We start from the raw sequence: 72,089 nt of genomic DNA, 5'->3' as shown, positions 1-72,089 counted from the left end.
AGCCCACAGCAGTACAACACAAACACAACAACACACCCAAACACTAAAAGAACACACATACCCAGCCACAACAATACAACACAAACACAACAACACACCCAAACACTACAAGAACACACATACCCAGCCCACAACAGAAAAACACAAACACAACGACACACCCAAACACTACAAGAAAACACATACCCAGCCCACAACAGCACAACACAAACACAACAACACACCCAAACACCCAAGGAACACACATACTCAGCCCACAACATTACAACAAAAAAATACAACACAAACAAACACTACAAGAACACACATACCCAGCCCATAACAATACAACTCAACCACAACAACACACCCAAACACTACAAGAACACACATACCCAGCCCACAACAGTACAACACAAACAGAACAACACACCCAAACACTACAAGAACACACATACCCAGCCAAAACAGTACAACACAAACACAACAACACACCCAAACACTACAAAAACACACATAACCAGCCCACAGCAGTACAACACAAACACAACAACAAACCCAAACACTACAAGAACACACATACCCAGCCCACAGCAGTACAACACAAACACAACAACACACACAAACACTACAAGAACACACATACCTAGCCCAAAACAGTACAACACAAAATACACACACAAACACTACAAGAACACACATACCCAGCCCACAGCAGTACAACACAAACACAACAACACACACAAACACTACAAGAACACACATAACCAGCCCACAACAGTACAACACAAACACAACACACCCAAACACTACAAGAACACACATACCCAGCCCACAACAGTACAACACAAAATACACACACAAACACTACAAGAACACACATACCCAGCCCACAGCAGTACAACACAAACACAACAACACACACAAACACTACAAGAACACACATACCCAGCCAGAACAGTATAACACAAACACAACAACACACCCAAACACTACAAGAACACACATACCCAGCCCACAACAGTACGACACAAACACAACACACCCAAACACTACAAGAACACACATACCCAGCCCACAACAGTACAACACAAACACAACAACACACACAAACACTACAAGAACACACATACACAGCCCACAACAGCACAACACAAACACAACAACACACCCAAACACCCCAGGAACACACATACTCAGCCCACAACATTACAACAAAAACACTACAACACAAACAAACACTACAAGAACACACATACCCAGCCACAACAGTACAACAAAAACACAACAACACACCCAAACACTACAAAAACACACATACCCAACCACAACAGTACAACACAAACACAACAACACACCCAAACACTACAAGGACACACATACCCAGCCCACAACAGCACAACAACACACCCAAACACTACAAGAACACACATACCCAGCCCACAACAGAAAAACACAAACACAACAACACAGCCAAACACTACAAGAACACACATACCCAGCCACAACAGTACAACACAAACACAACAACACAGCCAAACACTACAAGAACACACATACCCAGCCACAACAGTACAACACAAACACAACAACACACCCAAACACTACAAGAACACACATACCCAGCCCACAACAGCACAACACGAACACAACAACACACCCAAACACTACAAGAACACACATACCTAGCCCAAAACAGTACAACACAAACACAACACACACAAACACTAAAAGAACACACATACCCAGCCCACAACAATATGACAGAAAAACAACAACACACACAAACACTGCATTAACACACATACCCAGCCCACAACAGCACAATACAAACACAAAAACACACACAAACACTAAAAGAACACACATACCCAGCCCACAACAGAAAAACACAAACACAACAACACAGCCAAACACTACAAGAACACACATACACAGCCCACAAAAGAAAAACACAAACACAAAAACACACCCAAACACTACAAGAACACACATACCCAGCCACAACAGTACAACACAAACACAACAACACACCCAAACACTACAAGAACACACATACCCAGCCCACAGCAGTACAACACAAACACAACAACACACACAAACACTACAAGAACACACATACCTAGCCCAAAACAGTACAACACAAAATACACACACAAACACTACAAGAACACACATACCCAGCCCACAGCAGTACAACACAAACACAACAACACACACAAACACTACAAGAACACACATAACCAGCCCACAACAGTACAACACAAACACAACACACCCAAACACTACAAGAACACACATACCCAGCCCACAACAGTACAACACAAAATACACACACAAACACTACAAGAACACACATACCCAGCCCACAGCAGTACAACACAAACACAACAACACACCCAAACACTAAAAGAACACACATACCCAGCCACAACAATACAACACAAACACAACAACACACCCAAACACTACAAGAACACACATACCCAGCCCACAACAGAAAAACACAAACACAACGACACACCCAAACACTACAAGAAAACACATACCCAGCCCACAACAGCACAACACAAACACAACAACACACCCAAACACCCAAGGAACACACATACTCAGCCCACAACATTACAACAAAAAAAATACAACACAAACAAACACTACAAGAACACACATACCCAGCCCATAACAATACAACTCAACCACAACAACACACCCAAACACTACAAGAACACACATACCCAGCCAAAACAGTACAACACAAACACAACAACACACCCAAACACTACAAAAACACACATAACCAGCCCACAGCAGTACAACACAAACACAACAACAAACCCAAACACTACAAGAACACACATACCCAGCCCACAGCAGTACAACACAAACACAACAACACACACAAACACTACAAGAACACACATACCTAGCCCAAAACAGTACAACACAAAATACACACACAAACACTACAAGAACACACATACCCAGCCCACAGCAGTACAACACAAACACAACAACACACACAAACACTACAAGAACACACATAACCAGCCCACAACAGTACAACACAAACACAACACACCCAAACACTACAAGAACACACATACCCAGCCCACAACAGTACAACACAAAATACACACACAAACACTACAAGAACACACATACCCAGCCCACAGCAGTACAACACAAACACAACAACACACCCAAACACTAAAAGAACACACATACCCAGCCACAACAATACAACACAAACACAACAACACACCCAAACACTACAAGAACACACATACCCAGCCCACAACAGAAAAACACAAACACAACGACACACCCAAACACTACAAGAAAACACATTCCCAGCCCACAACAGCACAACACAAACACAACAACACACCCAAACACCCAAGGAACACACATACTCAGCCGAAAACATTACAACAAAAAAAATACAACACAAACAAACACTACAAGAACACACATACCCAGCCCATAACAATACAACTCAACCACAACAACACACCCAAACACTACAAGAACACACATACCCAGCCCACAACAGTACAACACAAACAGAACAACACACCCAAACACTACAAGAACACACATACCCAGCCAAAACAGTACAACACAAACACAACAACACACCCAAACACTACAAAAACACACATAACCAGCCCACAGCAGTACAACACAAACACAACAACAAACCCAAACACTACAAGAACACACATACCCAGCCCACAGCAGTACAACACAAACACAACAACACACACAAACACTACAAGAACACACATACCTAGCCCAAAACAGTACAACACAAAATACACACACAAACACTACAAGAACACACATACCCAGCCCACAGCAGTACAACACAAACACAACAACACACACAAACACTACAAGAACACACATAACCAGCCCACAACAGTACAACACAAACACAACACACCCAAACACTACAAGAACACACATACCCAGCCCACAACAGTACAACACAAAATACACACACAAACACTACAAGAACACACATACCCAGCCCACAGCAGTACAACACAAACACAACAACACACACAAACACTACAAGAACACACATACCCAGCCAGAACAGTATAACACAAACACAACAACACACCCAAACACTACAAGAACACACATACCCAGCCCACAACAGTACGACACAAACACAACACACCCAAACACTACAAGAACACACATACCCAGCCCACAACAGTACAACACAAACACAACAACACACACAAACACTACAAGAACACACATACACAGCCCACAACAGCACAACACAAACACAACAACACACCCAAACACCCCAGGAACACACATACTCAGCCCACAACATTACAACAAAAACACTACAACACAAACAAACACTACAAGAACACACATACCCAGCCACAACAGTACAACAAAAACACAACAACACACCCAAACACTACAAAAACACACATACCCAACCACAACAGTACAACACAAACACAACAACACACCCAAACACTACAAGGACACACATACCCAGCCCACAACAGCACAACAACACACCCAAACACTACAAGAACACACATACCCAGCCCACAACAGAAAAACACAAACACAACAACACAGCCAAACACTACAAGAACACACATACCCAGCCACAACAGTACAACACAAACACAACAACACAGCCAAACACTACAAGAACACACATACCCAGCCACAACAGTACAACACAAACACAACAACACACCCAAACACTACAAGAACACACATACCCAGCCCACAACAGCACAACACGAACACAACAACACACCCAAACACTACAAGAACACACATACCTAGCCCAAAACAGTACAACACAAACACAACACACACAAACACTAAAAGAACACACATACCCAGCCCACAACAGAAAAACACAAACACAACAACACAGCCAAACACTACAAGAACACACATACACAGCCCACAAAAGAAAAACACAAACACAAAAACACACCCAAACACTACAAGAACACACATACCCAGCCACAACAGTACAACACAAACACAACAACACACCCAAACACTACAAGAACACACATACCCAGCCCACAACAGTACAACACAAACACAACAACAAACCCAAACACTACAAGAACACACATACCCAGCCACAACAGTACAACACAAACACAACAACACAGCCAAACACTACAAGAACACACATAACCAGCCCACAAAAGAAAAACACAAACACAAAAACACACCCAAACACTACAAGAACACACATACCCAGCCCACAACAGAAAAACACAAACACAAAGACACACCCAAACACTACAAGAACACACATACCCAGCCAGAACAGTATGACACAAACACAACAACACACCCAAACACTACAAGAACAAACATACCCAGCCCACAACAGTACAACACAAACACAAAAACACACCCAAACACTACAAGAACACACATACCCAGCCCACAGCAGTACAACACAAACACAACAACACACACAAACACTACAAGAACACACATACCCAGCCCACAACAGTACAACCCAAAAACACACACAAACACTACAAGAGCACACATACCCAGCCCACAGCAGTACAACACAAACACAACAACACACACAAACACTACAAGAACACACATACCCAGCCCACATCAGTACAACACAAACACAACAACACACACAAACACTACAAGAACACACATACCCAGCCCACAACAGTACAACACAAGCACAACACACACAAATACTACAAGAACACACATACCCAGCCCACAGCAGTACAACATAAACACAACAACACACCCAAAAAATACAACAACACACATACCCAGCCCACAGCAGTACAACACAAACACAAAAACATACCCAAACACTACAAGAACATACATACCCAGCCCACAACAGTACAACACAAACAAAACACACACAAACACAACAAGAAAACACATACCCATTCCACAACAGTACAACACAAACACAACAACACACCCAAACACTACAAGAACACACATACCCAGCCCACAACAGTACAACACAAACACAACAACACACCCAAACACTACAAGAACAAACATACCCAGCCCACAACAGTGCAACACAAACACAACAACACACCCAAACACTACAAGAACACACATACCCAGTCCACAACAGCACAACACAAACACAACAACACACCCAAACACTACAAGAACACACATACTCAGCCACAACAGTACAACACAAACACAACAACAAACCCAAACACCTCAAGAACACACATACCCAGCACACAACAGTACAACACAAACACAACAACACACCCAAACACTACAAAAACAAACATACCCAGCCCACAACAGTACAACACAAACACAACAACACACCCAAACATTACAAGAACACACATACCCAGCCCACAACAGAAAAACACAAACACAACAACACACCCACACACTACAAGTACACACATATCCAGCCCTCAACAGAAAAAACACAAACACAACAACACACCCAAACACTACAAGAACACACATACCTAGCCCAAAACAGTACAACACAAACACAACACACACAAACACTGCAATAACACACATAACCAGCCCACAACAGTACAACAAAAACACAACAACACACCCAAACACTACAAGAACACACATACCCAGCCCACAACAGTACAACACAAAATACACACACAAACACTACAAGAACACACATACCCAGCCCACAGCAGTACAACACAAACACAACAACACACACAAACACTACAAGAACACACATACCCAGCCAGAACAGTATAACACAAACACAACAACACACCCAAACACTACAACAACACACATACCCAGCCCACAACAGCACAACACAAACACAACAACACACCCAAACACTAAAAGAACACACATACCCAGCCCACAACAGAAAAACACAAACACAACAACACAGCCAAACACTACAAGAACACACATACCCAGCCCACAAAAAAAAAGACAAACACAAAAACACACCCAAACACTACAAGAACACACATACCCAGCCACAACAATACAACACAAACACAACAACACACCCAAACACTACAAGAACACACATACCCAGCCCACAACAGAAAAACACAAACACAACGACACACCCAAACACTACAAGAAAACACATACCCAGCCCACAACAGCACAACACAAACACAACAACACACCCAAACACCCCAGGAACACACATACTCAGCCCACAACATTACAACAAAAACAATACAACACAAACAAACACTACAAGAACACACATACCCAGCCCATAACAATACAACTCAACCACAACAACACACCCAAACACTACAAGAACACACATACCCAGCCCACAACAGTACAACACAAACAGAACAACACACCCAAACACTACAAGAACACACATACCCAGCCAAAACAGTACAACACAAACACAACAACACACCCAAACACTACAAAAACACACATAACTAGCCCACAACAGTACAACACAAACACAACAACAAACCCAAACACTACAAGAACACACATACCCAGCCCACAGCAGTACAACACAAACACAACAACACACACAAACACTACAAGAACACACATACCTAGCCCAAAACAGTACAACACAAAATACACACACAAACACTACAAGAACACACATACCCAGCCCACAGCAGTACAACACAAACACAACAACACACACAAACACTACAAGAACACACATAACCAGCCCACAACAGTACAACACAAACACAACACACCCAAACACTACAAGAACACACATACCCAGCCCACAACAGTACAACACAAACACAACAACACACCCAAACACTACAAGAACACACATACCCAGCCCACAGCAGTACAACACAAACACAACAACACACCCAAACACTACAAGAACACACATACCCAGCCACAACAATACAACACAAACACAACAACACACCCAAACACTACAAGAACACACATACCCAGCCCACAACAGAAAAACACAAACACAACGACACACCCAAACACTACAAGAAAACACATACCCAGCCCACAACAGCACAACACAAACACAACAACACACCCAAACACCCAAGGAACACACATACTCAGCCCACAACATTACAACAAAAACAATACAACACAAACAAACACTACAAGAACACACATACCCAGCCCATAACAATACAACTCAACCACAACAACACACCCAAACACTACAAGAACACACATACCCAGCCCACAACAGTACAACACAAACACAACAACACACCCAAACACTACAAGAACACACATACCCAGCCAAAACAGTACAACACAAACACAACAACACACCAAAACACTACAAGAACACACATAACCAGCCCACAACAGTACAACACAAACACAACAACAAACCCAAACACTACAAGAACACACATACCCAGCCCACAGCAGTACAACACAAACACAACAACACACACAAACACTACAAGAACACACATACCTAGCCCAAAACAGTACAACACAAAATACACACACAAACACTACAAGAACACACATACCCAGCCCACAGCAGTACAACACAAACACAACAACACACACAAACACTACAAGAACACACATAACCAGCCCACAACAGTACAACACAAACACAACACACCCAAACACTACAAGAACACACATACCCAGCCCACAACAGTACAACACAAAATACACACACAAACACTACAAGAACACACATACCCAGCCCACAGCAGTACAACACAAACACAACAACACACACAAACACTACAAGAACACACATACCCAGCCAGAACAGTATAACACAAACACAACAACACACCCAAACACTACAAGAACACACATACCCAGCCCACAACAGTACGACACAAACACAACACACCCAAACACTACAAGAACACACATACCCAGCCCACAACAGTACAACACAAACACAACAACACACACAAACACTACAAGAACACACATACACAGCCCACAACAGCACAACACAAACACAACAACACACCCAAACACCCCAGGAACACACATACTCAGCCCACAACATTACAACAAAAACACTACAACACAAACAAACACTACAAGAACACACATACCCAGCCACAACAGTACAACAAAAACACAACAACACACCCAAACACTACAAAAACACACATACCCAACCACAACAGTACAACACAAACACAACAACACACCCAAACACTACAAGGACACACATACCCAGCCCACAACAGCACAACAACACACCCAAACACTACAAGAACACACATACCCAGCCCACAACAGAAAAACACAAACACAACAACACAGCCAAACACTACAAGAACACACATACCCAGCCACAACAGTACAACACAAACACAACAACACAGCCAAACACTACAAGAACACACATACCCAGCCACAACAGTACAACACAAACACAACAACACACCCAAACACTACAAGAACACACATTCCTAGCCCAAAACAGTACAACACAAACACAACACACACAAACACTACAAGAACACACATACCCAGCCCACAAAAGAAAAACACAAACACAAAAACACAGCCAAACACTACAAGAACACACATACCCAGCCACAACAGTACAACACAAACACAACAACACAGCCAAACACTACAAGAACACACATACCCAGCCACAACAGTACAACACAAACACAACAACACACCCAAACACTACAAGAACACACATACCCAGCCCACAACAGCACAACACGAACACAACAACACACCCAAACACTACAAGAACACACATACCTAGCCCAAAACAGTACAACACAAACACAACACACACAAACACTAAAAGAACACACATACCCAGCCCACAACAATATGACAGAAAAACAACAACACACACAAACACTGCATTAACACACATACCCAGCCCACAACAGCACAATACAAACACAAAAACACACACAAACACTAAAAGAACACACATACCCAGCCCACAACAGAAAAACACAAACACAACAACACAGCCAAACACTACAAGAACACACATACACAGCCCACAAAAGAAAAACACAAACACAAAAACACACCCAAACACTACAAGAACACACATACCCAGCCACAACAGTACAACACAAACACAACAACACACCCAAACACTACAAGAACACACATACCCAGCCCACAGCAGTACAACACAAACACAACAACACACACAAACACTACAAGAACACACATACCTAGCCCAAAACAGTACAACACAAAATACACACACAAACACTACAAGAACACACATACCCAGCCCACAGCAGTACAACACAAACACAACAACACACACAAACACTACAAGAACACACATAACCAGCCCACAACAGTACAACACAAACACAACACACCCAAACACTACAAGAACACACATACCCAGCCCACAACAGTACAACACAAAATACACACACAAACACTACAAGAACACACATACCCAGCCCACAGCAGTACAACACAAACACAACAACACACCCAAACACTAAAAGAACACACATACCCAGCCACAACAATACAACACAAACACAACAACACACCCAAACACTACAAGAACACACATACCCAGCCCACAACAGAAAAACACAAACACAACGACACACCCAAACACTACAAGAAAACACATACCCAGCCCACAACAGCACAACACAAACACAACAACACACCCAAACACCCAAGGAACACACATACTCAGCCCACAACATTACAACAAAAAAAATACAACACAAACAAACACTACAAGAACACACATACCCAGCCCATAACAATACAACTCAACCACAACAACACACCCAAACACTACAAGAACACACATACCCAGCCAAAACAGTACAACACAAACACAACAACACACCCAAACACTACAAAAACACACATAACCAGCCCACAGCAGTACAACACAAACACAACAACAAACCCAAACACTACAAGAACACACATACCCAGCCCACAGCAGTACAACACAAACACAACAACACACACAAACACTACAAGAACACACATACCTAGCCCAAAACAGTACAACACAAAATACACACACAAACACTACAAGAACACACATACCCAGCCCACAGCAGTACAACACAAACACAACAACACACACAAACACTACAAGAACACACATAACCAGCCCACAACAGTACAACACAAACACAACACACCCAAACACTACAAGAACACACATACCCAGCCCACAACAGTACAACACAAAATACACACACAAACACTACAAGAACACACATACCCAGCCCACAGCAGTACAACACAAACACAACAACACACCCAAACACTAAAAGAACACACATACCCAGCCACAACAATACAACACAAACACAACAACACACCCAAACACTACAAGAACACACATACCCAGCCCACAACAGAAAAACACAAACACAACGACACACCCAAACACTACAAGAAAACACATTCCCAGCCCACAACAGCACAACACAAACACAACAACACACCCAAACACCCAAGGAACACACATACTCAGCCGAAAACATTACAACAAAAAAAATACAACACAAACAAACACTACAAGAACACACATACCCAGCCCATAACAATACAACTCAACCACAACAACACACCCAAACACTACAAGAACACACATACCCAGCCCACAACAGTACAACACAAACAGAACAACACACCCAAACACTACAAGAACACACATACCCAGCCAAAACAGTACAACACAAACACAACAACACACCCAAACACTACAAAAACACACATAACCAGCCCACAGCAGTACAACACAAACACAACAACAAACCCAAACACTACAAGAACACACATACCCAGCCCACAGCAGTACAACACAAACACAACAACACACACAAACACTACAAGAACACACATACCTAGCCCAAAACAGTACAACACAAAATACACACACAAACACTACAAGAACACACATACCCAGCCCACAGCAGTACAACACAAACACAACAACACACACAAACACTACAAGAACACACATAACCAGCCCACAACAGTACAACACAAACACAACACACCCAAACACTACAAGAACACACATACCCAGCCCACAACAGTACAACACAAAATACACACACAAACACTACAAGAACACACATACCCAGCCCACAGCAGTACAACACAAACACAACAACACACACAAACACTACAAGAACACACATACCCAGCCAGAACAGTATAACACAAACACAACAACACACCCAAACACTACAAGAACACACATACCCAGCCCACAACAGTACGACACAAACACAACACACCCAAACACTACAAGAACACACATACCCAGCCCACAACAGTACAACACAAACACAACAACACACACAAACACTACAAGAACACACATACACAGCCCACAACAGCACAACACAAACACAACAACACACCCAAACACCCCAGGAACACACATACTCAGCCCACAACATTACAACAAAAACACTACAACACAAACAAACACTACAAGAACACACATACCCAGCCACAACAGTACAACAAAAACACAACAACACACCCAAACACTACAAAAACACACATACCCAACCACAACAGTACAACACAAACACAACAACACACCCAAACACTACAAGGACACACATACCCAGCCCACAACAGCACAACAACACACCCAAACACTACAAGAACACACATACCCAGCCCACAACAGAAAAACACAAACACAACAACACAGCCAAACACTACAAGAACACACATACCCAGCCACAACAGTACAACACAAACACAACAACACAGCCAAACACTACAAGAACACACATACCCAGCCACAACAGTACAACACAAACACAACAACACACCCAAACACTACAAGAACACACATACCCAGCCCACAACAGCACAACACGAACACAACAACACACCCAAACACTACAAGAACACACATACCTAGCCCAAAACAGTACAACACAAACACAACACACACAAACACTAAAAGAACACACATACCCAGCCCACAACAGAAAAACACAAACACAACAACACAGCCAAACACTACAAGAACACACATACACAGCCCACAAAAGAAAAACACAAACACAAAAACACACCCAAACACTACAAGAACACACATACCCAGCCACAACAGTACAACACAAACACAACAACACACCCAAACACTACAAGAACACACATACCCAGCCCACAACAGTACAACACAAACACAACAACAAACCCAAACACTACAAGAACACACATACCCAGCCACAACAGTACAACACAAACACAACAACACAGCCAAACACTACAAGAACACACATAACCAGCCCACAAAAGAAAAACACAAACACAAAAACACACCCAAACACTACAAGAACACACATACCCAGCCCACAACAGAAAAACACAAACACAAAGACACACCCAAACACTACAAGAACACACATACCCAGCCAGAACAGTATGACACAAACACAACAACACACCCAAACACTACAAGAACAAACATACCCAGCCCACAACAGTACAACACAAACACAAAAACACACCCAAACACTACAAGAACACACATACCCAGCCCACAGCAGTACAACACAAACACAACAACACACACAAACACTACAAGAACACACATACCCAGCCCACAACAGTACAACCCAAAAACACACACAAACACTACAAGAGCACACATACCCAGCCCACAGCAGTACAACACAAACACAACAACACACACAAACACTACAAGAACACACATACCCAGCCCACATCAGTACAACACAAACACAACAACACACACAAACACTACAAGAACACACATACCCAGCCCACAACAGTACAACACAAGCACAACACACACAAATACTACAAGAACACACATACCCAGCCCACAGCAGTACAACATAAACACAACAACACACCCAAAAAATACAACAACACACATACCCAGCCCACAGCAGTACAACACAAACACAAAAACATACCCAAACACTACAAGAACATACATACCCAGCCCACAACAGTACAACACAAACAAAACACACACAAACACAACAAGAAAACACATACCCATTCCACAACAGTACAACACAAACACAACAACACACCCAAACACTACAAGAACACACATACCCAGCCCACAACAGTACAACACAAACACAACAACACACCCAAACACTACAAGAACAAACATACCCAGCCCACAACAGTGCAACACAAACACAACAACACACCCAAACACTACAAGAACACACATACCCAGTCCACAACAGCACAACACAAACACAACAACACACCCAAACACTACAAGAACACACATACTCAGCCACAACAGTACAACACAAACACAACAACAAACCCAAACACCTCAAGAACACACATACCCAGCACACAACAGTACAACACAAACACAACAACACACCCAAACACTACAAAAACAAACATACCCAGCCCACAACAGTACAACACAAACACAACAACACACCCAAACATTACAAGAACACACATACCCAGCCCACAACAGAAAAACACAAACACAACAACACACCCACACACTACAAGTACACACATATCCAGCCCTCAACAGAAAAAACACAAACACAACAACACACCCAAACACTACAAGAACACACATACCTAGCCCAAAACAGTACAACACAAACACAACACACACAAACACTGCAATAACACACATAACCAGCCCACAACAGTACAACAAAAACACAACAACACACCCAAACACTACAAGAACACACATACCCAGCCCACAACAGTACAACACAAAATACACACACAAACACTACAAGAACACACATACCCAGCCCACAGCAGTACAACACAAACACAACAACACACACAAACACTACAAGAACACACATACCCAGCCAGAACAGTATAACACAAACACAACAACACACCCAAACACTACAACAACACACATACCCAGCCCACAACAGCACAACACAAACACAACAACACACCCAAACACTAAAAGAACACACATACCCAGCCCACAACAGAAAAACACAAACACAACAACACAGCCAAACACTACAAGAACACACATACCCAGCCCACAAAAAAAAAGACAAACACAAAAACACACCCAAACACTACAAGAACACACATACCCAGCCACAACAATACAACACAAACACAACAACACACCCAAACACTACAAGAACACACATACCCAGCCCACAACAGAAAAACACAAACACAACGACACACCCAAACACTACAAGAAAACACATACCCAGCCCACAACAGCACAACACAAACACAACAACACACCCAAACACCCCAGGAACACACATACTCAGCCCACAACATTACAACAAAAACAATACAACACAAACAAACACTACAAGAACACACATACCCAGCCCATAACAATACAACTCAACCACAACAACACACCCAAACACTACAAGAACACACATACCCAGCCCACAACAGTACAACACAAACAGAACAACACACCCAAACACTACAAGAACACACATACCCAGCCAAAACAGTACAACACAAACACAACAACACACCCAAACACTACAAAAACACACATAACTAGCCCACAACAGTACAACACAAACACAACAACAAACCCAAACACTACAAGAACACACATACCCAGCCCACAGCAGTACAACACAAACACAACAACACACACAAACACTACAAGAACACACATACCTAGCCCAAAACAGTACAACACAAAATACACACACAAACACTACAAGAACACACATACCCAGCCCACAGCAGTACAACACAAACACAACAACACACACAAACACTACAAGAACACACATAACCAGCCCACAACAGTACAACACAAACACAACACACCCAAACACTACAAGAACACACATACCCAGCCCACAACAGTACAACACAAACACAACAACACACCCAAACACTACAAGAACACACATACCCAGCCCACAGCAGTACAACACAAACACAACAACACACCCAAACACTACAAGAACACACATACCCAGCCACAACAATACAACACAAACACAACAACACACCCAAACACTACAAGAACACACATACCCAGCCCACAACAGAAAAACACAAACACAACGACACACCCAAACACTACAAGAAAACACATACCCAGCCCACAACAGCACAACACAAACACAACAACACACCCAAACACCCAAGGAACACACATACTCAGCCCACAACATTACAACAAAAACAATACAACACAAACAAACACTACAAGAACACACATACCCAGCCCATAACAATACAACTCAACCACAACAACACACCCAAACACTACAAGAACACACATACCCAGCCCACAACAGTACAACACAAACACAACAACACACCCAAACACTACAAGAACACACATACCCAGCCAAAACAGTACAACACAAACACAACAACACACCAAAACACTACAAGAACACACATAACCAGCCCACAACAGTACAACACAAACACAACAACAAACCCAAACACTACAAGAACACACATACCCAGCCCACAGCAGTACAACACAAACACAACAACACACACAAACACTACAAGAACACACATACCTAGCCCAAAACAGTACAACACAAAATACACACACAAACACTACAAGAACACACATACCCAGCCCACAGCAGTACAACACAAACACAACAACACACACAAACACTACAAGAACACACATAACCAGCCCACAACAGTACAACACAAACACAACACACCCAAACACTACAAGAACACACATACCCAGCCCACAACAGTACAACACAAAATACACACACAAACACTACAAGAACACACATACCCAGCCCACAGCAGTACAACACAAACACAACAACACACACAAACACTACAAGAACACACATACCCAGCCAGAACAGTATAACACAAACACAACAACACACCCAAACACTACAAGAACACACATACCCAGCCCACAACAGTACGACACAAACACAACACACCCAAACACTACAAGAACACACATACCCAGCCCACAACAGTACAACACAAACACAACAACACACACAAACACTACAAGAACACACATACACAGCCCACAACAGCACAACACAAACACAACAACACACCCAAACACCCCAGGAACACACATACTCAGCCCACAACATTACAACAAAAACACTACAACACAAACAAACACTACAAGAACACACATACCCAGCCACAACAGTACAACAAAAACACAACAACACACCCAAACACTACAAAAACACACATACCCAACCACAACAGTACAACACAAACACAACAACACACCCAAACACTACAAGGACACACATACCCAGCCCACAACAGCACAACAACACACCCAAACACTACAAGAACACACATACCCAGCCCACAACAGAAAAACACAAACACAACAACACAGCCAAACACTACAAGAACACACATACCCAGCCACAACAGTACAACACAAACACAACAACACAGCCAAACACTACAAGAACACACATACCCAGCCACAACAGTACAACACAAACACAACAACACACCCAAACACTACAAGAACACACATTCCTAGCCCAAAACAGTACAACACAAACACAACACACACAAACACTACAAGAACACACATACCCAGCCCACAAAAGAAAAACACAAACACAAAAACACACCCAAACACTACAAGAACACACATACCCAGCCACAACAGTACAACACAAACACAACAACACACCCAAACACTACAAGAACACACATACCCAGCCCACAACAGTACAACACAAACACAACAACAAACCCAAACACTACAAGAACACACATACCCAGCCACAACAGTACAACACAAACACAACAACAAACCCAAACACTACAAGAACACACATACCCAGCCACAACAGTACAACACAAACACAACAACACAGCCAAACACTACAAGAACACACATAACCAGCCCACAAAAGAAAAACACAAACACAAAAACACACCCAAACACTACAAGAACACACATACCCAGCCCACAACAGAAAAACACAAACACAAAGACACACCCAAACACTACAAGAACACACATACCCAGCCACAACAGTATGACACAAACACAACAACACACCCAAACACTACAAGAACAAACATACCCAGCCCACAACAGTACAACACAAACACAAAAACACACCCAAACACTACAAGAACACACATACCCAGCCCACAACAGTACAACCCAAAAACACACACAAACACTACAAGAGCACACATACCCAGCCCACAGCAGTACAACACAAACACAACAACACACACAAACACTACAAGAACACACATACCCAGCCCACAACAGTACAACACAAGCACAACACACACAAATACTACAAGAACACACATACCCAGCCCACAGCAGTACAACATAAACACAACAACACACCCAAAAAATACAACAACACACATACCCAGCCCACAGCAGTACAACACAAACACAAAAACATACCCAAACACTACAAGAACATACATACCCAGCCCACAACAGTACAACACAAACAAAACACACACAAACACAACAAGAAAACACATACCCATTCCACAACAGTACAACACAAACACAACAACACACCCAAACACTACAAGAACACACATACCCAGCCCACAACAGTACAACACAAACACAACACAACCAAACACTACAAGAACACACATACCCAGCCCACAACAGTACAACACAAAATACACACACAAACACTACAAGAACACATATACCCAGCCCACAGCAGTACAACACAAACACAACAACACACACAAACACTACAAGAACACACATACCCAGCCAGAACAGTATAACACAAACACAACAACACACCCAAACACTACAAGAACACACATACCCAGCCCACAACAGTACGACACAAACACAACACACCCAAACACTACAAGAGCACACATACCCAGCCCACAACAGTACAACACAAACACAACAACACACACAAACACTACAAGAACACACATACACAGCCCACAACAGCACAACACAAACACAACAACACACCCAAACACCCCAGGAACACACATACTCAGCCCACAACATTACAACAAAAACACTACAACACAAACAAACACTACAAGAACACACATACCCAGCCACAACAGTACGACAAAAACACAACAACACACCCAAACACTACAAGAACACACATACCCAGCCCACAACAGCACAACACAAACACAACAACACACCCAAACACTACAAGAACACACGTACCCAGCCCACCACAGAAAAACACAAACACAACAACACAGCCAAACACTACAAGAACACACATACCTAGCCCAAAACAGTACAACACAAACACAACACACACAAACACTAAAAAAACACACATACCCAGCCCACAACAATATGACAGAAACACAACAACACACACAAACACTGCAATAACACACATACCCAGCCCACAACAGCACAACACAAACACAAAAACACACACAAACACTAAAAGAACACACATGCCCAGCCCACAGCAGTACAACACAAACACAACAACACACCCAAACACTACAAGTACACACATACCCAGCCCACAGCAGTACAACACAAAAATAACAACACACACAAACACTACAAGAACACACATACCCAGCCCACAACAGTACAACACAAACACAACAACACACCCAAACACTACAAGAACAAACATACCCAGCCCACAACAGTGCAACACAAACACAACAACACACCCAAACACTACAAGAACACACATACCCAGTCCACAACAGCACAACACAAACACAACAACACACCCAAACACTACAAGAACACACATACTCAGCCACAACAGTACAACACAAACACAACAACAAACCCAAACACCTCAAGAACACACATACCCAGCACACAACAGTACAACACAAACACAACAACACACCCAAACACTACAAAAACAAACATACCCAGCCCACAACAGTACAACACAAACACAACAACACACCCAAACACTACAAGAACACACATACCCAGCCCACAACAGAAAAACACAAACACAACAACACACCCAAACACTACAAGTACACACATATCCAGCCCTCAACAGAAAAACACAAACACAACAACACACCCAAACACTACAAGAACACACATACCTAGCCCAAAACAGTACAACACAAACACAACACACACAAACACTGCAATAACACACATAACCAGCCCACAACAGTACAACAAAAACACAACAACACACCCAAACACTACAAGAACACACATACCCAGCCCACAACAGTACAACACAAAATACACACACAAACACTACAAGAACACACATACCCAGCCCACAGCAGTACAACACAAACACAACAACACACACAAACACTACAAGAACACACATACCCAGCCAGAACAGTATAACACAAACACAACAACACACCCAAACACTACAAGAACACACATACCCAGCCCACAACAGCACAACACAAACACAACAACACACCCAAACACTAAAAGAACACACATACCCAGCCCACAACAGAAAAACACAAACACAACAACACAGCCAAACACTACAAGAACACACATACCCAGCCCACGAAAAAAAAGACAAACACAAAAACATACCCAAACACTACAAGAACACACATACCCAGCCACAACAATACAACACAAACACAACAACACATCCAAACACTACAAGAACACACATACCCAGCCCACAACAGAAAAACACAAACACAACGACACACCCAAACACTACAAGAAAACACATACCCAGCCCACAACAGCACAACACAAACACAACAACACACCCAAACACCCCAGGAACACACATACTCAGCCCACAACATTACAACAAAAACAATACAACACAAACAAACACTACAAGAACACACACACCCAGCCCATAACAATACAACACAAACAAAACAACACACCCAAACACTACAAGAACACACATACCCAGCCACAAGGGTACAACACAAACACAACAACACACCCAAACACTACAAAAACACACATAACCAGCCCACAACAGTACAACACAAACACAACAACAAACCCAAACACTACAAGAACACACATACCCAGCCCACAGCAGTACAACACAAACACAACAACACACACAAACACTACAAGAACACACATACCCAGCCAGAACAGTATAACACAAACACAACAACACACCCAAACACTACAAGAACACACATACCCAGCCCACAACAGCACAACACAAACACAACAACACACCCAAACACTACAAGAACACACATATCCAGCCCACAGCAGTACAACACAAACACAACAACACACCCAAACACTACAAGAACACACATACCCAGCCCACAACAGAAAAACACAAACACAACAACACACCCAAACACTACAAGAACACACATACCCAGTCCACAACAGTACAACACAAACACAACACACCCAAACACTACAAGAACACACATACGCAGCCACAACAGTACAACACAAACACAACAACAAACCCAAACACCTCAAGAACACACATACCCAGCACACAACAGTACAACACAAACACAACAACACACCCAAACACTACAAAAACAAACATAACCAGCCCACAACAGTACAACACAAACACAACAACACACCCAAACACTACAAGAACACACATAACCAGCCCACAACAGTACAACACAAACACAACACACCCAAACACTACAAGAACACACATACCCAGCCCACAACAGTACAACACAAAATACACACACAAACACTACAAGAACACACATACCCAGCCCACAGCAGTACAACACAAACACAACAACACACACAAACACTACAAGAACACACATACCCAGCCAGAACAGTATAACACAAACACAACAACACACCCAAACACTACAAGAACACACATACCCAGCCCACAACAGTACGACACAAACACAACACACCCAAACACTACAAGAACACACATACCCAGCCCACAACAGTACAACACAAACACAACAACACACACAAACACTACAAGAACACACATACACAGCCCACAACAGCACAACACAAACACAACAACACACCCAAACACCCCAGGAACACACATACTCAGCCCACAACATTACAACAAAAACACTACAACACAAACAAACACTACAAGAACACACATACCCAGCCACAACAGTACAACAAAAACACAACAACACACCCAAACACTACAAAAACACACATACCCAACCACAACAGTACAACACAAACACAACAACACACCCAAACACTACAAGGTCACACATACCCAGCCCACAACAGCACAACAACACACCCAAACACTATAAGAACACACATACCCAGCCCACAACAGAAAAACACAAACACAACAACACAGCCAAACACTACAAGAACACACATACCCAGCCACAACAGTACAACACAAACACAACAACACAGCCAAACACTACAAGAACACACATACCCAGCCACAACAGTACAACACAAACACAACAACACACCCAAACACTACAAGAACACACATACCTAGCCCAAAACAGTACAACACAAACACAACAAACACAAACACTACAAGAACACACATACCCAGCCCACAAAAGAAAAACACAAACACAAAAACACACCCAAACACTACAAGAACACACATACCCAGCCACAACAGTACAACAAAAACACAACAACACACCCAAACACTACAAGAACACACATACCCAGCCCACAACAGTACAACACAAACACAACAACAAACCCAAACACTACAAGAACACACATACCCAGCCACAACAGTACAACACAAACACAACAACAAACCCAAACACTACAAGAACACACATACCCAGCCACAACAGTACAACACAAACACAACAACACAGCCAAACACTACAAGAACACACATAACCAGCCCACAAAAGAAAAACACAAACACAAAAACACACCCAAACACTACAAGAACACACATACCCAGCCCACAACAGAAAAACACAAACACAAAGACACACCCAAACACTACAAGAACACACATACCCAGCCACAACAGTATGACACAAACACAGCAACACACCCAAACACTACAAGAACAAACATACCCAGCCCACAACAGTACAACACAAACACAAAAACACACCCAAACACTACAAGAACACACATACCCAGCCCACAGCAGTACAACACAAACACAACAACACACACAAACACTACAAGAACACACATACCCAGCCCACAACAGTACAACACAAACACAACAACACACACAAACACTACAAGAACACACATACCCAGCCAGAACAGTATAACACAAACACAACAACACACCCAAACACTACAAGAACACACATACCCAGCCCACAACAGTACGACACAAACACAACACACCCAAACACTACAAGAACACACATACCCAGCCCACAACAGTACAACACAAACACAACAACACACACAAACACTACAAGAACACACATACACAGCCCACAACAGCACAACACAAACACAACAACACACCCAAACACCCCAGGAACACACATACTCAGCCCACAACATTACAACAAAAACACTACAACACAAACAAACACTACAAGAACACACATACCCAGCCACAACAGTACAACAAAAACACAACAACACACCCAAACACTACAAAAACACACATACCCAACCACAACAGTACAACACAAACACAACAACACACCCAAACACTACAAGGACACACATACCCAGCCCACAACAGCACAACAACACACCCAAACACTACAAGAACACACATACCCAGCCCACAACAGAAAAACACAAACACAACAACACAGCCAAACACTACAAGAACACACATACCCAGCCACAACAGTACAACACAAACACAACAACACAGCCAAACACTACAAGAACACACATACCCAGCCACAACAGTACAACACAAACACAACAACACACCCAACACTACAAGAACACACATACCTAGCCCAAAACAGTACAACACAAACACAACACACACAAACACTACAAGAACACACATACCCAGCCCACAAAAGAAAAACACAAACACAAAAACACACCCAAACACTACAAGAACACACATACCCAGCCACAACAGTACAACAAAAACACAACAACACACCCAAACACTACAAGAACACACATACCCAGCCCACAACAGTACAACACAAACACAACAACAAACCCAAACACTACAAGAACACACATACCCAGCCACAACAGTACAACACAAACACAACAACAAACCCAAACACTACAAGAACACACATACCCAGCCACAACAGTACAACACAAACACAACAACACAGCCAAACACTACAAGAACACACATAACCAGCCCACAAAAGAAAAACACAAACACAAAAACACACCCAAACACTACAAGAACACACATACCCAGCCCACAACAGAAAAACACAAACACAAAGACACACCCAAACACTACAAGAACACACATACCCAGCCACAACAGTATGACACAAACACAGCAACACACCCAAACACTACAAGAACAAACATACCCAGCCCACAACAGTACAACACAAACACAAAAACACACCCAAACACTACAAGAACACACATACCCAGCCCACAGCAGTACAACACAAACACAACAACACACACAAACACTACAAGAACACACATACCCAGCCCACAACAGTACAACCCAAAAACACACACAAACACTACAAGAGCACACATACCCAGCCCACAGCAGTACAACACAAACACAACAACACACACAAACACTACAAGAACACACATACCCAGCCCACAACAGTACAACACAAGCACAACACACACAAATACTACAAGAACACACATACCCAGCCCACAGCAGTACAACATAAACACAACAACACACCCAAAAAATACAACAACACACATACCCAGCCCACAGCAGTACAACACAAACACAAAAACATACCCAAACACTACAAGAACATACATACCCAGCCCACAACAGTACAACACAAACAAAACACACACAAACACAACAAGAAAACACATACCCATTCCACAACAGTACAACACAAACACAACAACACACCCAAACACTACAAGAACACACATACCCAGCCCACAACAGTACAACACAAACACAACACAACCAAACACTACAAGAACACACATACCCAGCCCACAACAGTACAACACAAAATACACACACAAACACTACAAGAACACATATACCCAGCCCACAGCAGTACAACACAAACACAACAACACACACAAACACTACAAGAACACACATACCCAGCCAGAACAGTATAACACAAACACAACAACACACCCAAACACTACAAGAACACACATACCCAGCCCAAAACAGTACGACACAAACACAACACACCCAAACACTACAAGAGCACACATACCCAGCCCACAACAGTACAACACAAACACAACAACACACACAAACACTACAAGAACACACATACACAGCCCACAACAGCACAACACAAACACAACAACACACCCAAACACCCCAGGAACACACATACTCAGCCCACAACATTACAACAAAAACACTACAACACAAACAAACACTACAAGAACACACATACCCAGCCACAACAGTACGACAAAAACACAACAACACACCCAAACACTACAAGAACACACATACCCAGCCCACAACAGCACAACACAAACACAACAACACACCCAAACACTACAAGAACACACATACCCAGCCCACCACAGAAAAACACAAACACAACAACACACCCAAACACTACAAGAACACACATACCTAGCCCAAAACAGTACAACACAAACACAACACACACAAACACTAAAAAAACACACATACCCAGCCCACAACAATATGACAGAAACACAACAACACACACAAACACTGCAATAACACACATACCCAGCCCACAACAGCACAACACAAACACAAAAACACACACAAACACTAAAAGAACACACATGCCCAGCCCACAGCAGTACAACACAAACACAACAACACACCCAAACACTACAAGTACACACATACCCAGCCCACAGCAGTACAACACAAAAATAACAACACACAAACACTACAAGAACACACATACCCAGCCCACAACAGTACAACACAAACACAACAACACACCCAAACACTACAAGAACAAACATACCCAGCCCACAACAGTGCAACACAAACACAACAACACACCCAAACACTACAAGAACACACATACCCAGTCCACAACAGCACAACACAAACACAACAACACCCCCAAACACTACAAGAACACACATACTCAGCCACAACAGTACAACACAAACACAACAACAAACCCAAACACCTCAAGAACACACATACCCAGCACACAACAGTACAACACAAACACAACAACACACCCAAACACTACAAAAACAAACATACCCAGCCCACAACAGTACAACACAAACACAACAACACACCCAAACACTAAAAGAACACACATACCCAGCCCACAACAGAAAAACACAAACACAACAACACACCCAAACACTACAAGTACACACATATCCAGCCCTCAACAGAAAAACACAAACACAACAACACACCCAAACACTACAAGAACACACATACCTAGCCCAAAACAGTACAACACAAACACAACACACACAAACACTGCAATAACACACATAACCAGCCCACAACAGTACAACAAAAACACAACAACACACCCAAACACTACAAGAACACACATACCCAGCCCACAACAGTACAACACAAAATACACACACAAACACTACAAGAACACACATACCCAGCCCACAGCAGTACAACACAAACACAACAACACACACAAACACTACAAGAACACACATACCCAGCCAGAACAGTATAACACAAACACAACAACACACCCAAACACTACAAGAACACACATACCCAGCCCACAACAGCACAACACAAACACAACAACACACCCAAACACTAAAAGAACACACATACCCAGCCCACAACAGAAAAACACAAACACAACAACACAGCCAAACACTACAAGAACACACATACCCAGCCCACGAAAAAAAAGACAAACACAAAAACATACCCAAACACTACAAGAACACACATACCCAGCCACAACAATACAACACAAACACAACAACACATCCAAACACTACAAGAACACACATACCCAGCCCACAACAGAAAAACACATACACAACGACACACCCAAACACTACAAGAAAACACATACCCAGCCCACAACAGCACAACACAAACACAACAACACACCCAAACACCCCAGGAACACACATACTCAGCCCACAACATTACAACAAAAACAATACAACACAAACAAACACTACAAGAACACACATACCCAGCCCATAACAATACAACACAAACACAACAACACACCCAAACACTACAAGAACACACATACCCAGCCACAAGGGTACAACACAAACACAACAACACACCCAAACACTACAAAAACACACATAACCAGCCCACAACAGTACAACACAAACACAACAACAAACCCAAACACTACAAGAACACACATACCCAGCCCACAGCAGTACAACACAAACACAACAACACACACAAACACTACAAGAACACACATACCCAGCCAGAACAGTATAACACAAACACAACAACACACCCAAACACTACAAGAACACACATACCCAGCCCACAACAGCACAACACAAACACAACAACACACCCAAACACTACAAGAACACACATATCCAGCCCACAGCAGTACAACACAAACACAACAACACACCCAAACACTACAAGAACACACATACCCAGCCCACAACAGAAAAACACAAACACAACAACACACCCAAACACTACAAGAACACACATACCCAGTCCACAACAGTACAACACAAACACAACACACCCAAACACTACAAGAACACACATACGCAGCCACAACAGTACAACACAAACACAACAACAAACCCAAACACCTCAAGAACACACATACCCAGCACACAACAGTACAACACAAACACAACAACACACCCAAACACTACAAAAACAAACATAACCAGCCCACAACAGTACTACACAAACACAACAACACACCCAAACACTACAAGAACACATATACCCAGCCCACAACAGAAAAACACAAACACAACAACACACCCAAACACTACAGGTACACACATATCCAGCCCTCAACAGAAAAACACAAACACAACAACACACCCAAACACTACAAGAACACACATACCTAGCCCAAAACAGTACAACACAAACACAACACACACAAACACTGCAATAACACACATAACCAGCCCACAACAGTACAACACAAACACAACACACCCAAACACTACAAGAACACACATACCCAGCCCACAACAGTACAACACAAAATACACACACAAACACTACAAGAACACACATACCCAGCCCACAGCAGTACAACACAAACACAACAACACACACAAACACTACAAGAACACACATACCCAGCCAGAACAGTATAACACAAACACAACAACACACCCAAACACTACAAGAGCACACATACCCAGCCCACAACAGTACAACACAAACACAACAACACACCCAAACACTACAAGAACACACATACCCAGCCCACAACAGTACAACACAAAATACACACACAAACACTACAAGAACACACATACCCAGCCCACAGCAGTACAACACAAACACAACAACACACACAAACACTACAAGAACACACATACCCAACCAGAACAGTATAACACAAACACAACAACACACCTAAACACTACAAGAGCACACATACCCAGCCCACAACAGTACAACACAAACACAACAACACACCCAAACACTACAAGAACACACATACCCAGCCCACAACAGTACAACACAAACACAACAACACACCCAAACACTACAAGAACACACATACCCAGCCCACAACAGTAAAACACAAACACAACACACAAACACTACAAGAACACACATACCCAGCCCACAGCAGTACAACATAAACACAACAACACACCCAAAAAATACAAGAACACACATACCCAGCCCACAGCAGTGCAACACAAACACAAAAACATACCCAAACACTACAAGAACACACATACCCAGCCCACAGCAGTACAACTCAAACACATCAACACACCCAAACACTACAAGAACACACATACCCATCCACAACAGTACAACACAAACACAACAACAAACCCAAACACCTCAAGAACACACATACCCAGCACACAACAGTACAACACAAACACAACAACCCACCCAAACACTACAAAAACACACATAACCAGCCCACAACAGTACAACACAAACACAACAACACACCCAAACACTACAAGAACACACATACCCAGCCCACAACAGAAAAACACAAACACAACAACACACCCAAACACTACAAGAACACACATACCCAGTCCACAACAGTACAACACAAACACAACAACACACCCAAACACTACAAGAACACACATACTCAGCCACAACAGTACAACACAAACACAACAACAAACCCAAACACCTCAAGAACACACATACCCAGCACACAGCAGTACAACACAAACACAACAACACACCCAAACACTACAAGAACACACATGCCCAGCCCACAACAGTACAACACAAACACAACAACACACCCAAACACTACAAGAACACACATACCCAGCCCACAACAGTACAACACAAACACAACAACACACCAGAACACTACAAGAACACACATACCCAGCCCACAAGAGTACAACACAAAAATAACAACACACACAAACACTACAAGAACACACATAACCAGCCCACAACAGTACAACACAAACACAACAACACACACAAACACTACAGGAACACACATACCCAGCCCACAACAGTACAACACAAAACACACAAACAAACACTACAAGAACACACATACCCAGCCCACAGCAGTACAACACAAACACAACACACAAACACTACAAGAACACACATACCCAGCCCACAGCAGTACAACATAAACACAACAACACACCCAAAAAATACAAGAACACACATACCCAGCCCACATCAGTACAACACAAACACAAAAACATACCCAAACACTACAAGAACAAACATACCCAGCCCACAGCAGTACAACTCAAACACATCAACACACCCAAACACTACAAGAACATACATACCCAGCCCAAAACAGTACAACACAAACAAAACAACACACCCAAACACTACAAGAACACACATACCCAGCCCACAACAGTACAACACAAACACAACAACACACCCAAACACTACAAGAACACACATACCCATCCACAACAGTACAACACAAACACAACAACAAACCCAAACACCTCAAGAACACACATACCCAGCACACAACAGTACAACACAAACACAACAACCCACCCAAACACTACAAAAACACACATAACCAGCCCACAACAGTACAACACAAACACAACAACACACCCAAACACTACAAGAACACACATACCCAGCCCACAACAGAAAAACACAAACACAACAACACACCCAAACACTACAAGAACACACATACCCAGTCCACAACAGTACAACACAAACACAACAACACACCCAAACACTACAAGAACACACATACTCAGCCACAACAGTACAACACAAACACAACAACAAACCCAAACACCTCAAGAACACACATACCCAGCACACAGCAGTACAACACAAACACAACAACACACCCAAACACTACAAGAACACACATACCCAGCCCACAACAGAAAAACACAAACACAACAACACACCCAAACACTACAAGAACACACATACCCAGCCCTCAACAGAAAAACACAAACACAACAACACACCCAAACACTACAAGAACACACATACCCAGCCCACAACAGTACGACACAAACACAATAACACACCCAAACACTACAACAAAACACATACCCAGCCCACAACAGTACAACACAAACACAACAACACACCCAAACACTACAAGAACACACATGCCCAGCCCACAACAGTACAACACAAACACAACAACACACCCAAACACTACAAGAACACACATACCCAGCCCACAACAGTACAACACAAACACAACAACACACCAGAACACTACAAGAACACACATACCCAGCCCACAAGAGTACAGCACAAACACAACAACACACACAAACACTACAAGAACACACATACCCAGCCCAAAACAGTACAACACAAACACAACAACACACACAAACACTACAAGAACACACAAACCCAGCCCACAACAGTACGACACAAACACAACAACACACCCAAACACTACAAGAACACACATACCCAGCCCACAACAGTACAACACAAACACAACAACACACCCAAACACTACAAGAACACACATACCCAGCCCACAACAGTACAACACAAACACAACAACACACACAAACACTACAAGAACACACATACCCAGCCCACAACAGAAAAACACAAACACAAAAACACACACAAACACTAAAAGAACACACATGCCCAGCCCACAGCAGTACAACACAAACACAACAACACACCCAAACACTACAAGAACACACATACCCAGCCCACAGCAGTACAACACAAAAATAACAACACACACAAACACTACAAGAACACACATAACCAGCCCACAACAGTACAACACAAATACAACAACACACACAAACACTACAGGAACACACATACCCAGCCCACAACAGTACAACACAAAACACACAAACAAACACTACAAGAACACACATACACAGCCCACAGCAGTACAACACAAACACAACAACACACCCAAACACTACAAGAACACACATACTCAGCCACAACAGTACAACACAAACACAACAACAAACCCAAACACCTCAAGAACACACATACCCAGCACAACACAAACACAACAACACACCCAAACACTACAAAAACAAACATAACCAGCCCACAACAGTACAACACAAACACAACAACACACCCAAACACTCCAAGAACACACATACCCAGCCCAAAACAGAAAAACACAAACACAACAACACACCCAAACCCTACAAGAACACACATACCCAGCCCTCAACAGAAAAACACAAACACAACAACACACCCAAACACTACAAGAACACACATACCCAGCCCACAACAGTACGACACAAACACAATAACACACCCAAACACTACAAGAAAACACATACCCAGCCCACAACAGTACAACACAAACACAACAACACACCCAAACACTACAAGAACACACATGCCCAGCCCACAACAGTACAACACAAACACAACAACACACCCAAACACTACAAGAACACACATACCCAGCCCACAAGAGTACAACACAAACACAACAACACACACACACACTAAAAGAACACACATGCCCATTCCACAGCAGTACAACACAAACACAACAACACACCCAAACACTACAAAAACAAACATACCCAGCCCACAACAGCACAACACAAACACAACAACACACCCAAACACCCCAGGAACACACATACTCAGCCCACAACATTACAACAAAAACACTACAACACAAACAAACACTACAAGAACACACATACCCAGCCACAACAGTACAACAAAAACACAACAACACACCCAAACACTACAAGAACACACATACCCAGCCCACAACAGCACAACACAAACACAACAACACACCCAAACACTACAAGAACACACATACCCAGCCCACCACAGAAAAACACAAACACAACAACACAGCCAAACACTACAAGAACACACATACCCAGCCCACGAAAGAAAAACACAAACACAACACACACACCCAAACACTACAAGAACACACATACCTAGCCCAAAACAGTACAACACAAACACAACACACACAAACACTAAAAGAACACACATACCCAGCCCACAACAATATGACAGAAACACAACAACACACACAAACACTGCAATAACATACATACCCAGCCCACAACAGCACAACACAAAAACACACACAAACACTAAAAGAACACACATGCCCAGCCCACAGCAGTACAACACAAACACAATAACACACCCAAACACTACAAGAACACACATACCCAGCCCACAGCAGTACAACACAAAAATAACAACACACACAAACACTACAAGAACACACATAACCAGCCCACAACAGTACAACACAAACACAACAACACACACAAACACTACAGGAACACACATACCCAGCCCACAACAGTACAACACAAAACACACACACAAACACTACAAGTACACACATACACAGCCCACAGCAGTACAACATAAACACAACAACACACCCAAACACTACAAGAACACACATACTCAGCCACAACAGTACAACACAAACACAACAACAAACCCAAACACCTCAAGAACACACATACCCAGCACACAACAGTACAACACAAACACAACAACACACCCAAACACTACAAAAACAAACATAACCAGCCCACAACAGTACAACACAAACACAACAACACACCCAAACACTACAAGAACACACATACCCAGCCCACAACAGAAAAACACAAACACAACAACACACCCAAACACTACAGGTACACACATATCCAGCCCTCAACAGAAAAACAAAAACACAACAACACACCCAAACACTACAAGAACACACATACCTAGCCCAAAACAGTACAACACAAACACAACACACACAAACACTGCAATAACACACATAACCAGCCCACAACAGTACAACACAAACACAACACACCCAAACACTACAAGAACACACATACCCAGCCCACAACAGTACAACACAAAATACACACACAAACACTACAAGAACACACATACCCAGCCCACAGCAGTACAACACAAACACAACAACACACACAAACACTACAAGAACACACATACCCAGCCAGAACAGTATAACACAAACACAACAACACACCCAAACACTACAAGAACACACATACCCAGCCCACAACAGTACGACACAAACACAACACACCCAAACACTACAAGAACACACATACCCAGCCCACAACAGTACAACACAAACACAACAACACACACAAACACTACAAGAACACACATACACAGCCCACAACAGCACAACACAAACACAACAACACACCCAAACACCCCAGGAACACACATACTCAGCCCACAACATTACAACAAAAACACTACAACACAAACAAACACTACAAGAACACACATACCCAGCCACAACAGTACAACAAAAACACAACAACACACCCAAACACTACAAGAACACACATACCCAGCCCACAACAGCACAACACAAACACAACAACACACCCAAACACTACAAGAACACACATACCCAGCCCACAACAGCACAACACAAACACAACAACACACCCAAACACCTCAAGAACACACATACCCAGCCCACCACAGAAAAACACAAAAACACACACAAACACTACAGGAACACACATACCCAGCCCACAACAGTACAACACAAAACACACACACAAACACTACAAGAACACACATACACAGCCCACAGCAGTACAACATAAACACAAAAACACACCCAAACACTACAAAAACACACATACCCAACCACAACAGTACAACACAAACACAACAACACACCCAAACACTACAAGGACACACATACCCAGCCCACAACAGAAAAACACAAACACAACAACACAGCCAAACACTACAAGAACACACATACCCAGCCCACAACAGTATAACACAAACACAACAACACACCCAAACACTACAAGAACACACATACCCAGCCCACAACAGCACAACACAAACACAACAACACACCCAAACACTACAAGAACAGACATATCCAGCCCACAGCAGTACAACACAAACACAACAACACACCCAAACACTACAAGAACACACATACCCAGCCCACAACAGAAAAACACAAACACAACAACACACCCAAACACTACAAGAACACACATACCCAGTCCACAACAGTACAACACAAACACAACCCACCCAAACACTACAAGAACACACATACTCAGCCACAACAGTACAACACAAACACAACAACAAACCCAAACACCTCAAGAACACACATACCCAGCACACAACAGTACAACACAAACACAACAACACACCCAAACACTACAAAAACAAACATAACCAGCCCACAACAGTACAACACAAACACAACAACACACCCAAACACTACAAGAACACACATACCCAGCCCACAACAGAAAAACACAAACACAACAACACACCCAAACACTACAGGTACACACATATCCAGCCCTCAACAGAAAAACACAAACACAACAACACACCCAAACACTACAAGAACACACATACCCAGCCCAAAACAGTACAACACAAACACAACAACACACCCAAACACTACAAAAACAAACATAACCAGCCCACAACAGTACAACACAAACACAACAACACACCCAAACACTACAAGAACACACATACCCAGCCCACAACAGAAAAACACAAACACAACAACACACCCAAACACTACAGGTACACACATATCCAGCCCTCAACAGAAAAACAAAAACACAACAACACACCCAAACACTACAAGAACACACATACCTAGCCCAAAACAGTACAACACAAACACAACACACACAAACACTGCAATAACACACATAACCAGCCCACAACAGTACAACACAAACACAACACACCCAAACACTACAAGAACACACATACCCAGCCCACAACAGTACAACACAAAATACACACACAAACACTACAAGAACACACATACCCAGCCCACAGCAGTACAACACAAACACAACAACACACACAAACACTACAAGAACACACATACCCAGCCAGAACAGTATAACACAAACACAACAACACACCCAAACACTACAAGAACACACATACCCAGCCCACAACAGTACGACACAAACACAACACACCCAAACACTACAAGAACACACATACCCAGCCCACAACAGTACAACACAAACACAACAACACACACAAACACTACAAGAACACACATACACAGCCCACAACAGCACAACACAAACACAACAACACACCCAAACACCCCAGGAACACACATACTCAGCCCACAACATTACAACAAAAACACTACAACACAAACAAACACTACAAGAACACACATACCCAGCCACAACAGTACAACAAAAACACAACAACACACCCAAACACTACAAGAACACACATACCCAGCCCACAACAGCACAACACAAACACAACAACACACCCAAACACTACAAGAACACACATACCCAGCCCACAACAGCACAACACAAACACAACAACACACCCAAACACCTCAAGAACACACATACCCAGCCCACCACAGAAAAACACAAAAACACACACAAACACTACAGGAACACACATACCCAGCCCACAACAGTACAACACAAAACACACACACAAACACTACAAGAACACACATACACAGCCCACAGCAGTACAACATAAACACAAAAACACACCCAAACACTACAAAAACACACATACCCAACCACAACAGTACAACACAAACACAACAACACACCCAAACACTACAAGGACACACATACCCAGCCCACAACAGAAAAACACAAACACAACAACACAGCCAAACACTACAAGAACACACATACCCAGCCCACAACAGTATAACACAAACACAACAACACACCCAAACACTACAAGAACACACATACCCAGCCCACAACAGCACAACACAAACACAACAACACACCCAAACACTACAAGAACAGACATATCCAGCCCACAGCAGTACAACACAAACACAACAACACACCCAAACACTACAAGAACACACATACCCAGCCCACAACAGAAAAACACAAACACAACAACACACCCAAACACTACAAGAACACACATACCCAGTCCACAACAGTACAACACAAACACAACCCACCCAAACACTACAAGAACACACATACTCAGCCACAACAGTACAACACAAACACAACAACAAACCCAAACACCTCAAGAACACACATACCCAGCACACAACAGTACAACACAAACACAACAACACACCCAAACACTACAAAAACAAACATAACCAGCCCACAACAGTACAACACAAACACAACAACACACCCAAACACTACAAGAACACACATATCCAGCCCTCAACAGAAAAACACAAACACAACAACACACCCAAACACTACAAGAACACACATACCCAGCCCAAAACAGTACAACACAAACACAACACACAAAAACACTGCAATAACACACATAACCAGCCCACAACAGTACAACACAAACACAACACACCCAAACACTACAAGAACACACATACCCAGCCCACAACAGTACAACACAAAATACACACACAAACACTACAAGAACACACATACCCAGCCCACAGCAGTACAACACAAACACAACAACACACACAAACACTACAAGAACACACATACCCAGCCAGAACAGTATAACACAAAACACAACAACACACCCAAACACTACAAGAACACACATACCCAGCCCACAACAGTACGACACAAACACAACACACCCAAACACTACAAGAACACACATACCCAGCCCACAACAGTACAACACAAACACAACAACACACACAAACACTACAAGAACACACATACACAGCCCACAACAGCACAACACAAACACAACAACACACCCAAACACCCCAGGAACACACATACTCAGCCCACAAGATTACAAAAAAAACACTACAACACAAACAAACACTACAAGAACACACATACCCAGCCACAACAGTACAACAAAAACACTACAACACACCCAAACACTACAAGAACACACATACCCAGCCCACAACAGCACAACACAAACACAACAACACACCCAAACACTACAAGAACACACATACCCAGCCCACCACAGAAAAACACAAACACAACAACACAGCCAAACACTACAAGAACACACATACCCAGCCCACGAAAGAAAAACACAAACACAACAACACACCCACACACTACAAGAACACACATACCCAGCCACAACAGTACAACACAAACACAACAACACAAACACAAAAACTACAAGAACACACATACCGGGCCCACAACAGCACAACACGAACACAACAACACACCCAAACACTACAAGAACACACATACCTAGCCCAAAACAGTACAACACAAACACAACACACACAAACACTAAAAAACACACATACCCAGCCCACAACAATATGACAGAAACACAACAACACACACAAACACTGCAATAACACATATACCCAGCCCACAACAGCACAACACAAACACAAAAACACACACAAACACTAAAAGAACACACATGCCCAGCCCACAGCAGTACAACACAAACACAACAACACACCCAAACACTACAAGAACACACATACCCAGCCCACAGCAGTACAACACAAAAATAACAACACACACAAACACTACAAGAACACACATAACCAGCCCACAACAGTACAACACAAACACAACAACACACACAAACACTACAGGAAGACACATACCCAGCCCACAACAGTACAACACAAAACACACACACAAACACTACAAGAACACAAATACACAGCCCACAGCAGTACAACACAAACACAACAACACACCCAAACACTACAAGAACACACATACCCAGCCCACAACAGCACAACACAAACACAACAACACACCCAAACACTACAAGAACACACATACCCAGCCCACAACAGAAAAACACATACACAACAACACAGCCAAACACTACAAGAACACACATACCCAGCCCACAAAAGAAAAACACAAACACAACAACACACCCAAACACTACAAGAACACACATACCTAGCCCAAAACAGTACAACACAAACACAACACACACAAACACTAAAAGAACACACATACCCAGCCCACAACAATACGACAGAAACACAACAACACACACAAACACTGCAATAACACACATACCCAGCCCACAACAGCACAACACAAACACAAAAACACACACAAACACTAAAAGAACACACATGCCCAGCCCACAGCAGTACAACACAAACACAATAACACACCCAAACACTACAAGAACACACATACCCAGCCCACAGCAGTACAACACAAAAATAACAACACACACAAACACTACAAGAACACACATAACCAGCCCACAACAGTACAACACAAACACAACAACACACACAAACACTACAGGAACACACATACCCAGCCCACAACAGTACAACACAAAACACACACACAAACACTACAAGAACACACATACACAGCCCACAGCAGTACAACATAAACACAACAACACACCCAAACACTACAAAAACACACATACCCAACCACAACAGTACAACACAAACACAACAACACACCCAAACACTACAAGGACACACATACCCAGCCCACAACAGCACAACAACACACCCAAACACTACAATAACACACATACCCAGCCCACAGCAGTACAACACAAACACAACAACACACACAAACACTACAAGAACACACATACCCAGCCCACAACAGTATAACACAAAACACAACAACACACCCAAACACTACAAGAACACACATACCCAGCCCACAACAGTACGACACAAACACAACACACCCAAACACTACAAGAACACACATACCCAGCCCACAACAGTACAACACAAACACAACAACACACACAAACACTACAAGAACACACATACACAGCCCACAACAGCACAACACAAACACAACAACACACCCAAACACCCCAGGAACACACATACTCAGCCCACAACATTACAACAAAAACACTACAACACAAACAAACACTACAAGAACACACATACCCAGCCACAACAGTACAACAAAAACACAACAACACACCCAAACACTACAAGAACACACATACCCAGCCCACAACAGCACAACACAAACACAACAACACACCCAAACACTACAAGAACACACATACCCAGCCCACCACAGAAAAACACAAACACAACAACACAGCCAAACACTACAAGAACACACATACCCAGCCCACGAAAGAAAAACACAAACACAACAACACACCCACACACTACAAGAACACACATACCCAGCCGTAACAGTACAACACAAACACAACAACACAAACACAAAAACTACAAGAACACACATACCGGGCCCACAACAGCACAACACGAACACAACAACACACCCAAACACTACAAGAACACACATACCTAGCCCAAAACAGTACAACACAAACACAACACACACAAACACTAAAAAAACACACATACCCAGCCCACAACAATATGACAGAAACACAACAACACACACAAACACTGCAATAACACATATACCCAGCCCACAACAGCACAACACAAACACAAAAATACACACAAACACTAAAAGAACACACATGCCCAGCCCACAACAGTACAACACAAACACAACAACACACCCAAACACTACAAGAACACACATACCCAGCCCACAGCAGTACAACACAAAAATAACAACACACACAAACACTACAAGAACACACATAACCAGCCCACAACAGTACAACACAAACACAACAACACACACAAACACTACAGGAAGACACATACCCAGCCCACAACAGTACAACACAAAACACACACACAAACACTACAAGAACACAAATACACAGCCCACAGCAGTACAACACAAACACAACAACACACCCAAACACTACAAGAACACACATACCCAGCCCACAACAGCACAACACAAACACAACAACACACCCAAACACTACAAGAACACACATACCCAGCCCACAAAAGAAAAACACAAACACAACAACACACCCAAACACTACAGGAACACACATTCCCAGCCCACAACAGCACAACACGAACACAACAACACACCCAAACACTACAAGACCACACATACCTAGCCAAAACGGTACAACACAAACACAACACACACAAACACTAAAAGAACACACATACCCAGCCCACAACAATACGACAGAAACACAACAACACACACAAACACTGCAATAACACACATACCCAGCCCACAACAGCACAACACAAACACAAAAACACACACAAACACTAAAAGAACACACTTGCCCAGCCCACAGCAGTACAACACAAACACAACAACACACCCAAACACTACAAGAACACACATACCTAGCCCAAAACAGTACAACACAAACACAACACACACAAACACAAAAAAACACACATACCCAGCCCACAACAATATGACAGAAACACAACAACACACACAAACACTGCAATAACATACATACCCAGCCCACAACAGCACAACACAAACACAAAAACACACACAAACACTAAAAGAACACACATGCCCAGCCCACAGCAGTACAACACAAACACAATAACACACCCAAACACTACAAGAACACACATACCCAGCCCACAGCAGTACAACACAAAAATAACAACACACACAAACACTACAAGAACACACATAACCAGCCCACAACAGTACAACACAAACACAACAACACACACAAACACTACAGGAAGACACATACCCAGCCCACAACAGTACAACACAAAACACACACACAAACACTACAAGAACACACATACACAGCCCACAGCAGTACAACATAAACACAACAACACACCCAAACACTACAAAAACACACATACCCAACCACAACAGTACAACACAAACACAACAACACACCCAAACACTACAAGGACACACATACCCAGCCCACAACAGCACAACAACACAGCCAAACACTACAAGAACACACATACCCAGCCCACAACAGAAAAACACAAACACAACAACACAGCCAAACACTACAAGAACACACATACCCAGCCCACAACAGTATAACACAAACACAACAACACACCCAAACACTACAAGAACACACATACCCAGCCCACAACAGCACAACACAAACACAACAACACACCCAAACACTACAAGAACACACATATCCAGCCCACAGCAGTACAACACAAACACAACAACACACCCAAACACTACAAGAACACACATACCCAGCCCACAACAGAAAAACACAAACACAACAACACACCCAAACACTACAAGAACACACATACCCAGTCCACAACAGTACAACACAAACACAACCCACCCAAACACTACAAGAACACACATACTCAGCCACAACAGTACAACACAAACACAACAACAAACCCAAACACCTCAAGAACACACATACCCAGCACACAACAGTACAACACAAACACAACAACACACCCAAACACTACAAGGACACACATACCCAGCCCACAACAGCACAACAACACACCCAAACACTACAAGAACACACATACCCAGCCCACAACAGAAAAACACAAACACAACAACACACCCAAACACTACAAGAACACACATACCCAGTCCACAACAGTACAACACAAACACAACCCACCCAAACACTACAAGAACACACATACTCAGCCACAACAGTACAACACAAACACAACAACAAACCCAAACACCTCAAGAACACACATACCCAGCACACAACAGTACAACACAAACACAACAACACACCCAAACACTACAAAAACAAACATAACCAGCCCACAACAGTACAACACAAAACACACACACAAACACTACAAGAACACACATAACCAGCCCACAACAGTACAACACAAACACAACAACACACACAAACACTACAGGAACACACATACCCAGCCCACAACAGTACAACACAAAACACACACACAAACACTACAAGAACACACATACACAGCCCACAGCAGTACAACATAAACACAACAACACACCCAAACACTACAAAAACACACATACCCAACCACAACAGTACAACACAAACACAACAACACACCCAAACACTACAAGGACACACATACCCAGCCCACAACAGCACAACAACACACCCAAACACTACAAGAACACACATACCCAGCCCACAACAGAAAAACACAAACACAACAACACAGCCAAACACTACAAGAACACACATACCCAGCCCACAACAGTATAACACAAACACAACAACACACCCAAACACTACAAGAACACACATACCCAGCCCACAACAGCACAACACAAACACAACAACACACCCAAACACTACAAGAACACACATATCCAGCCCACAGCAGTACAACACAAACACAACAACACACCCAAACACTACAAGAACACACATACCCAGCCCACAACAGAAAAACACAAACACAACAACACACCCAAACACTACAAGAACACACATACCCAGTCCACAACAGTACAACACAAACACAACCCACCCAAACACTACAAGAACACACATACTCAGCCACAACAGTACAACACAAACACAACAACAAACCCAAACACCTCAAGAACACACATACCCAGCACACAACAGTACAACACAAACACAACAACACACCCAAACACTACAAAAACAAACATAACCAGCCCACAACAGTACAACACAAACACAACAACACACCCAAACACTACAAGAACACACATACCCAGCCCACAACAGAAAAACACAAACACAACAACACACCCAAACACTACAGGTACACACATATCCAGCCCTCAACAGAAAAACACAAACACAACAACACACCCAAACACTACAAGAACACACATACCTAGCCCAAAACAGTACAACACAAACACAACACACAAAAACACTGCAATAACACACATAACCAGCCCACAACAGTACAACACAAACACAACACACCCAAACACTACAAGAACACACATACCCAGCCCACAACAGTACAACACAAAATACACACACAAACACTACAAGAACACACATACCCAGCCCACAGCAGTACAACACAAAAATAACAACACACACAAACACTACAAGAACACACATAACCAGCCCACAACAGTACAACACAAACACAACAACACACACAAACACTACAGGAAGACACATACCCAGCCCACAACAGTACAACACAAAACACACACACAAACACTACAAGAACACAAATACACAGCCCACAGCAGTACAACACAAACACAACAACACACCCAAACACTACAAGAACACACATACCCAGCCCACAACAGCACAACACAAACACAACAACACACCCAAACACTACAAGAACACACATACCCAGCCCACAACAGAAAAACACAAACACAACAACACAGCCAAACACTACAAGAACACACATACCCAGCCCACGAAAGAAAAACACAAACACAACAACACACCCACACACTACAAGAACACACATACCCAGCCCACAACAGAAAAACACAAACACAACAACACACACAAACACTACAGGAAGACACATACCCAGCCCACAACAGTACAACACAAAACACACACACAAACACTACAAGAACACAAATACACAGCCCACAGCAGTACAACACAAACACAACAACACACCCAAACACTACAAGAACACACATACCCAGCCCACAACAGCACAACACAAACACAACAACACACCCAAACACTACAAGAACACACATACCCAGCCCACAAAAGAAAAACACAAACACAACAACACACCCAAACACTACAGGAACACACATTCCCAGCCCACAACAGCACAACACGAACACAACAACACACCCAAACACTACAAGAACACACATACCTAGCCAAAACAGTACAACACAAACACAACACACACAAACACTAAAAGAACACACATACCCAGCCCACAACAATACGACAGAAACACAACAACACACACAAACACTGCAATAACACACATACCCAGCCCACAACAGCACAACACAAACACAAAAACACACACAAACACTAAAAGAACACACTTGCCCAGCCCACAGCAGTACAACACAAACACAACAACACACCCAAACACTACAAGAACACACATACCTAGCCCAAAACAGTACAACACAAACACAACACACACAAACACAAAAAAACACACATACCCAGCCCACAACAATATGACAGAAACACAACAACACACACAAACACTGCAATAACATACATACCCAGCCCACAACAGCACAACACAAACACAAAAACACACACAAACACTAAAAGAACACACATGCCCAGCCCACAGCAGTACAACACAAACACAATAACACACCCAAACACTACAAGAACACACATACCCAGCCCACAGCAGTACAACACAAAAATAACAACACACACAAACACTACAAGAACACACATAACCAGCCCACAACAGTACAACACAAACACAACAACACACACAAACACTACAGGAACACACATACCCAGCCCACAACAGTACAACACAAAACACACACACAAACACTACAAGAACACACATACACAGCCCACAGCAGTACAACATAAACACAACAACACACCCAAACACTACAAAAACACACATACCCAACCACAACAGTACAACACAAACACAACAACACACAAAAACACTGCAATAACACACATAACCAGCCCACAACAGTACAACACAAACACAACACACCCAAACACTACAAGAACACACATACCCAGCCCACAACAGTACAACACAAAATACACACACAAACACTACAAGAACACACATACCCAGCCCACAGCAGTACAACACAAACACAACAACACACACAAACACTACAAGAACACACATACCCAGCCACAACAGTACAACAAAAACACTACAACACACCCAAACACTACAAGAACACACATACCCAGCCCACAACAGCACAACACAAACACAACAACACACCCAAACACTACAAGAACACACATACCCAGCCCACCACAGAAAAACACAAACACAACAACACAGCCAAACACTACAAGAACACACATACCCAGCCCACGAAAGAAAAACACAAACACAACAACACACCCACACACTACAAGAACACACATACCCAGCCACAACAGTACAACACAAACACAACAACACAAACACAAAAACTACAAGAACACACATACCGGGCCCACAACAGCACAACACGAACACAACAACACACCCAAACACTACAAGAACACACATACCTAGCCCAAAACAGTACAACACAAACACAACACACACAAACACTAAAAAAACACACATACCCAGCCCACAACAATATGACAGAAACACAACAACACACACAAACACTGCAATAACACATATACCCAGCCCACAACAGCACAACACAAACACAAAAGCACACACAAACACTAAAAGAACACACATACCCAGTCCACAACAGTACAACACAAACACAACCCACCCAAACACTACAAGAACACACATACTCAGCCACAACAGTACAACACAAACACAACAACAAACCCAAACACCTCAAGAACACACATACCCAGCACACAACAGTACAACACAAACACAACAACACACCCAAACACTACAAAAACAAACATAACCAGCCCACAACAGTACAACACAAAACACACACACAAACACTACAAGAACACACATAACCAGCCCACAACAGTACAACACAAACACAACAACACACACAAACACTACAGGAACACACATACCCAGCCCACAACAGTACAACACAAAACACACACACAAACACTACAAGAACACACATACACAGCCCACAGCAGTACAACATAAACACAACAACACACCCAAACACTACAAAAACACACATACCCAACCACAACAGTACAACACAAACACAACAACACACCCAAACACTACAAGGACACACATACCCAGCCCACAACAGCACAACAACACACCCAAACACTACAAGAACACACATACCCAGCCCACAACAGAAAAACACAAACACAACAACACAGCCAAACACTACAAGAACACACATACCCAGCCCACAACAGTATAACACAAACACAACAACACACCCAAACACTACAAGAACACACATACCCAGCCCACAACAGCACAACACAAACACAACAACACACCCAAACACTACAAGAACACACATATCCAGCCCACAGCAGTACAACACAAACACAACAACACACCCAAACACTACAAGAACACACATACCCAGCCCACAACAGAAAAACACAAACACAACAACACACCCAAACACTACAAGAACACACATACCCAGTCCACAACAGTACAACACAAACACAACCCACCCAAACACTACAAGAACACACATACTCAGCCACAACAGTACAACACAAACACAACAACAAACCCAAACACCTCAAGAACACACATACCCAGCACACAACAGTACAACACAAACACAACAACACACCCAAACACTACAAAAACAAACATAACCAGCCCACAACAGTACAACACAAACACAACAACACACCCAAACACTACAAGAACACACATACCCAGCCCACAACAGAAAAACACAAACACAACAACACACCCAAACACTACAGGTACACACATATCCAGCCCTCAACAGAAAAACACAAACACAACAACACACCCAAACACTACAAGAACACACATACCTAGCCCAAAACAGTACAACACAAACACAACACACAAAAACACTGCAATAACACACATAACCAGCCCACAACAGTACAACACAAACACAACACACCCAAACACTACAAGAACACACATACCCAGCCCACAACAGTACAACACAAAATACACACACAAACACTACAAAAACACACATACCCAGCCCACAGCAGTACAACACAAAAATAACAACACACACAAACACTACAAGAACACACATAACCAGCCCACAACAGTACAACACAAACACAACAACACACACAAACACTACAGGAAGACACATACCCAGCCCACAACAGTACAACACAAAACACACACACAAACACTACAAGAACACAAATACACAGCCCACAGCAGTACAACACAAACACAACAACACACCCAAACACTACAAGAACACACATACCCAGCCCACAACAGCACAACACAAACACAACAACACACCCAAACACTACAAGAACACACATACCCAGCCCACAACAGAAAAACACAAACACAACAACACAGCCAAACACTACAAGAACACACATACCCAGCCCACAAAAGAAAAACACAAACACAACAACACACCCAAACACTACAGGAACACACATTCCCAGCCCACAACAGCACAACACGAACACAACAACACACCCAAACACTACAAGAACACACATACCTAGCCAAAACAGTACAACACAAACACAACACACACAAACACTAAAAGAACACACATACCCAGCCCACAACAATACGACAGAAACACAACAACACACACAAACACTGCAATAACACACATACCCAGCCCACAACAGCACAACACAAACACAAAAACACACACAAACACTAAAAGAACACACTTGCCCAGCCCACAGCAGTACAACACAAACACAACAACACACCCAAACACTACAAGAACACACATACCTAGCCCAAAACAGTACAACACAAACACAACACACACAAACACAAAAAAACACACATACCCAGCCCACAACAATATGACAGAAACACAACAACACACACAAACACTGCAATAACATACATACCCAGCCCACAACAGCACAACACAAACACAAAAACACACACAAACACTAAAAGAACACACATGCCCAGCCCACAGCAGTACAACACAAACACAATAACACACCCAAACACTACAAGAACACACATACCCAGCCCACAGCAGTACAACACAAAAATAACAACACACACAAACACTACAAGAACACACATAACCAGCCCACAACAGTACAACACAAACACAACAACACACACAAACACTACAGGAACACACATACCCAGCCCACAACAGTACAACACAAAACACACACACAAACACTACAAGAACACACATACACAGCCCACAGCAGTACAACGTAAACACAACAACACACCCAAACACTACAAAAACACACATACCCAACCACAACAGTACAACACAAACACAACAACACACAAAAACACTGCAATAACACACATAACCAGCCCACAACAGTACAACACAAACACAACACACCCAAACACTACAAGAACACACATACCCAGCCCACAACAGTACAACACAAAATACACACACAAACACTACAAGAACACACATACCCAGCCCACAGCAGTACAACACAAACACAACAACACACACAAACACTACAAGAACACACATACCCAGCCACAACAGTACAACAAAAACACTACAACACACCCAAACACTACAAGAACACACATACCCAGCCCACAACAGCACAACACAAACACAACAACACACCCAAACACTACAAGAACACACATACCCAGCCCACCACAGCACAACACGAACACAACAACACACCCAAACACTACAAGAACACACATACCTAGCCAAAACAGTACAACACAAACACAACACACACAAACACTAAAAGAACACACATACCCAGCCCACAACAATACGACAGAAACACAACAACACACACAAACACTGCAATAACACACATACCCAGCCCACAACAGCACAACACAAACACAAAAACACACACAAACACTAAAAGAACACACTTGCCCAGCCCACAGCAGTACAACACAAACACAACAACACACCCAAACACTACAAGAACACACATACCTAGCCCAAAACAGTACAACACAAACACAACACACACAAACACAAAAAAACACACATACCCAGCCCACAACAATATGACAGAAACACAACAACACACACAAACACTGCAATAACATACATACCCAGCCCACAACAGCACAACACAAACACAAAAACACACACAAACACTAAAAGAACACACATGCCCAGCCCACAGCAGTACAACACAAACACAATAACACACCCAAACACTACAAGAACACACATACCCAGCCCACAGCAGTACAACACAAAAATAACAACACACACAAACACTACAAGAACACACATAACCAGCCCACAACAGTACAACACAAACACAACAACACACACAAACACTACAGGAACACACATACCCAGCCCACAACAGTACAACACAAAACACACACACAAACACTACAAGAACACACATACACAGCCCACAGCAGTACAACATAAACACAACAACACACCCAAACACTACAAAAACACACATACCCAACCACAACAGTACAACACAAACAGAACAACACACAAAAACACTGCAATAACACACATAACCAGCCCACAACAGTACAACACAAACACAACACACCCAAACACTACAAGAACACACATACCCAGCCCACAACAGTACAACACAAAATACACACACAAACACTACAAGAACACACATACCCAGCCCACAGCAGTACAACACAAACACAACAACACACACAAACACTACAAGAACACACATACCCAGCCACAACAGTACAACAAAAACACTACAACACACCCAAACACTACAAGAACACACATACCCAGCCCACAACAGCACAACACAAACACAACAACACACCCAAACACTACAAGAACACACATACCCAGCCCACCACAGAAAAACACAAACACAACAACACAGCCAAACACTACAAGAACACACATACCCAGCCCACGAAAGAAAAACACAAACACAACAACACACCCACACACTACAAGAACACACATACCCAGCCACAACAGTACAACACAAACACAACAACACAAACACAAAAACTACAAGAACACACATACCGGGCCCACAACAGCACAACACGAACACAACAACACACCCAAAAACTACAAGAACACACATACCTAGCCCAAAACAGTACAACACAAACACAACACACACAAACACTAAAAGAACACACATACCCAGCCCACAACAATATGACAGAAACACAACAACACACACAAACACTGCAATAACACATATACCCAGCCCACAACAGCACAACACAAACACAAAAGCACACACAAACACTAAAAGAACACACATGCCCAGCCCACAGCAGTACAACACAAACACAACAACACACCCAAACACTACAAGAACACACATACCCAGCCCACAGCAGTACAACACAAAAATAACAACACACACAAACACTACAAGAACACACATAACCAGCCCACAACAGTACAACACAAACACAACAACACACACAAACACTACAGGAAGACACATACCCAGCCCACAACAGTACAACACAAAACACACACACAAACACTACAAGAACACAAATACACAGCCCACAGCAGTACAACACAAACACAACAACACACCCAAACACTACAAGAACACACATACCCAGCCCACAACAGCACAACACAAACACAACAACACACCCAAACACAAAAGAACACACATACCCAGCCCACAACAGAAAAACACAAACACAACAACACAGCCAAACACTGCAAGAACACACATACCCAGCCCACAAAAGAAAAACACAAACACAACAACACACCCAAACACTACAAGAACACACATACCTAGCCCAAAACAGTACAACACAAACACAACACACACAAACACTAAAAGAACACACATACCCAGCCCACAACAATACGACAGAAACACAACAACACACACAAACACTGCAATAACACACATACCCAGCCCACAACAGCACAACACAAACACAAAAACACACACAAACACTAAAAGAACACACATGCCCAGCCCACAGCAGTACAACACAAACACAACAACACACACAAACACTACAGGAACACACATACCCAGCCCACAACAGTACAACACAAAACACACACACAAACACTACAAGAACACACATACACAGCCCACAGCAGTACAACATAAACACAACAACACACCCAAACACTACAAGGACACACATACCCAGCCCACAACAGCACAACAACACACCCAAACACTACAATAACACACATACCCAGCCCACAACAGTACAACACAAACACAACAACACACACAAACACTACAAGAACACACATACCCAGCCAGAACAGTATAACACAAAACACAACAACACACCCAAACACTACAAGAACACACATACCCAGCCCACAACAGTACGACACAAACACAACACACCCAAACACTACAAGAACACACATACCCAGCCCACAACAGCACAACACAAACACAACAACACACCCAAACACTACAAGAACACACATACCCAGCCCACCACAGAAAAACACAAACACAACAACACAGCCAAACACTACAAGAACACACATACCCAGCCCACGAAAGAAAAACACAAACACAACAACACACCCACACACTACAAGAACACACATACCCAGCCACAACAGTACAACACAAACACAACAACACAAACACAAAAACTACAAGAACACACATACCGGGCCCACAACAGCACAACACGAACACAACAACACACCCAAAAACTACAAGAACACACATACCTAGCCCAAAACAGTACAACACAAACACAACACACACAAACACTAAAAAAACACACATACCCAGCCCACAACAATATGACAGAAACACAACAACACACACAAACACTGCAATAACACATATACCCAGCCCACAACAGCACAACACAAACACAAAAGCACACACAAACACTAAAAGAACACACATGCCCAGCCCACAGCAGTACAACACAAACACAACAACACACCCAAACACTACAAGAACACACATACCCAGCCCACAGCAGTACAACACAAAAATAACAACACACACAAACACTACAAGAACACACATAACCAGCCCACAACAGTACAACACAAACACAACAACACACACAAACACTACAGGAAGACACATACCCAGCCCACAACAGTACAACACAAAACACACACACAAACACTACAAGAACACAAATACACAGCCCACAGCAGTACAACACAAACACAACAACACACCCAAACACTACAAGAACACACATACCCAGCCCACAACAGCACAACACAAACACAACAACACACCCAAACACAAAAGAACACACATACCCAGCCCACAACAGAAAAACACAAACACAACAACACAGCCAAACACTGCAAGAACACACATACCCAGCCCACAAAAGAAAAACACAAACACAACAACACACCCAAACACTACAAGAACACACATACCTAGCCCAAAACAGTACAACACAAACACAACACACACAAACACTAAAAGAACACACATACCCAGCCCACAACAATACGACAGAAACACAACAACACACACAAACACTGCAATAACACACATACCCAGCCCACAACAGCACAACACAAACACAAAAACACACACAAACACTAAAAGAACACACATGCCCAGCCCACAGCAGTACAACACAAACACAACAACACACACAAACACTACAGGAACACACATACCCAGCCCACAACAGTACAACACAAAACACACACACAAACACTACAAGAACACACATACACAGCCCACAGCAGTACAACATAAACACAACAACACACCCAAACACTACAAGGACACACATACCCAGCCCACAACAGCACAACAACACACCCAAACACTACAATAACACACATACCCAGCCCACAGCAGTACAACACAAACACAACAACACACACAAACACTACAAGAACACACATACCCAGCCAGAACAGTATAACACAAAACACAACAACACACCCAAACACTACAAGAACACACATACCCAGCCCACAACAGTACGACACAAACACAACACACCCAAACACTACAAGAACACACATACCCAGCCCACAACAGTACAACACAAACACAACAACACACACAAACACTACAAGAACACACATACACAGCCCACAACAGCACAACACAAACACAACAACACACCCAAACACCCCAGGAACACACATACTCAGCCCACAACATTACAACAAAAACACTACAACACAAACAAACACTACAAGAACACACATACCCAGCCACAAGAGTACAACAAAAACACAACAACACACCCAAACACTACAAGAACACACATACCCAGCCCACAACAGCACAACACAAACACAACAACACACCCAAACACTACAAGAACACACATACCGGGCCCACAACAGCACAACACGAACACAACAACACACCCAAACACTACAAGAACACACATACCTAGCCCAAAACAGTACAACACAAACACAACACACACAAACACTAAAAAAACACACATACCCAGCCCACAACAATATGACAGAAACACAACAACACACACAAACACTGCAATAACACATATACCCAGCCCACAACAGCACAACACAAACACAAAAACACACACAAACACTAAAAGAACACACATGCCCAGCCCACAGCAGTACAACACAAACACAACAACACACCCAAACACTACAAGAACACACATACCCAGCCCACAGCAGTACAACACAAAAATAACAACACACACAAACACTACAAGAACACACATAACCAGCCCACAACAGTACAACACAAACACAACAACACACACAAACACTACAGGAAGACACATACCCAGCCCACAACAGTACAACACAAAACACACACACAAACACTACAAGAACACAAATACACAGCCAGCAGCAGTACAACACAAACACAACAACACACCCAAACACTACAAGAACACACATACCCAGCCCACAACAGCACAACACAAACACAACAACACACCCAAACACTACAAGAACACACATACCCAGCCCACAACAGAAAAACACAAACACAACAACACAGCCAAACACTACAAGAACACACATACCCAGCCCACAAAAGAAAAACACAAACACAACAACACACCCAAACACTACAAGAACACACATTCCCAGCCCACAACAGCACAACACGAACACAACACACACAAACACTACAAGAACACACATACCCATCCCACAACAGTACAACACAAACACAACAACACACCCAAACACTACAAGAACAAACATACCCAGCCCACAACAGTACAACACAAACACAAAAACACACCCAAACACTACAAGAACACACATACCCAGCCCACAGCAGTACAACACAAACACAACAACACACACAAACACTACAAGAACACACATACCCAGCCCACAACAGTAAAACCCAAAAACACACACAAACACTACAAGAGCACACATACCCAGCCCACAGCAGTACAACACAAACACAACAACACACACAAACACTACAAGAACACACATACCCAGCCCAAGTCAGTACAACACAAACACAACAACACACACAAACACTACAAGAACACACATACCCAGCCCACAACAGTACAACACAAACACAACACACACAAACACTACAAGAACACACATACCCAGCCCACAGCAGTACAACATAAACACAACAACACACCCAAAAAATACAACAACACACATACCCAGCCCACAGCAGTACAACACAAACACAAAAACATAACCAAACACTACAAGAACATACATACCCAGCCCAAAACAGTGCAACACAAACACAACAACACACCCAAACACTACAAGAACACACATACCCAGTCCACAACAGCACAACACAAACACAACAACACACCCAAACACTACAAGAACACACATACTCAGCCACAACAGTTCAACACAAACACAACAACAAACCCAAACACCTCAAGAATACACATACCCAGCACACAACAGTACAACACAAACACAACAACACACCCAAACACTACAAAAACAAACATACCCAGCCCACAACAGTACAACACAAACACAACAACACACCCAAACACTACAAGAACACACATACCCAGCCCACAACAGAAAAACACAAACACAACAACACACCCAAACACTACAAGAACACACATACCCAGCCCACAGCAGTACAACACAAACACAACAACACACACAAACACTACAAGAACACACATACCCAGCCAGAAAAGTATAACACAAACACAACAACACACACAAACACTACAAGAACACACATACCCAGCCCACAACAGCACAACACAAACACAACAACACACCCAAACACTACAAGAACACACATATCCAGCCCACAGCAGTACAACACAAACACAACAACACACCCAAACACTACAAGAACACACATACCCAGCCCACAACAAAAAAACACAAACACAACAACACACCCAAACACTACAAGAACACATATACCCAGCCCACAACAGAAAAACACAAACACAACAACACAGCCAAACACTACAAGAACACACATACCCAGCACACAACAGTACAACACAAACACAACAACACACCCAAACACTACAAAAACAAACATAACCAGCCCACAACAGTACAACACAAACACAACAACACACCCAAACACTACAAGAACACACATACCTAGCCCAAAACAGTACAACACAAACACAACACACACAAACACTAAAAGAACACACATACCCAGCCCACAACAATATGACAGAAACACAACAACACACACAAACACTGCATTAACACACATACCCAGCCCACAACAATACAATACAAACACAAAAACACACACAAACACTAAAAGAACACACATACCCAGCCCACAACAGAAAAACACAAACACAACAACACAGCCAAACACTACAAGAACACACATACCCAGCCCACAAAAGAAAAACACAAACACAAAAACACACCCAAACACTACAAGAACACACATACCCAGCCACAACAGTACAACACAAACACAACAACACACCCAAACACTACAAGAACACACATACCCAGCCCACAACAGTACAACACAAACAAAACACACACAAATACAACAAGAAAACACATACTCATTCCACAACAGTACAACACAAACACAACAACACACCCAAACACTACAAGAACACACATACCCAGCCCACAACAGTACAACACAAACACAACAACACACCCAAACACTACAAGAACAAACATACCCAGCCCACAACAGTACAACACAAACACAAAAACACACCCAAACACTACAAGAACACACATACCCAGCCCACAGCAGTACAACACAAACACAACAACACACACAAACACTACAAGAACACACATACCCAGCCCACAACAGTACAACCCAAAAACACACACAAACACTACAAGAGCACACATACCCAGCCCACAGCAGTACAACACAAACACAACAACACACACAAACACTACAAGAACACACATACCCAGCCCAAGTCAGTACAACACAAACACAACAACACACACAAACACTACAAGAACACACATACCCAGCCCACAACAGTACAACACAAACACAACACACACAAACACTACAAGAACACACATACCCAGCCCACAGCAGTACAACATAAACACAACAACACACCCAAAAAATACAACAACACACATACCCAGCCCACAGCGGTACAACACAAACACAAAAACATAACCAAACACTACAAGAACATACATACCCAGTCCACAACAGCACAACACAAACACAACAACACACCCAAACACTACAAGAACACACATACTCAGCCACAACAGTTCAACACAAACACAACAACAAACCCAAACACCTCAAGAATACACATACCCAGCACACAACAGTACAACACAAACACAACAACACACCCAAACACTACAAAAACAAACATACCCAGCCCACAACAGTACAACACAAACACAACAACACACCCAAACACTACAAGAACACACATACCCAGCCCACAACAGAAAAACACAAACACAACAACACACCCAAACACTACAAGTACACACATATCCAGCCCTCAACAGAAAAACACAAACACAACAACACACCCAAACACTACAAGAACACACATACCTAGCCCAAAACAGTACAACACAAACACAACACACACAAACACTGCAATAACACACATAACCAGCCCACAACAGTACAACACAAACACAACAACACACCCAAACACTACAAGAACACACATACCCAGCCCACAACAGTACAACACAAAATACACACACAAACACTACAAGAACACACATACACAGCCCACAGCAGTACAACACAAACACAACAACACACACAAACACTACAAGAACACACATACCCAGCCAGAACAGTATAACACAAACACAACAACACACCCAAACACTACAAGAACACACATACCCAGCCCACAACAGCACAACACAAACACAACAACATACCCAAACACTAAAAGAACACACATACCTAGCCCACAACAGAAAAACACAAACACAACAACACAGCCAAACACTACAAGAACACACATACCCAGCCCACAAAAAAAAAACACAAACACAAATACACCCAAACACTACAAGAACACACATACCCAGCCACAACAGTACAACACAAACACAACAACACACCCAAACACTACAAGAACACACATACTCAGCCACAACAGTACAACACAAACACAACAACAAACCCAAACACCTCAAGAACACACATACCCAGCACACAACAGTACAACACAAACACAACAACACACCCAAACACTACAAAAACAAACATAACCAGCCCACAACAGCACAACACAAACACAACAACACACCCAAACACTAAAAGAACACACATATCCAGCCCACAGCAGTACAACACAAACACAACACACCCAAACACTACAAGAACACACATGCCCAGCCCACAACAGAAAAACACAAACACAACAACACACCCAAACACTACAAGAACACACATACCCAGCCCACAACAGTACGACACAAACACAACACACCCAAACACTACAAGAACACACATACCCAGCCCACAACAGTACAACACAAACACAACACACACAAACACTACAAGAACACACATACACAGCCCACAACAGCACAACACAAACACAACAACACACCCAAACACCCCAGGAACACACATACTCAGCACACAACATTACAACAAAAACACTACAACACAAACAAACACTACAAGAACACACATACCCAGCCCACAGCAGTACAACACAAACACAACAACACACCCAAACACTACAAGAACACACATACCCAGCCACAACGGTACAACACAAACACAACAACACACACAAAAACTACAAAAACACACATAACCAGCCCACAACAGTACAACACTAACACAACAACACACCCAAACACTACAAGAACACACATACCCAGCCCACAGCAGTACAACACAAACACAACAACACACACAAACACTACAAGAACACACATACCCAGCCAGAACAGTATAACACAAACACAACAACACACACAAACACTACAAGAACACACATACCCAGCCCACAACAGCACAACACAAACACAACAACACACCCAAACACTACAAGAACACACATATCCAGCCCACAGCAGTACAACACAAACACAACAACACACCCAAACACTACAAGAACACACATACCCAGCCCACAACAGAAAAACACAAACACAACAACACACCCAAACACTACAAGAACACACATACCCAGCCCACAACAGAAAAACACAAACACAACAACACACCCAAACACTACAAGAACACACATACCTAGCCCAAAACAGTACAACACAAACACAACACACACAAACACTAAAAGAACACACATACCCAGCCCACAACAATATGACAGAAACACAACAACACACACAAACACTGCATTAACACACATACCCAGCCCACAACAGCACAATACAAACACAAAAACACACACAAACACTAAAAGAACACACATACCCAGCCCACAACAGAAAAACACAAACACAACAACACAGCCAAACACTACAAGAACACACATACCCAGCCCACAAAAGAAAAACACAAACACAAAAACACACCCAAACACTACAAGAACACACATACCCAGCCACAACAGTACAACACAAACACAACAACACACCCAAACACTACAAGAACACACATACCCAGCCCACAACAGTACAACACAAACAAAACACACACAAACACAACAAGAAAACACATACTCATTCCACAACAGTACAACACAAACACAACAAAACACCCAAACACTACAAGAACACACATGCCCAGCCCACAACAGAAAAACACAAACACAACAACACACCCAAACACTACAAGAACACACATACCCAGCCCACAACAGTACGACACAAACACAACACACCCAAACACTACAAGAACACACATACCCAGCCCACAACAGTACAACACAAACACAACACACACAAACACTACAAGAACACACATACACAGCCCACAACAGCACAACACAAACACAACAACACACCCAAACACCCCAGGAACACACATACTCAGCACACAACATTACAACAAAAACACTACAACACAAACAAACACTACAAGAACACACATACCCAGCCCACAGCAGTACAACACAAACACAACAACACACCCAAACACTACAAGAACACACATACCCAGCCACAACGGTACAACACAAACACAACAACACACACAAAAACTACAAAAACACACATAACCAGCCCACAACAGTACAACACTAACACAACAACACACCCAAACACTACAAGAACACACATACCCAGCCCACAGCAGTACAACACAAACACAACAACACACACAAACACTACAAGAACACACATACCCAGCCAGAACAGTATAACACAAACACAACAACACACACAAACACTACAAGAACACACATACCCAGCCCACAACAGCACAACACAAACACAACAACACACCCAAACACTACAAGAACACACATATCCAGCCCACAGCAGTACAACACAAACACAACAACACACCCAAACACTACAAGAACACACATACCCAGCCCACAACAGAAAAACACAAACACAACAACACACCCAAACACTACAAGAACACACATACCCAGCCCACAACAGAAAAACACAAACACAACAACACACCCAAACACTACAAGAACACACATACCTAGCCCAAAACAGTACAACACAAACACAACACACACAAACACTAAAAGAACACACATACCCAGCCCACAACAATATGACAGAAACACAACAACACACACAAACACTGCATTAACACACATACCCAGCCCACAACAGCACAATACAAACACAAAAACACACACAAACACTAAAAGAACACACATACCCAGCCCACAACAGTACAACACAAACACAACAACACAGCCAAACACTACAAGAACACACATACCCAGCCCACAAAAGAAAAACACAAACACAAAAACACACCCAAACACTACAAGAACACACATACCCAGCCACAACAGTACAACACAAACACAACAACACACCCAAACACTACAAGAACACACATACCCAGCCCACAACAGTACAACACAAACAAAACACACACAAACACAACAAGAAAACACATACTCATTCCACAACAGTACAACACAAACACAACAAAACACCCAAACACTACAAGAACACACATACCCAGCCCACAACAGTACAACACAAACACAACAACACACCCAAACACTACAAGAACAAACATACCCAGCCCACAACAGTACAACACAAACACAAAAACACACCCAAACACTACAAGAACACACATACCCACCCCACAGCAGTACAACACAAACACAACAACACACACAAACACTACAAGAACACACATACCCAGCCCACAACAGTACAACCCAAAAACACACACAAACACTACAAGAGCACACATACCCAGCCCACAGCAGTACAACACAAACACAACAACACACCCAAACACTACAAGAACACACATACCTAGCCCAAAACAGTACAACACAAACACAACACACACAAACACTAAAAGAACACACATACCCAGCCCACAACAATATGACAGAAACACAACAACACACACAAACACTGCATTAACACACATACCCAGCCCACAACAGCACAATACAAACACAAAAACACACACAAACACTAAAAGAACACACATACCCAGCCCACAACAGTACAACACAAACACAACAACACAGCCAAACACTACAAGAACACACATACCCAGCCCACAAAAGAAAAACACAAACACAAAAACACACCCAAACACTACAAGAACACACATACCCAGCCACAACAGTACAACACAAACACAACAACACACCCAAACACTACAAGAACACACATACCCAGCCCACAACAGTACAACACAAACAAAACACACACAAACACAACAAGAAAACACATACTCATTCCACAACAGTACAACACAAACACAACAAAACACCCAAACACTACAAGAACACACATACCCAGCCCACAACAGTACAACACAAACACAACAACACACCCAAACACTACAAGAACAAACATACCCAGCCCACAACAGTACAACACAAACACAAAAACACACCCAAACACTACAAGAACACACATACCCACCCCACAGCAGTACAACACAAACACAACAACACACACAAACACTACAAGAACACACATACCCAGCCCACAACAGTACAACCCAAAAACACACACAAACACTACAAGAGCACACATACCCAGCCCACAGCAGTACAACACAAACACAACAACACACACAAACACTACAAGAACACACATACCCAGCCCAAGTCAGTACAACACAAACACAACAACACACACAAACACTACAAGAACACACATACCCAGCCCACAACAGTACAACACAAACACAACACACACAAACACTACAAGAACACACATACCCAGCCCACAGCAGTACAACATAAACACAACAACACACCCAAAAAATACAACAACACACATACCCAGCCCACAGCAGTACAACACAAACACAAAAACATACCCAAACACTACAAGAACATACATACCCAGCCCAAAACAGTGCAACACAAACACAACAACACACCCAAACACTACAAGAACACACATACCCAGTCCACAACAGCACAACACAAACACAACAACACACCCAAACACTACAAGAACACACATACTCAGCCACAACAGTACAACACAAACACAACAACAAACCCAAACACCTCAAGAATACACATACCCAGCACACAACAGTACAACACAAACACAACAACACACCCAAACACTACAAAAACAAACATACCCAGCCCACAACAGTACAACACAAACACAACAACACACCCAAACACTACAAGAACACACATACCCAGCCCACAACAGAAAAACACAAACACAACAACACACCCAAACACTACAAGAACACACATACACAGCCCACAACAGCACAACACAAACACAACAACACACCCAAACACCCCAGGAACACACATACTCAGCACACAACATTACAACAAAAACACTACAACACAAACAAACACTACAAGAACACACATACCCAGCCCACAGCAGTACAACACAAACACAACAACACACCCAAACACTACAAGAACACACATACCCAGCCGCAACGGTACAACACAAACACAACAACACACCCAAACACTACAAAAACACAAATAACCAGCCCACAACAGTACAACACTAACACAACAACACACCCAAACACTACAAGAACACACATACCCAGCCCACAGCAGTACAACACAAACACAACAACACACACAAACACTACAAGAACACACATACCCAGCCAGAAAAGTATAACACAAACACAACAACACACACAAACACTACAAGAACACACATACCCAGCCCACAACAGCACAACACAAACACAACAACACACCCCAACACTACAAGAACACACATATCCAGCCCACAGCAGTACAACACAAACACAACAACACACCCAAACACTACAAGAACACACATACCCAGCCCACAACAGAAAAACACAAACACAACAACACACCCAAACACTACAAGAACACACATACCCAGCCCACAACAGAAAAACACAAACACAACAACACAGCCAAACACTACAAGAACACACATACCCAGCACACAACAGTACAACACAAACACAACAACACACCCAAACACTACAAAAACAAACATAACCAGCCCACAACAGTACAACACAAACACAACAACACACCCAAACACTACAAGAACACACATACCTAGCCCAAAACAGTACAACACAAACACAACACACACAAACACTAAAAGAACACACATACCCAGCCCACAACAATATGACAGAAACACAACAACACACACAAACACTGCATTAACACACATACCCAGCCCACAACAGCACAATACAAACACAAAAACACACACAAACACTAAAAGAACACACATACCCAGCCCACAACAGAAAAACACAAACACAACAACACAGCCAAACACTACAAGAACACACATACCCAGCCCACAAAAGAAAAACACAAACACAAAAACACACCCAAACACTACAAGAACACACATACCCAGCCACAACAGTACAACACAAACACAACAACACACCCAAACACTACAAGAACACACATACCCAGCCCACAACAGTACAACACAAACAAAACACACACAAATACAACAAGAAAACACATACTCATTCCACAACAGTACAACACAAACACAACAACACACCCAAACACTACAAGAACACACATACCCAGCCCACAACAGTACAACACAAACACAACAACACACCCAAACACTACAAGAACAAACATACCCAGCCCACAACAGTACAACACAAACACAAAAACACACCCAAACACTACAAGAACACACATACCCAGCCCACAGCAGTACAACACAAACACAACAACACACACAAACACTACAAGAACACACATACCCAGCCCACAACAGTACAACCCAAAAACACACACAAACACTACAAGAGCACACATACCCAGCCCACAGCAGTACAACACAAACACAACAACACACACAAACACTACAAGAACACACATACCCAGCCCAAGTCAGTACAACACAAACACAACAACACACACAAACACTACAAGAACACACATACCCAGCCCACAACAGTACAACACAAACACAACACACACAAACACTACAAGAACACACATACCCAGCCCACAGCAGTACAACATAAACACAACAACACACCCAAAAAATACAACAACACACATACCCAGCCCACAGCAGTACAACACAAACACAAAAACATAACCAAACACTACAAGAACATACATACCCAGCCCAAAACAGTGCAACACAAACACAACAACACACCCAAACACTACAAGAACACACATACCCAGTCCACAACAGCACAACACAAACACAACAACACACCCAAACACTACAAGAACATACATACCCAGCACACAACAGTACAACACAAACACAACAACACACCCAAACACTACAAAAACAAACATACCCAGCCCACAACAGTACAACACAAACACAACAACACACCCAAACACTACAAGAACACACATACCTAGCCCAAAACAGTACAACACAAACACAACACACACAAACACTGCAATAACACACATAACCAGCCCACAACAGTACAACACAAACACAACAACACACCCAAACACTACAAGAACACACATACCCAGCCCACAACAGTACAACACAAAATACACACACAAACACTACAAGAACACACATACCCAGCCCACAGCAGTACAACACAAACACAACAACACACACAAACACTACAAGAACACACATACCCAGCCAGAACAGTATAACACAAACACAACAACACACCCAAACACTACAAGAACACACATACCCAGCCCACAACAGCACAACACAAACACAACAACATACCCAAACACTAAAAGAACACACATACCCAGCCCACAACAGAAAAACACAAACACAACAACACAGCCAAACACTACAAGAACACACATACCCAGCCCACAAAAAAAAAACACAAACACAAATACACCCAAACACTACAAGAACACACATACCCAGCCACAACAGTACAACACAAACACAACAACACACCCAAACACTACAAGAACACACATACCCAGCCCACAACAGAAAAACACAAACACAACGACACACCCAAACACTACAAGAAAACACATACCCAGCCCACAACAGCACAACACAAACACAACAACACACCCAAACACCCCAGGAACACACATACTCAGCCCACAACATTACAACAAAAACAATACAACACAAACAAACACTACAAGAACACACATACCCAGCCCACAACAGCACAACACAAACACAACAACATACCCAAACACTAAAAGAACACACATACCCAGCCCACAACAGAAAAACACAAACACAACAACACAGCCAAACACTACAAGAACACACATACCCAGCCCACAAAAAAAAAACACAAACACAAATACACCCAAACACTACAAGAACACACATACCCAGCCACAACAGTACAACACAAACACAACAACACACCCAAACACTACAAGAACACACATACCCAGCCCACAACAGAAAAACACAAACACAACGACACACCCAAACACTACAAGAAAACACATACCCAGCCCACAACAGCACAACACAAACACAACAACACACCCAAACACCCCAGGAACACACATACTCAGCCCACAACATTACAACAAAAACAATACAACACAAACAAACACTACAAGAACACACATACCCAGCCCATAACAATACAACTCAAACACAACAACACACCCAAACACTACAAGAACACACATACCCAGCCCACAACAGTACAACACAAACAGAACAACACACCCAAACATTACAAGAACACACATACCCAGCCACAACAGTACAACACAAACACAACAACACACCCAAACACTACAAGAACACACATACCCAGCCACAAGGGTACAACACAAACACAACAACACACCCAAACACTACAAAAACACACATAACCAGCCCACAACAGTACAACACAAACACAACAACACACCCAAACACTACAAGAACACACATACCCAGCCCACAGCAGTACAACACAAACACAACAACACACACAAACACTACAAGAACACACATACCCAGCCAGAACAGTATAACACAAACACAACAACACACCCAAACACTACAATAACACACATACCCAGCCCACAACAGCACAACACAAACACAACAACACACCCAAACACTACAAGAACACACATATCCAGCCCACAGCAGTACAACACAAACACAACAACACACCCAAACACTACAAGAACACACATACCCAGTCCACAACAGTACAACACAAACACAACAACACACCCAAACACTACAAGAACACACATACTCAGCCACAACAGTACAACACAAACACAACAACAAACCCAAACACCTCAAGAACACACATACCCAGCACACAACAGTACAACACAAACACAACAACACACCCAAACACTACAAAAAGAAACATAACCAGCCCACAACAGTACAACACAAACACAACAACACACCCAAACACTACAAGAACACACAAACCCAGCCCACAACAGCACAACACAAACACAACAACACACCCAAACACTAAAAGAACACACAAACCCAGCCCACAACAGCACAACACAAACACAAAAACACACAGAAACACTACAAGAACACACATACCCAGCCCACAACAGTACGACACAAACACAACAACACACCCAAACACTACAAGAACACACATACCCAGCCCACAACAGTACAACACAAACACAACAGCACACACAAACACTACAAGAACATACATACCCAGCTCACAACAGTACAACACAAACACAACACACCCAAACACTACAAGAACACACATACCCAGCCCACAACAGTACAACATAAACACAACAACACACCCAAAAAATACAAGAACACACATACCCAGCCCACAGCAGTACAACACAAACACAAAAACATACCCAAACACTACAAGAACATACATACCCAGCCCACAAATGTACAAAACAAACACAACAACACACACAAACACTACAAGAACACACATACCCAGCCCACAACAGTACAACACAAAAACACACAGAAACACTACAAGAACACACATACCCAGCCCACAACAGTACGACACAAACACAACAACACACACAAACACTACAAGAACACACATACCCAGCCGACAACAGTACAACACAAACACAACAACACACACAAACACTACAAGAACACACATACCCAGCCCACAACAGTACAACACAAACATAACACACACAAACACTACAAGAACACACATACCCAGCCCACAACAGTACAACATAAACACAACAACACACCCAAAAAATACAAGAACACACATACCCAGCCCACAGCAGTACAACACAAACACAAAAACATACCCAAACACTACAAGAACATACATACCCAGCCCACAAAAGTACAAAACAAACACAACAACACATCCAAACACTACAACAACACACATACCCAGCCCACAGCAGTACAACACAAACAAAACAACACACCCAAACACTACAAGAACACACATACCCAGCCACAACAGTACAACACAAACACAACAACACACCCAAACACCTCAAGAACAAACATACCCAGCCCACAGCAGTACAACACAAACACAACAACACAGCCAAACACTACAAGAACACACATACCCAGCCCACAACAGAAACACACAAACACAACAACACAGCCAAACACTACAAGAACACACATACCCAGCCCACAATAGTACAACACAAACACGACAACACACCCAAACACTACAAGAACACACATACCCAGCCCACAACAGTACAACACAAACACAACACACACAGACACTACAAGAACACACATACCCAGCCCACAGCAGTACAACACAAACACAACAACACACCCAAACACTACAAGAACACACATACCCAGCCCACAACAGTACAACACAAACACAACAACACACCCAAACACTACAAGAACAGACATACCCAGCCCACAACAGTAGAACACAAACACAACAACACACCCAAACTCTACAAGAACACACATATCCAGCCCACAACAGTACAACACAAACACAACAACATACCCAAACACTACAAGAACACACATACCCAGCCCACAGCAATACAACACAAACACAAAGACATACCCAAACACTAAAAGAACATACATACCCAGCCCACAACAGTACAACACAAATACAACAACACACCCAAACACTACAAGAACACACATACCCAGCCACAACAGTACAACACAAACACAACACACCCAAACACTACAAGAACACACATACCCAGCCCACAACAGCACAACACAAACACAACAACACACCCAAACTCCTCAAGAATACACATACCAGCCCACAACAGCACAACACAAACACAACAACACACCCAAAAACTACAAGAACACACATACCGAGCCCACAGCAGTACAACACAAACACAACAACACACACAAACACTACAAGAACACACATACCCAGCCCACAGCAGTACAACACAAATACAACACACACAAACACTACAAGAACACACATACCCAGACCACAACAGTACAACACAAACACAACAACACACCCAAACACTACAAGAACACACAAACCCAGCCCACAACAGTACAACACAAACACAACAACACACACAAACACTACAAGAACACACATACCAAGCCCAAAAAAGTACAACACAAAAACACACAGAAACACTACAAGAACACACATACCCAGCCCACAACAGTACAACACAAACACAACAACACACACAAACACTACAAGAACATACATACCCAGCCCACAACAGTACAACACAAACACAACAACACACCCAAACACTACAAGAACACACATACCCAGCCACAACAGTACAACACAAACACAACAACACACCCAAACACCTCAAGAACAAACATACCCAGCCCACAACAGTACAACACAAACACAACAACACAGCCAAACACTACAAGAATACAAATACCCAGCCCACAACAGGAAAACACAAACACAACAACACACCCAAACACTACAAGAACACACATACCCAGCCCACAACAGTACAACACAAACATAACACACACAAACACTACAAGAACACACATACCCAGCCCACAACAGTACAACATAAACACAACAACACACCCAAAAAATACAAGAACACACATACCCAGCCCACAGCAGTACAACACAAACACAAAAACATACCCAAACACTACAAGAACATACATACCCAGCCCACAAAAGTACAAAACAAACACAACAACACATCCAAACACTACAACAACACACATACCCAGCCCACAGCAGTACAACACAAACAAAACAACACACCCAAACACTACAAGAACACACATACCCAGCCACAACAGTACAACACAAACACAACAACACACCCAAACACCTCAAGAACAAACATACCCAGCCCACAGCAGTACAACACAAACACAACAACACAGCCAAACACTACAAGAACACACATACCCAGCCCACAACAGAAACACACAAACACAACAACACAGCCAAACACTACAAGAACACACATACCCAGCCCACAATAGTACAACACAAACACGACAACACACCCAAACACTACAAGAACACACATACCCAGCCCACAACAGTACAACACAAACACAACACACACAGACACTACAAGAACACACATACCCAGCCCACAGCAGTACAACACAAACACAACAACACACCCAAACACTACAAGAACACACATACCCAGCCCACAACAGTACAACACAAACACAACAACACACCCAAACACTACAAGAACACACATACCCAGCCCACAACAGTAGAACACAAACACAACAACACACCCAAACTCTACAAGAACACACATATCCAGCCCACAACAGTACAACACAAACACAACAACACACCCAAACACTACAAGAACACACATACCCAGCCCACAGCAGTACAACACAAACACAAAGACATACCCAAACACTAAAAGAACATACATACCCAGCCCACAACAGTACAACACAAATACAACAACACACCCAAACACTACAAGAACACACATACCCAGCCACAACAGTACAACACAAACACAACACACCCAAACACTACAAGAACACACGTACCCAGCCCACAACAGCACAACACAAACACAACAACACACCCAAACTCCTCAAGAATACACATACCAGCCCACAACAGCACAACACAAACACAACAACACACCCAAAAACTACAAGAACACACATACCGAGCCCACAGCAGTACAACACAAACACAACAACACACACAAACACTACAAGAACACACATACCCAGCCCACAGCAGTACAACACAAATACAACACACACAAACACTACAAGAACACACATACCCAGACCACAACAGTACAACACAAACACAACAACACACCCAAACACTACAAGAACACACAAACCCAGCCCACAACAGTACAACACAAACACAACAACACACACAAACACTACAAGAACACACATACCAAGCCCACAAAAGTACAACACAAAAACACACAGAAACACTACAAGAACACACATACCCAGCCCACAACAGTACGACACAAACACAACAACACACCCAAACACTACAAGAACACACATACCCAGCCCACAACAGTACAACACAAACACAACAACACACACAAACACTACAAGAACATACATACCCAGCCGACAACAGTACAACACAAACACAACAACACACCCAAACACTACAAGAACACACATACCCAGCCACAACAGTACAACACAAACACAACAACACACCCAAACACCTCAAGAACAAACATACCCAGCCCACAACAGTACAACACAAACACAACAACACAGCCAAACACTACAAGAATACACATACCCAGCCCACAACAGAAAAACACAAACACAACAACACACCCAAACACTACAAGAACACACATACCCAGCCCACAACAGTACAACACAAACACAACAACACACACAAACACTACAAGAACATACATACCCAGCCCACAACAGTACAACACAAACACAACACACACAAACACTACAAGAACACACATACCCAGCCTACAGCAGTACAACATAAACACAACAACACACCCAAAAAATACAAGAACACACATACCCAGCCCACAAAAGTACAAAACAAACACAACACCACACCCAAACACTACAAGAACACACATACCCAGCCCACAACAGTACGACACAAACACAACAACACACCCAAACACTACAAGAACACACATACCCAGCCCACATCAGTACAACACAAACACAACAACACACCCAAACACTACAAGAACATACATACCAGCCGACAACAGTACAACACAAACACAACAACACACCCAAACACTGCAAGAACACAAAAACCCAGCCCACAACAGCACAACACAAACACAACAACACACCCAAACACTAAAAGAACACACAAACCCAGCCCACAACAGCACAACACAAACACAAAAACACACAGAAACACTACAAGAACACACATACCCAGCCCACAACAGTACGACACAAACACAACAACACACCCAAACACTACAAGAACACACATACCCAGCCCACAACAGTACAACACAAACACAACAGCACACACAAACACTACAAGAACATACATACCCAGCCCACAACAGTACAACACAAACACAACACACACAAACACTACAAGAACACACATACCCAGCCCACAACAGTACAACATAAACACAACAACACACCCAAAAAATACAAGAACACACATACCCAGCCCACAGCAGTACAACACAAACACAAAAACATACCCAAACACTACATAAACATACATACCCAGCCCACAAATGTACAAAACAAACACAACAACACACACAAACACTACAAGAACACACATACCCAGCCCACAACAGTACAACACAAAAACACACAGAAACACTACAAGAACACACATACCCAGCCCACAACAGTACGACACAAACACAACAACACACACAAACACTACAAGAACACACATACCCAGCCCACAACAGTACAACACAAACACAACAACACACACAAACACTACAAGAACACACATACCCAGCCCACAACAGTACAACACAAACATAACACACACAAACACTACAAGAACACACATACCCAGCCCACAACAGTACAACATAAACACAAC

This window comes from Lampris incognitus, chromosome 3 (assembly GCF_029633865.1).
Source record: "Lampris incognitus isolate fLamInc1 chromosome 3, fLamInc1.hap2, whole genome shotgun sequence".
NCBI classification, from domain to species: Eukaryota; Metazoa; Chordata; class Actinopteri; order Lampriformes; family Lampridae; genus Lampris; species Lampris incognitus.
This window is presented reverse-complemented; position numbering follows the sequence as displayed.